This window comes from Pseudophryne corroboree, chromosome 6 (assembly GCF_028390025.1).
Source record: "Pseudophryne corroboree isolate aPseCor3 chromosome 6, aPseCor3.hap2, whole genome shotgun sequence".
Taxonomy (NCBI): Eukaryota; Metazoa; Chordata; class Amphibia; order Anura; family Myobatrachidae; genus Pseudophryne; species Pseudophryne corroboree.
Window position 1 is genome coordinate 757,676,781 of NC_086449.1, and position 72,089 is coordinate 757,748,869.

The 72,089-nt window shown below is 46.6% G+C and overlaps 1 long non-coding RNA gene across 1 annotated transcript; it reads right to left on the minus strand.

Moving 5' to 3' along the window:
- Window positions 1–14,925: 14,925 nt before the first annotated feature.
- Window positions 14,926–51,518, minus strand: LOC134935673 (uncharacterized). Its single transcript, XR_010180332.1, has 3 exons — window positions 51,383–51,518; window positions 39,126–39,295; window positions 14,926–15,571 (listed from the first exon to the last, which is right to left on the minus strand). It is a non-coding gene; the product is annotated as an uncharacterized LOC134935673 (long non-coding RNA).
- Between the last annotated feature and the right edge of the window lie 20,571 nt (window positions 51,519–72,089).

Consider the following 72,089-nt stretch of genomic DNA (forward strand, 5'->3'; position numbering starts at 1 on the left):
TCCTTCATTCTGTGTCTCTCAGCCTCCCATCCTTCACTCTGTGCCTCTCAGCCTGCCGTCTTCACTCTGTGTTTCTCAGCCTCCCAACCTTCACTCTGTGCCTCTCAGCCTGCCCCCTTCACTCTGTGCATCTCAGCCTGCCCCCTTCACTCTGTGTCTCTTAGCCTCTCATCCTTCACTCTGCCTCTCAGCCTCCCATCCTTCACTCTGTGTCTCTCAGCCTTCCCCCTTCACTCTGTTCCTCTCAGCCTTCCCCATTCACTCTGTGCCTCTCAGCCTGCACCCTTCACTCTGTACCTCTCAGCCTTGCCCCTTCACTGTGTCTCTCAGCCTCCCATCCTTCACTCTGTGTCTCTCAGTCAGCCCCCTTCACTCTGTGCCTCTCAGCCTGCCCCCTTCACTCTGTGTCTCTCAGCCTCCCATCTTTCACTCTGTGTCTCTCAGCCTGCCTCCTTCACTCTGTGTCTCTCAGCCTCCCATCCTTCACTCTGTGCCTCTCAACCTCCCACCCTTCACTCTGTGTCTCTCAGTCTCCCATCCTTCACTCTGTGCCTCTCAGCCTGCCCCCTTCACTCTGTGTCTCTCAGCCTCCCATCTTTAACTCTGTGTCTCTCAGCCTGCCTCCTTCACTCTGTGTCTCTCAGCCTCCCATCCTTCACTCTGTGCCTCTCAACCTCCCACCCTTCACTCTGTGTCTCCCAGTCTCCCATCCTTCACTCTGTGCCTCTCAGCCTGCCCCCTTCACTCTGTGTCTCTCAGCCTCCCATCTTTAACTCTGTGCCTCTCAGCCTGCCTCCTTCACTCTGCGCCTCTCAGCCTGCCCCCTTCATTCTGTGTCTCTCAGCCTCCCATCCTTCACTCTGTGTCTCTCAGCCTCCCATACTTCACTCTGTGCCTCTCAGCCTGCCGTCTTCACTCTGTGTTTCTCAGCCTCCCAACCTTCACTCTGTGTCTCTCAGCCTCCCATCCTTCACTCTGTGTCTCTCAGCCTGCCCCCTTCACTCTGTGCCTCTCAGCCTGCCCCCTTCACTCTGTGCCTCTCAGCCTGCCCCCTTCACTCTGAGTCTCTCAGCCTCCCATCTTTCACTCTGTGTCTCTCAGCCTGCCCCCTTCACTCTGTGCCTCTCAGCCTGCCCCCTTCACTCTGTGTCTCTCAGCCTCCCATCTTTCACTCCGTGTCTCTCAGCCTGCCTCCTTCATTCTGTGTCTCTCAGCCTCCCATCCTTCACTCTGTGCCTCTCAGCCTCCCATCTTTCACTCTGTGTCTCTCAGCCTGCCTCCTTCATTCTGTGTCTCTCAGCCTCTCATCCTTCACTCTGTGCCTCTCAACCTCCCACCCTTCACTCTGTGTCTCTCAGCCTCCCATCCTTCACTCTGTGCCTCTCAGCCTGCCCCCTTCACTCTGTGTCTCTCAGCCTCCCATCTTTCACTCTGTACCTCTCAGCCTGCTCCCTTCACTCTGTGTCTCTCAGCCTGCCCCCTTCACTCTGTGCCTCTCAGCTTCCCATCCTTCACTCTTTGCCTCTCAGCCTCCCATCCTTCACTCTGTGCCTCTCAGCCTGCCCCTTCACTCTGTGCCTCTCAGCCTGCCCCTTCACTCTGTGCCTCTCATTCTGCCCCCTTCACTCTGTGCCTCTCAGCCTCCTATCCTTCACTCTGTGTCTCTCAGCCTCCCATCCTTCACTCTGTGCCTCTCAGCCAGCCTGTGTCTCGCAGAGGAATGCTGATTGCTGCTCCTTGTATTGATAACAGGGCTGTTTGCATAGGACGGCTGCCACCAAGCCTCCAGGGGGCACCAGTGGATATTTGGTCTGTCCAGTGAGCCGCTGTATCAACAGGTATCTGTTGCTACCAATTTTATGTCCTTGATACACAACAGTGTTATACGATGATAATGTCTGGCTCACAGTCTGTAGAACTCTGGCACAGAATATTTGGGCACCTTGGAAATGACAGTATCCAGAAATTAGTGGATGGGATGTGACTGACAGTGACTTCCTATTGGACATCCTACCTGGCAATCACAGACACACAAGGCCGTCCCATTGGGAGGTGTTTCCTCCCTCCGGGACTGCCAGACTTAGTTGCAAATAGCAGAAAACTGGCTTCCTAAAGGAAGCCACTCCCTGCCTTTCGTACAGCCCAATATGGCTGCTATGGGCTGTAGCCGATGCAGTCCACAGAAGGTGGGTTTTGCACATGCACAGTCGCATCACGGAATCTGCACATGTGGCTGTCCCTCCACCTGCCAGATCCCGCAGGTGCCGAGACCCGGGGCTGGCTGTCTCTTCTCCAGGCTTAGGGTTAGCAGCAGCCCTTCTACTAAATATTAGTAGGAGCCACTGCTGGTGCATGTAACCATTTTACTAATAGCCACTAACTCCGTCACCAGACAGCAAGTCACATGGGACACTATACTTGTCATAATGTGAGCAATGGAATCACACTGTGAAAAGGTTGAATTTGGCAGCGAGAGCATGGAGGAGGTAAATAAGTACGGGATATATAGACTAATGTAACCCGTCAATGTGAAGTTGACTTCCCGTACAATAGAAATCTGCATCTGGTGCTTTTGCTTGTTTAGCAATAGAATTCTCTGTCTAAATGTAGGACACCCCCTTTATTCCAAGGCTGTTATCTCACCACACCGCCGATGCAGTGCCGTAAAATGAATGGATAAAATGAAGTAAGTTGTGACTTCAATTAGTGGAACAGACTTGGCAAAACACAGAACATTGCGGGAGCTTCGGTTACTGTAAGTTAAAAGCACTGAGCCATTTAATGCTTTCTCTGCTGCTTTCAGTAAGTAGATGGAGAACAGGAAGAATCATGATTACAAAAAGGGAGAAGAAAACCCAGTGGATAGCTGCAATCTTTGTGCAACTGATACAGGCAATCATGGTGACTGGCCACTAAACTTAAATGCTACCAAACTGTTTCATCATTCAAGTTTGTCAGTGGGAATGCGGTCAGGATCCCGCCGGACTGGATCCCGGCGGACGTAATCCCGACACCGGAATCCCAACCGGCACAATCCCGACATATTCTCCCTCTGTGGGTGTCCACGACACCCATAGAGGGAGATTAAATTAGTGTGCCGAGCGTATTGGGATTGTGCTGGTCGGGATTCCGGTGTCGGTATTCCGACCGCCGGGATCCCATCCAGCGGGATTTCGTACTGATCCCTGTCAGTGTTACAGAATCAAACTACCTGCAGTAGCAGTGGCGGAACTAGCGAGCGGTGGGCCCTGGTGCCAGTGCCGTTTCTTGCGGCGGGCGAGCCGTGCAACCACACGGGGCGCCCGCCGCGGCACTTCCTGAGCACTTTCAAACCCCCCTCCCCTCTCCTCCCGAGTGCCCAGCTCGGGGGGCGGGGTTTGGTGGAATGACGCATTTGCGTCGTGACGTCACGACGCAATCGCGTCATTCCGTGAAACCCCGCCCCCCGAGCTGGGCACTCAGGAGGAGGGAGAAGGGGGAGCCAAGCCGGCCAGCGCTGCGCAGACGAGGGAGAGGCGGCTGAAGAGCGGGAAGAACCGCTTCAAATGTAAGTCAGCCCCTCTCCCTCTCTCTCTCCCCCCCCCCCCCCACCTGCCGTACTGTGTAAAATGGGGACACCTGTCTGCTGGAATGTGTAAAATGGGGACACCTGTCTGCCAGAATGTGTAAAATGGGGACACCTGTCTGCTGGAATGTGTAAAATGGGGACACCTGCCTGCCGCAATGTGTAAAATGGGGACACTTGCCTGTTATGCTGTGTAAAATGGGGACACTTGCCTGCCGTAATGTGTAAAATAGGGACACCTGTCTGCCGGAATGTGTAAAATGGGGACACCTGTCTGCCGTACTGTGTAAAATGGGGGCACTTGCCTGCCGTAATGTGTAAAATGGGGACACTTGCCTGCCGGAATGTGTAAAATGGGGACACTTTCCTGCCGCATTGTGTAAAATGGGGTCACTTGCCTGCCATGCTGTGTAAAATGGGGGCACGTGCCTGCCACAATGTGTAAAATGGGGACACTTTCCTGCCGCATTGTGTAAAATGGGGACACTTTCCTGCCGCATTGTGTAAAATGGGGTCACTTGCCTGCCATGCTGTGTAAAATGGGGGCACGTGCCTGCCACAATGTGTAAAATGGGGACACTTTCCTGCCGCAATGTGTAAAATGGGGACACTTGCCTGCCGTACTGTGTAAAATGGGGACACTTTCCTGCCGCAATGTGTAAAATGGGGACACTTGCCTGCCGCAATGTGTAAAATGGGGACACTTTCCTGCCGCAATGTGTAAAATGGGGACACTTTCCTGCCGCAATGTGTAAAATGGGGGCACGTGCCTGCCGCAATGTGTAAAATGGGGACACTTGCCTGTTGTACTGTGTAAAATGGGGGCATGTGCCTGCCGCAATGTGTAAAATGGGGACACTTTCCTGCCGCAATGTGTAAAATGGGGGCATGTGCCTGCCGCAATGTGTAAAATGGGGACACTTGCCTACCGTGCTGTGTAAAATGGGGACACTTGCATGCTGTAATGTGTAAAATAAGGAATTTTTTTTTTTTATCCTGTGGTGGCCGTGATGATGAGATCAGATGAGGCCATGCCCATCTTAACAAAGCCACGCCCATTTTGACGAGGTCACGCCCCCTTGCCGGGAGCGCACGCGCCTGCGGCGCGCGCATACTTTTCCTTTTTATATCTATGGGGGGGGGGGGGGGGCGCATTTTTTCTTATGTGAATGGGGGGGGGGGCGCACTTTTAAATCTCGCACTGGGAGCCAAATTGGCTAGAAACGGCCCTGCCTGGTGCGACCCCCTCCCTCATCCCATCCAAGTCCACCCCCTCACCCCTGGAGAGGATCTGGTGAGGGGGACCTGCTCAAGGCCAGAGAAATGGATACCTAGCAACAGTGCCGTAACTAGACATTTTAGCGCTGTGTGCAAGAAACTGTATCAGAGCCCCCACCTGTATGTAAAACAGGGGCAGTGCGCGCCGTAGTCGCGTGCAAAAAATATAGGGGCGTGGCTTTGTGGGGAAGGGGTGTGGCCACAAAATAATACCAATTCATGTAACGGTGCACAGTAGTCTCCATTATTCAAATTACGCCGCACAGTAGCACCACTACACCAGGTAGAGCCCCTTTTACACCTTACGTCGGACAGATTCCCCTTTTTACACATTACGGCGACAGCGTCCCCTTTTTACACATTACGGCAGACAAAGACAGCGCCCCCCTTTTTACACATTACGGCAGACAACGTCCCCTTTTTTACACATTAAGGCAGACAGCGTCCCCTTTTTACACATTACGGCAGACAGCATCTCCTTTTTACACATTACGGCACACAGCGTCCCCATTTTTACACATTACGGCAGACAGCGTTCCCGTTTTTACACATTAAGGCAGACAGAATAGAAAGAAGGAAAGAAAGAAAGAAAGAAAGAAAGAAAGAAAGAAAGAAAGAAAGAAAGAAAGAAAGAAAGAAAGAAAGAAAGAATAGATTATATACTTAAGGTCTCCACTGGCAGTCAGGCTCCTCAGTGCAGCTTCTTCTGGCAGAGATCCCGGGCAGGGGAGAAGGAGGAGGTGGAGGAGGGAGCCGCAGCAGCGCAATGTAATTGGTGGAGGCACTGCTGCTGGATGCGCTTCCCAGCATTCACAGCGGCGGAGGACAGCCTATGGTGAAGGAGAGGGACAGCTGCAGCAGTGCCTCCACCAATTACAAAGCGCTGCTGCGGCTCCCTCCTCCACCTCCCTTCTTCTCCTTCCCCCCATGGCCGCTGCACTCCTCTCTTTGACGGGCGGCTGTGTGCTGCGGGCGGCGGTGGCCCGCAGCACAAAGCGGCATGTAATGAGTCAGTTTGACTCATTACATGCCGCGCTGCTTTGGGCCCCTTGACAGTGGCGGGCCACAGCGCAAGGCACAGCTTGCACCGCCACTGTGCAGTAGCTCCGTGTTGGTTCAGCCACAGACCTCGTACCCATATGGAGCATGCCAATTGAATCTTTTAACTGTTGTAAGATGCTACTACAGATGGAGCCTCGCTCATCTAGTCTTCTCTGCTGCACCTAGGTGCACCAAAGCTTATTAGCATAAGCCTTTCATCTATTGTTCTCAGCTGCAATACAGAGAGAACAATACAGCAGGGGATTTAGCAGCAGGGGATTAAGTCATTACAGCAGGGGCTTAAGTCCGACTACCGTTGCTCAATTAATCCTATTAAAGGGATAGATGAGGAGGGCTCCATCTGTAAAACTGTTCAACTCTATTACCATCTAGCTGGCTTCAGGGCTGTATTATCCACAAAGCTGACTAGGCTGAAGCCTAGGGGCCCTGCAGTGATTAGGGGCCTGTCAACTTTTTTTGTTGAGGCAATGTTACCTGCACCCCTAGGGCTCCAATAGTTAAAGGCATTTTGCACCCTGTGCCATAGCAAGGCCCACAGTGGACCAATAGCACACTAAGGTTGGTCATGCCACCTCCTCCTCTCTTATTATACTTCCATGAGCAATATAGTCTAGTCGTGATCTTCATTGCATGAGCTTCATTGCTTATCATTTATAAAATGAACTTTACACTGTCAGTAAAATAATTAAGTCCACAGTTATTTATTACAACACACTTCTGATGAAATCTCGAATGTGAAGAAACACGTTAGTTATAGGACTTTTTCATTGTTTTTTAATACTGTGACTTTTGTAGCTGTCAGATATGCACAAAAATGTCAACTGTATTTGGATCAATTAGTGCGCTTACCCTCAAAACTCTACCACTCAGCAAAACTCTCTCTCTACTCGGATCTTTGTAGATTAATGTGTATGTGAAAGCTGTACTGTCGGTAGGACTATAATGGAGGGGATCCCGCTAACGCAACCGGTAAGGACACAGCACAGAATGGTATCTGGTCTGGTCAACCACACTTAGGTCGACAATTTCTAGGTCAACCACTATTGGTCAACAGTAACTAGGTCGACAGGGTTTTTAGGTCGACATGTTCTAGGTTGACAGGTCAAAAGGTCGCCATGAGTTTTTCACAATTTATTTATTTTTTTGAACTTTTTCATACTTAACGATCCTTATGGACTACAATTGGGAATAGTAACCCATGCCGAGCGCAGCGGTATCAGAGTGAGACACCTTGCCCGAAGCATGGTGAGCGAAGCGAGCCATGCGAGGGGACACGGTGCACTAAACGTGGTTCCCCGTCACTGTACAGAGAAAACAACACAACCCCCCCCCGATAAACTCATGTCGACATTTTGACCTGTCGACCTAGAACAGGTTGACCTAGGAGCCCTGTTTACCTAGAATCCCTGTCGCCCTAGTTACTGTCGACCAATACTGGTCGACCTAGACACTGTTGACCTAAGTGTGGTCGACCTTCCATACCATAGTATATCAGTAGATGACTGCGTTTCCAGAAACTGTCTCTATCATTTACTTCCTTTATCTGTTTCCTAGCCTGTCATATCTGCTGTTTGCCCACATTGACCCATAGAACCAGGGATGAGACAGATTAAGGGGGAATTCAATAACCTGTGGTAATTGATCCCTGGGGGGTATGTGTATTTTTGCCAATAGCCGGCACTATCGGGGATTTTGTTTCACATGCCCAGAGGCAAGAGAAACAAAATCCCCGATAAGTGCTGTGTTTTCGTGGCCGTGATCCTGAAACACATGGATCCTGTGTGTTTGCGTGCGAAAACAGGTGCAAAAAGAAAATGGGGAGTAATTAAAATTAATAAAAAAAATTGCTATAACACAGGAATTCACCACAAATTTTTTACCATGGAGACGGATTGGGGGTAATTGAATTCCCCCCTATGACATCACCAGGTACAGTAGGTATCAATGAAGACTCTGTGCTACCACTCCTCTGTGCAAATAATGTTACCGAAACCTCTGGTTTCTTTTGGTAAATACTATCACTGTACAATCAGCTGGGCTGGAGTATTTATTTACAAGATAATTACCAAAATGTTCCTACAGGGCGCTCTACTGGGAAATTATGGGGTCAATTATTTTGCAAACATAATGTATTGGACGGGACCAGTATTCACAGTAGTCCTGATTGCAGTTTATTCCAGCACTTACAGAGAACAGCACCCTCAGATTAATAGCCTTGCTGGCAGAAGCACAGCTGCCGTGAAGTGCACTGTATAAAAGCATCCAGCACACATTGCTTTTAATAGTGCCGGCCTTTTGTAATCCATCCCCATGTGCAGGCAGCAGAAACAGTAGCAGAAGTTTTCTTCCTTTCTTCCTTTAAAGGAGAAGCTGAATGTATTACAAACTTTCATAAAGAGGATAAGAGGTGAGCCGGATCCGGTATGATATACCGGCAGACTGGATGACGTCTGTCAGTATTGCAACATCGGCATCCCGTCTGCTGGAATCCCTGTAGCGAGTGCGCTCGCAACGCTTTGGGCCCAGTGGCGAGATTTGCTTGCAACAGGTTCAATTCCCACTCGGTTGGTGGCATAGACCCATCAACCGAGTGGGAATTCCAGACGTGTGTCGGGACTCCAGGCGCCGGGAAAATGCTGGCTGACGGGATTCCGGCGCTGGTATCATGAATGCCGGGATCCTGACAGCCGGCATTTTAACTGCATCCCGGTGAGCCTTACCATATTGTGAGAACCTGCTCCTACTATTATGCCATCTGCATCTATTTTGCCATCTGCATCCATTATGCCATCTGCCTCTGTTTCACTTGTTGCATCAAGACATGAGAGGTGCGATGACTCCCATGTTTTGGTTTTGCCAAAACTGCCCTCAGTGGGGTAAATTTACTAAGATTCGTATTTTCCCGTTTCAGGTCAAAGTTCAATCACGAATGACATCGACAGTGTAAAATTGCAACTTTTTGAATTGATTACGTCTAATTTACTAAGCTGCCGTATTTAGCCTTTTCGGGTTTTCCGATGTCGATGTCATTCGGTTTTTTTTTCTGTTTTTTACGGCAGTGATTAGCAAAACACTGCCGACTTTTTTACAATGAATCTCGGCCGGATCTGTGTGATCCGTGCTGGGGTTTATTTTTTTTTTATTTTTTAAATTAAACACTGTAAAATCCCCCCCAAAAAATTGCGTGGGGTCCCCTCTCCTAAGCATAACCAGCCTCGGGCTCTTTGAGCCGATCCTGGTTGCAAAAATATGGGAAAAAAATTGACAGGGGTTCCCCCATATTTAAGCAACCAGCATCGGGCTCTGCGCCTGGTCCTGGTTCCAAAAATACGGGGGACAAAAAGAGTAGGGGTCCCCCGTATTTTTAAAACCAGCACCGGGCTCCACTAGCTGGACAGATAATGCCACAGCCGGGGGTCACTTTTATATAGTGCCCTGCGGCCGTGGCATCAAAAATCCAACTAGTCACCCCTGGCCGGGGTACCCTGGGGGAGTGGGGACCCCTTCAATCAAGGGGTCCCCCCCCCAGCCACCCAAGGGCCAGGGGTGAAGCCCGAGGCTGTCCCCCCCCATCCAATGGGCTGCGGATGGGGGGGCTGATAGCCTTTTGTGATAATGAAAAGATATTGTTTTTAGTAGCAGTACTACAAGGCCCAGCAAGCCTCCCCCGCATGCTGGTACTTGGAGAACCACAAGTACCAGCATGCGGCGGAAAAACGGGCCCGCTGGTACCTGTAGTACTACTACTAAAAAAATACCCAAAAAAAGACAAGACACACACACCGTGAAAGTAAAGATTTATTACATACATGCACACAAACATACATACATACTTACCTTATGTTCACACAAGGGTCTGTCCTCTTCTCCAGTAGAATCCAAGGGGTACCTGTTGAATAAATTCTACTCACCAGATCCCGGGTCCCAGGGTCCTCGGGGCAACCATTTGTAATCCAGGTACTTGAATAAAATAACAAAACGGAAAGCCGAGCCACGAACTGAAAGGGGCCCCATGTTTTCACATGGGACTCCTTTCCCCGAATGCCAGAAACCCACTCTGACTGATGTCTAAGTGGGTTTCTTCAGCCAATCAGGGAGCGCTACGTTGTAGCACCCTCCTGATCGGCTGTGTGCTCCTGTACTGAGTGACAGGCGGCACGCGGCAGTGTTACAATGTAGCGCCTATGCGCTCCATTGTAACCAATGGTGGGAACTTTCTGCCCTGCGGTTGACCTAAAGTGACGTCACCGCTGAGCAGAAAGTTCCCACCATTGGTTACAATGGAGCGCATAGGCGCTACATTGTAACACTGCCGTGTGCCGCCTGTCACTCAGTACAGGAGCACACAGCCGATCAGGAGGGTGCTACAACGTAGCGCTCCCTGATTGGCTGAAGAAACCCACTTAGACATCAGTCAGAGTGGGTTTCTGGCATTCGGGGAAAGGAGTCCCATGTGAAAACATGGGGCCCCTTTCAGTTCGTGGCTCGGCTTTCCGTTTTGTTATTTTATTCAAGTACCTGGATTACAAATGGTTGCCCCGAGGACCCTGGGACCCGGGATCTGGTGAGTAGAATTTATTCAACAGGTACCCCTTGGATTCTACTGGAGAAGAGGACAGACCCTCGTGTGAATATAAGGTAAGTATGTATGTATGTTTGTGTGCATGTATGTAATAAATCTTTACTTTCACGGTGTGTGTGTCTTGTCTTTTTTTGGGTATTTTTTTAGTAGTAGTACTACAGGTACCAGCGGGCCCGTTTTTCCGCCGCATGCTGGTACTTGTGGTTCTCCAAGTACCAGCATGCGGGGGAGGCTTGCTGGGCCTTGTAGTACTGCTACTAAAAACAATATCTTTTCATTATCACAAAAGGCTATCAGCCCCCCCATCCGCAGCCCATTGGATGGGGGGGGGGCAGCCTCGGGCTTCACCCCTGGCCCTTGGGTGGCTGGGGGGGGGGACCCCTTGATTGAAGGGGTCCCCACTCCCCCAGGGTACCCCGGCCAGGGGTGACTAGTTGTATTTTTGATGCCACGGCCGCAGGGCACTATATAAAAGTGACCCCCGGCTGTGGCATTATCTGTCCAGCTAGTGGAGCCCGGTGCTGGTTTTAAAAATACGGGGGACCCCTACTCTTTTTGTCCCCCGTATTTTTGGAACCAGGACCAGGCGCAGAGCCCGATGCTGGTTGCTTAAATATGGGGGAACCCCTGTCAATTTTTTCCCCATATTTCTGCAACCAGGATCGGCTCAAAGAGCCCGAGGCTGGTTATGCTTAGGAGGGGGGACCCCACGCAATTTTTTTAAAGAAAATAACCACTTTCCCACCCCTTCCCACTGATATACATGCACGGATCTCATGGATCCCTGCATGCCTATACAATCACGGATTAAAAAAGCAGGTCTGTTTTTTTTTAGCACTTTTTTACGAATTGTAATTTTTCACGGCAGTGTTTTTTTTTTTTTTTGCTTTGCACTTCTTAGTAAATTACCGAGATTCATACTTAAACAGCCGCGTTTTGACCGATGGTGTATTCATTTGTATTTTTTTTGTTGGACTTCCAAAAAATTACGAATGCCCTCATCACTGCCGTGATTTGAGTTTAGTAAATTACCGAGATGACACTTTGATGAAAAAACGGCATCTCGGTCAAAATCGGGACCTTAGTAAATTTACCCCAGTGTATTGGTTTTGTGATCCAGCTTTGGCAAAACCACCCTAACATGTTTTGAATCTGGATTTTTTTTATTTTTAATTGCTGTAATCTGGATCTGTTGCACTTGCCAATGGTGCCCCACTCGGTCCCCTCCCCCCGGGCCCCATTGTTGCCGATGTCGCTGGGTACACACATCGGGTAGTGTGTATCCAGCATAAGAGATGCACAGGAGATAAAGACAGTGGGGAGAAGGAGAATGAAAGTAGCGGTCATGGAGAGAGAGTTGGGGATAAAGGGGGACATGTACTAAGCAGTGATAAAAGTGGAGAAGTGAGCCAGTGGAGAAATTGCCCATGTCAACCAATCAGCTGCTCTGTATACTGTTATAGTATGCAAATTATAAATGTTACGTCAATGCTGATTGGTTGCCATGGGCAACTTCTCCACTGGCTCACTTCTCCACTTTTATCACTGCTTAGTAAATGTCCTCCAAAGTGTCCATGGGAGAGAATGAGGGGGCAGTGATAGAGACAGTGAGGGGAGGGAGAAGTAAAGGGGGTGATAGAGTGAGATGCATGGGGAGAAAGCATTGGGAGAAAGAGATTGGGTGTGAGAGAGAAAAAGAGGTGAAGAGAAAGAGAGGGGTGGAGCGGAGTTGTGGAGACAGCAGAAAAAAATTGGTACTTTGTTGTTAAAAAAGACTCCCTTGGACTACCTGTTATTGATCTTTTGTAATGCAGATAAGAAAAGCCGAATGATTGGAATAAGAAAAGAGGTGGTTTAAATCTCTAGGATGGAGGGTACTGATCACAAGTTTTGTTATGTTGGTTGTTTATTTAAGGGGCTGGTGATGTAGGACAAACCCTCTTTTCTTCCAGACTTCCCACTTTTCCTTCTCTTTGAAGGTTTTTTTTTTTTTATGTTGGCTGTGTTGCGATGGGAAAGAACGGCAGGCCACCAGTCCAGGTGCAATTGTTTAGTTGTGGTGTGCTGCCTGTGTTGACTGCCAATTGGCTGTACCATCCTACCGGGGTGCAGTATCATCACCCACATGTGTGGGTAGTCAAGGTAGAAGGGGAGTGGATACCTTTTTCTGCTTATGGGGGTTTTATAGTTGTGTTTGTGCACTCTGGGCAGTAACCACCTGCAACGTCTGTTGTTGGTAGTGTTTGGGTATTGCAGACTGGCTGATTTTTGTAAGTCTTTTCTTTTATTATTATTATTATCCTTTATTTATATGGCGCCACAAGGGTTCCGCAGCGCCCAATTACAGAGTACATAAACAAATAATCAAACAAGAAAACAGCAACTTACAGTTGACGACAATATAGGACAAGTACAGGGTAAATAAACATAGCTACATCAGCAGATGACACTGGAATAAGTATCAGGTGGCAGAAGACTGCTGGATTTGGTGCAGTTGAAGATTATTAAAGTAAGAAAAGGGTAAGCACATGAGGGAAGAGGGCCCTGCTCGTGAGAGCTTACATTCTAACGGGGAGGGGTAGACAGACAGGGGTGAGACAGATGGGGTACATAGAGAGCGTGGAACAGAGGTTTAGGATGAGATTTGGCTGGGTTTGGTGTAGAAGTGGGTCTTCTTTGCCACTATATATCCTTACATGATAATCATATTGCATTCAATAAATTGATAACAATCTGCCAAAATCTACGTCTCAGAGTCTTTATTTACTTTAGAGTTAAGGTTAAGTGGTTTGTAACGATGACACACCTCATCCAATAGAAGGTTTTGATGATCTCTGTTGCTTTCCTGTAGCTCCTTTTTGCTCTGTGGTTGCTGTTAGACGTAAGGGATTATCAACATTTGGGATTTGCTCCAGACAGAGAGGGAAGCTGTGGGATTTCTCCAGCAGAGGGCCATTTTGAGCAGTGTCAGGATGTGCAATGAACCTGCATGTAGCATAGGTATACTAAGCAGGGCTGCTAAGAGAAATCCTGGGCCCCGGTACAATAACTTCCTGGGCCCACCAGCCCCCACTGGAGGGGGTGTGACCACAGCATGCTGAGGGCATGGTCACTCCTCTTTGGGGTGGTGTCTAGCACATCAGAAGTACCCACTCACAGGAGCATGGTATGCCTCCCAGCCAGGGCAGTAGAGAGCCTGGCTGGGCCCCCGTACTTTTCAGGGGGTATGGCCTAATCAAAGGAGGCGTAGACCTAGGCCCCCACTGGGCCCCTCTATCAGACCTGGGCCCAGGTAATTTGTACCCTCTCCCACCATCTCTCGGCACCACTGATACTAAGCACTGCTTTAGTATTTGGTTATACAAAAATGTAAATGCTACAAACCAAAATGTTACAGTGTTGTTAGGAAGAAGTTATTGAACCACAGGGGGTTATTCAGGTATGTCAGCAAACCAAAAAAACTACACTAACGGGCAAAACCATGTTGCACTGCAGGTGGGGCAGATATAACGTGCAGAGGGAGTTAGATTTGGGTGGGTTATTTTGTTTCTGTGCAGGGTAAATACTGGCTACTTTATTTTTACACTGCAATTTAGATTTCAGTTTCAGTTTGAACACACACCACCCAAATCTAACTCTCTCTGCACATGTTATATCTGCCCCTCCCCCCTGCAGTGCAACATGGTTTTGCCCATTAGTGTGCGTTTTGGTTTGCTAACAAACCTGAATAAATGGGCATACACACGAGTAGATTTTGCCTCAATAAAGATAAAGATTTCCCTTGAAATGTCCCCAGCAGCAGAATGACCAAATAGTGCATAGGAAGAGGATGAGATCGAGCTGCCAACTACTGTATGCCCTTATACTGCCGCCTTTCACCCATCACTGCCACCCACCAATATGTGGTGCTGCCCACTGTGCAATGAAAAACACAAAGTTTTTTTTAATCAAAATGTTTTATTAAATCCATTTGGAGTGGATTCATTGATAAATATCAGGCCGAGTTCCTATAGACTCGCAAAACCTATTGGAACAAAGTGTAAAAAACATGCATTTCAACAAGTGGGCAGGTACAATAAAGGGTTAAACAGTGATACAGACATAGCTAAGGTCAAGAAGAAGAAACTGAATCTAAGAACCATGGGGGTAATTCCAAGTTGATTGCAGCAGGAAATTTTTTAGCAGTTGGGCAAAACCATGTGCACTGCAGGGGGGGGGGGGGGGGGCAGATATAATATGTGCAGAGAGAGTTAGATTTGGGTGGGTTATTTTGTTTCTGTGCAGGGTAAATACTGGCTGCTTTATTTTTACACTGCAATTTAGATTGCAGATTGAACACACCCCACCCAAATCTAACTCTCTCTGCACATGTTATATCTGCCCCCCTGCAGTGCACATGGTTTTGCCCAATTACTAACAAACTTGAAGCTGCGATCAACTCAGAATTACCCCCCATATTCATTCAAGAACACAAAAAAATATAAAGAGTCACAACGTCTCTAGACGGTTTCAATGAAGGTCATAAACCAAACTTATGGTACTATGGGGGTCATTCTGACCCGTTCGCTCGCTGCTTTTTATCGCAGCCAATCGAACGGGTACCCGCTGCGCATGCGTCGGAGTGTATCTGGCACTGGGGGGATGGCTGCCTATTTTGTCAGTCCCGGACCGCACAATTTCTGGTGGCAGCCCTGGGTGGCAGAGGGACACCCGTTGCGGAGAGGTGGCTGTTTGATGTCTGCGCAAGGTGTCTAGTATGTGATTTTATTACAATAGTGGAATCATCCAAATCTTCAGAGATCCCATGTATCATAGTATCATGTATCATGTATCAGATGCTTACAATGTTTCTGTTGGGATTCACTCATGCGCCGCATTTTGTTCCCAACATATTTCTGAAAATGTCAAAATAATCAGGCCTAGGCATGCTGAAAAAACTGCTAAGGAGGGTCAGCGCTTGATTTTTTGGAGCGGCTCAGATGCTTCCTGTTGGGGGGGGGCATGGGTGTGGTCTCCACTGAAGTTTCCGCAACTTCTGAGTCCTCACGAGAGGCAGAGATGACCTCCAGGTCTGGGGTGCACACCTGTAAAATAATACAATAGTTAAACTCCATGTATTTATTAGAGATGAGCGGGTTCGGTTCCTCGGAAACCGAACCCGCCCGAACTTCAGGTTTTTTTTACACGGGTCCGAGCGACTCGGATCTTCCCGCCTTGCTCGGTTAACCCGAGCGCGCCCGAACGTCATCATCCCGCTGTCGGATTCTCGCGAGGCTCGGATTCTATCGCGAGACTCGGATTCTATATAAGGAGCCGCGCGTCGCCGCCATTTTCACACGTGCATTGAGATTGATAGGGAGAGGACGTGGCTGGCGTCCTCTCCGTTTATAGAGAGTGAGACTAGAGTAGAGAGAGACACAGTATTATTTTACTTTAGTAATTTTGGGGAGCATTAGGAGGAGTACTACTACTTGCTGAAGTGATAGTGTGACTGTATATCTGACTTGTGGGGGAGACAGTGGGGAGCAGTTAGAGTCTGAGAGCAGGAGTACATATTTTAACGTACAGTGCACACTTTTGCTGGCACTCTGCTGCCAGAGTGCCACACTGCCATTGTGACCACACTGACCACCAGTATATATTGTGATTGTCTGCTTAGGAGTACTACTTGCAAGTTGCAGATAGTGTGACCAGTGACCTGACCACCAGTTTAATTAATCACCACCAGTTTAATATATATATATATATATATATATATATATATATATAAAATTGTATATAATATATATATAATTGTATATGTATACCGCACCTACCCGTGTTTTTTTTTTCTTTTCTTTCTTCTTGATACATACTACTATAGTAGCTTACTGTAGCAGTCTGCGGTGCTGCTGAGCTGACAGTGTCCAGCAGGTCCGTCATCAGTCATTACATAATAAATATATATACCTGTCCGGCTGCAGTACTAGTGATATTATATATATATATATATATATATATATATATATTAATTTCATCTCATTATCATCCAGTCTATATTAGCAGCAGACACAGTACGGTAGTCCACGGCTGTAGCTACCTCTGTGTCGGCAGTCGCTGGTCCATCCATAATTGTATACCACCTACCCGTGGTTTTTTTTTTTCTCTTTCTTCTTGATACATACTACTATAGTAGCTTACTGTAGCAGTCTGCAGTGCTGCTGAGCTGACAGTGTCCAGCAGGTCCGTCATCAGTCATTACATAATAAATATATATACCTGTCCGGCTGCAGTACTAGTGATATTATATATATATATATATATATATATATATTAATTTCATCTCATTATCATCCAGTCTATATTAGCAGCAGACACAGTACGGTAGTCCACGGCTGTAGCTACCTCTGTGTCGGCAGTCGCTGGTCCATCCATAATTGTATACCACCTACCCGTGGTTTTTTTTTTCTCTTTCTTCTTGATACATACTACTATAGTAGCTTACTGTAGCAGTCTGCGGTGCTGCTGAGCTGACAGTGTCCAGCAGGTCCGTCATCAGTCATTACATAATAAATATATATACCTGTCCGGCTGCAGTACTAGTGATATTATATATATATATATATATATTAATTTCATCTCATTATCATCCAGTCTATATTAGCAGCAGACACAGTACGGTAGTCCACGGCTGTAGCTACCTCTGTGTCGGCAGTCGATGGTCCATCCATAATTGTATACCACCTACCCGTGGGTTTTTTTTTCTCTTTCTTCTTGATACATACTACTATAGTAGCTTACTGTAGCAGTCTGCGGTGCTGCTGAGCTGACAGTGTCCAGCAGGTCCGTCATCAGTCATTACATAATAAATATATATACCTGTCCGGCTGCAGTACTAGTGATATTATATATATATATATATATTAATTTCATCTCATTATCATCCAGTCTATATTAGCAGCAGACACAGTACGGTAGTCCACGGCTGTAGCTACCTCTGTGTCGGCAGTCGCTGGTCCATCCATAATTGTATACCACCTACCCGTGGTTTTTTTTTCTCTTTCTTCTTGATACATACTACTATAGTAGCTTACTGTAGCAGTCTGCGGTGCTGCTGAGCTGACAGTGTCCAGCAGGTCCGTCATCAGTCATTACATAATAAATATATATACCTGTCCGGCTGCAGTACTAGTGATATTATATATATATATATATATTAATTTCATCTCATTATCATCCAGTCTATATTAGCAGCAGAGACAGTACGGTAGTCCACGGCTGTAGCTACCTCTGTGTCGGCAGTCGCTGGTCCATCCATAAGTATACTAGTATCCATCCATCTCCATTGTTTACCTGAGGTGCCTTTTAGTTGTGCCTATTAAAATATGGAGAACAAAAATGTTGAGGTTCCAAAATTAGGGAAAGATCAAGATCCACTTCCACCTCGTGCTGAAGCTGCTGCCACTAGTCATGGCCGAGACGATGAAATGCCAGCAACGTCGTCTGCCAAGGCCGATGCCCAATGTCATAGTACAGAGCATGTAAAATCCAAAACACCAAATATCAGTAAAAAAAAGACTCCAAAATCTAAAATAAAATTGTCGGAGGAGAAGCGTAAACTTGCCAATATGCCATTTACCACACAGAGTGGCAAGGAACGGCTGAGGCCCTGGCCTATGTTCATGGCTAGTGGTTCAGCTTCACATGAGGATGGAAGCACTCAGCCTCTCGCTAGAAAAATGAAAAGACTCAAGCTGGCAAAAGCACCGCAAAGAACTGTGCGTTCTTCGAAATCCCAAATCCACAAGGAGAGTCCAATTGTGTCGGTTGCGATGCCTGACCTTCCCAACACTGGACGTGAAGAGCATGCGCCTTCCACCATTTGCACGCCCCCTGCAAGTACTGGAAGGAGCACCCGCAGTCCAGCTCCTGATAGTCAGATTGAAGATGTCAGTGTTGAAGTACACCAGGATGAGGAGGATATGGGTGTTGCTGGCGCTGGGGAGGAAATTGACAAGGAGGATTCTGATGGTGAGGTGGTTTGTTTAAGTCAGGCACCCGGGGAGACACCTGTTGTCCGTGGGAGGAATAGGGCCGTTGACATGCCTGGTGAAAATACCCAAAAAATCAGCTCTTCGGTGTGGAAGTATTTCACCAGAAATGCGGACAACATTTGTCAAGCCGTGTGTTGCCTTTGTCAAGCTGTAATAAGTAGGGGTAAGGACGTTAACCACCTCGGAACATCCTCCCTTATACGTCACCTGCAGCGCATTCATAATAAGTCAGTGACAAGTTCAAAAACTTTGGGCGACAGCGGAAGCAGTCCACTGACCAGTAAATCCCTTCCTCTTGTAACCAAGCTCACGCAAACCACCCCACCAACTCCCTCAGTGTCAATTTCCTCCTTCCCCAGGAATGCCAATAGTCCTGCAGGCCATGTCACTGGCAATTCTGACGAGTCCTCTCCTGCCTGGGATTCCTCCGATGCATCCTTGCGTGTAACGCCTACTGCTGCTGGCGCTGCTGTTGTTGCTGCTGGGAGTCGATGGTCATCCCAGAGGGGAAGTCGTAAGCCCACTTTTACTACTTCCACCAAGCAATTGACTGTCCAACAGTCCTTTGCGAGGAAGATGAAATATCACAGCAGTCATCCTGTTGCAAAGCGGATAACTGAGGCCTTGACAACTATGTTGGTGTTAGACGTGCGTCCGGTATCCGCCGTTAGTTCACAGGGAACTAGACAATTTCTTGAGGTAGTGTGCCCCCGTTACCAAATACCATCTAGGTTCCACTTCTCTAGGCAGGCGATACCGAGAATGTACACGGACGTCAGAAAAAGACTCACCAGTGTCCTAAAAAATGCAGTTGTACCCAATGTCCACTTAACCACGGACATGTGGACAAGTGGAGCAGGGCAGGGTCAGGACTATATGACTGTGACAGCCCACTGGGTAGATGTATGGACTCCCGCCGCAAGAACAGCAGCGGCGGCACCAGTAGCAGCATCTCGCAAACGCCAACTCGTTCCTAGGCAGGCTACGCTTTGTATCACCGGTTTCCAGAATACGCACACAGCTGAAAACCTCTTACGGCAACTGAGGAAGATCATCGCGGAATGGCTTACCCCAATTGGACTCTCCTGTGGATTTGTGGCATCGGACAACGCCAGCAATATTGTGTGTGCATTAAATATGGGCAAATTCCAGCACGTCCCATGTTTTGCACATACCTTGAATTTGGTGGTGCAGAATTTTTTAAAAAACGACAGGGGCGTGCAAGAGATGCTGTCGGTGGCCAGAAGAATTGCGGGACACTTTCGGCGTACAGGCACCACGTACAGAAGACTGGAGCACCACCAAAAACGCCTGAACCTGCCCTGCCATCATCTGAAGCAAGAAGTGGTAACGAGGTGGAATTCAACCCTATATATGCTTCAGAGGTTGGAGGAGCAGCAAAAGGCCATTCAAGCCTATACAATTGAGCACGATATAGGAGGTGGAATGTACCTGTCTCAAGCGCAGTGGAGAATGATTTCAACGTTGTGCAAGGTTCTGCAACCTTTTGAACTTGCCACACGTGAAGTCAGTTCAGACACTGCCAGCCTGAGTCAGGTCATTCCCCTCATCAGGCTTTTGCAGAAGAAGCTGGAGGCATTGAAGGAGGAGCTAAAAGGGAGCGATTCCGCTAGGCATGTGGGACTTGTGGATGGAGCCCTTAATTCGCTTAACAAGGATTCACGGGTGGTCAATCTGTTGAAATCAGAGCACTACATTTTGGCCACCGTACTCGATCCTAGATTTAAAACCTACCTTGGATCTCTCTTTCCGGCAGACACAAGTCTGCTGGGGTTCAAAGACCTGCTGGTGACAAAATTGTCAAGTCAAGCGGAACGCGACCTGTCAACATCTCCTCCTTCACATTCTCCCGCAACTGGGGGTGCGAGGAAAAGGCTCAGAATTCCGAGCCCACCCGCTGGCGGTGATGCAGGGCAGTCTGGAGCGACTGCTGATGCTGACATCTGGTCCGGACTGAAGGACCTGACAACGATTACGGACATGTCGTCTACTGTCACTGCATATGATTCTCTCCCCATTGAAAGAATGGTGGAGGATTATATGAGTGACCGCATCCAAGTAGGCACGTCAGACAGTCCGTACTTATACTGGCAGGAAAAAGAGGCAATTTGGAGGCCCTTGCACAAACTGGCTTTATTCTACCTAAGTTGCCCTCCCACAAGTGTGTACTCCGAAAGAGTGTTTAGTGCCGCCGCTCACCTTGTCAGCAGTCGGCGTACGAGGTTACTTCCAGAAAATGTGGAGAAGATGATGTTCATTAAAATGAATTATAATCAATTCCTCCGTGGAGACATTGGCCCTCATTCCGAGTCGTTCGCTCGGTAATTTTCTTCGCATCGCAGCGTTTTTCAGCTTAGTGCGCATGCGCAATGTTCGCACTGCGACTGCGCCAAGTAATTTTGCTATGAAGATAGTTTTTTTACTCACGGCTTTTTCTTCGCTCCGGCGATCGTAGTGTGATTGACAGGAAATGGGTGTTACTGGGCGGAAACACTGCGTTTTATGGGCGTGTGGATAAAAACGCTACCGTTTCCGGAAAAAACGCAGGAGTAGCTGGAGAAACGGGGGAGTGTCTGGGCGAACGCTGGGTGTGTTTATGACGTCAAACCAGGAACGACAAGCACTGAACTGATCGCAGATGCCGAGTAAGTCAGAAGCTACTCTGAAACTGCTAAGTAGTTTGTAATCGCAATATTGCGAATACATCGTTCGCAATTTTAAGAAGCTAAGATACACTCCCAGTAGGCGTAGGCTTAGCGTGAGCAACTCTGCTAAATTCGCCTTGTGAGCGATCAACTCGGAATGAGGGCCATTGACCAGCAGCAATTGCCTCCACAAAGTACACAGGGAGCTGAGATGGTGGATTCCAGTGGGGACGAATTGATAATCTGTGAGGAGCGGGATGTACACGGTGATATATCGGAGGATGATGATGAGGTGGACATCTTGCTTCTGTAGAGCCAGTTTGTGCAAGGAGAGATTAATTGCTTCTTTTTCGGTGGGGGTCCAAACCAACCCGTCATTTCAGTCACAGTCGTATGGCAGACCCTGTCACTGAAATGATGGGCTGGTTAAAGTGTGCATGTCCTGTTTATACAACATAAGGGTGGGTGGGAGGGCCCAAGGACAATTCCATCTTGCACCTCTTTTTTCTTTCATTTTTCTTTGCGTCATGTGCTGTTTGGGGAGTGTTTTTTGGAAGGGCCATCCTGCGTGACACTGCAGTGCCACTCCTAGATGGGCCAGGTGTTTGTGTCGGCCACTAGGGTGAGGTCGCTTATCTTACTCACACAGCTACCTCATTGCGCCTCTTTTTTTCTTCTTTGCGTCATGTGCTGTTTGGGGAGTGTTTTTTGGAAGGGCCATCCTGCGTGACACTGCAGTGCCACTCCTAGATGGGCCAGGTGTTTGTGTCGGCCACTAGGGTCGCTTAGCTTAGTCATCCAGCGACCTCGGTGCAAATTTTAGGACTAAAAATAATATTGTGAGGTGTGAGGTGTTCAGAATAGACTGAAAATGAGTGGAAATTATGGTTTTTGAGGTTAATAATACTTTGGGATCAAAATGACCCCCAAATTCTATGATTTAAGCTGTTTTTTTAGTGTTTTTTGAAAAAAACACCCAAATCCAAAACACACCCGAATCCGACAAAAAAAATAATAATTTACTTAACGATAATTCTATTTCTCGTAGTCCGTAGTGGATGCTGGGGACTCCGTCAGGACCATGGGGAATAGCGGCTCCGCAGGAGACAGGGCACAAAAATAAAGCTTTAGGATTAGGTGGTGTGTACTGGCTCCTCCCCCTATGACCCTCCTCCAAGCCTCAGTTAGGATACTGTGCCCGGACGAGCGTACACAATAAGGAAGGATATTGAATCCCGGGTAAGACTCATACCAGCCACACCAATCACACCGTATAACTTGTGATCTGAACCCAGTTAACAGTATGACAAATGTAGGAGCCTCTGATCAGACGGCTCACAACAATAACAACCCGAATTTGTTTGTAACAATAACTATGTACAAGTATTGCAGACAATCCGCACTTGGGATGGGCGCCCAGCATCCACTACGGACTACGAGAAATAGAATTATCGGTAAGTAAATTCTTATTTTCTCTAACGTCCTAAGTGGATGCTGGGGACTCCGTCAGGACCATGGGGATTATACCAAAGCTCCCAAACGGGCGGTAGAGTGCGGATGACTCTGCAGCACCGAATGAGAGAACTCAAGGTCCTCCTCAGCCAGGGTATCAAATTTGTAGAATTTTGCAAACGTGTTTGCCCCTGACCAAGTAGCAGCTCGGCAGAGTTGTAATGCCGAGACCCCCCGGGCAGCCGCCCAGGATGAGCCCACTTTCCTTGTGGAATGGGCCTTGACAGATTTAGGTTGTGGCAAGCCTGCCACAGAATGTGCAAGTTGAATTGTGCTACAAATCCAACGAGCAATCGTCTGCTTAGAAGCAGGAGCACCCATCTTGTTGGGTGCATACAATATAAACAGTGAGTCAGACTTTCTGACTCCCGCCGTTCTTGAAATATATATTTTCAATGCCCGGACCACGTCCAACAACTTGGAATCCTCCAAATCGTTAGTAGCCGCAGGCACCACAATAGGCTGGTTCAGGTGAAACGCTGACACCACCTTAGGCAGAAAATGAGGACGCGTCCGCAGTTCTGCCCTGTCCGTATGGAAAATCAGATATGGGCTCTTATATGATAAAGCCGCCAATTCTGATACTCTCCTGGCTGAAGCCAGGGCCAGTAGCATGGTTACTTTCCATGTAAGATACTTCTACTCCACCGATTTGAGCGGCTCAAACCAATGGGATTTGAGAAAATCCAAGACTACATTAAGATCCCACGGTGCCACTGGGGGCACAACCGGGGGCTGTATATGTAGTACTCCTTTTACAAAAGTCTGGACTTCAGGAACTGAAGCCAATTCTTTCTGGAAGAAAATCGACAGGGCCGAAATTTGAACCTTAATGGACCCCAATTTGAGGCCCATAGACAATCCTGTTTGCAGGAAATGTAGGAATCGACCCAGTTGAAATTCCTCCGTGGGGGCCTTCCTGGCCTCACACCACGCAACATATTTCCTCCAAATGCGGTGATAATGTTGTGCAGTCACCTCCTTCCTGGCTTTTACCAGTGTAGGAATGACCTCTTCCGGAATGCCTTTTTCCCTTAGAATTCGGCGTTCAACCGCCATGCCGTCAAACGCAGCCGCGGTAAGTCTTGGAATAGACACGGTCCCTGCTGAAGCAGGTCCCGTCTTAGAGGTAGAGGCCACGGATCCTCCGTGAGCATCTCTTGAAGTTCCGGGTACCAAGTTCTTCTTGGCCAATCCGGAGCCACTAGTATCGTTCTTACTCCCTTTTGCCGTATAATTCTCAGTACTTTTGGTATGAGAGGCAGAGGAGGGAACACATACACTGACTGGAACACCCACGGTGTTACCAGAGCGTCCACAGCTATTGCCTGAGGGTCTCTTGACCTGGCGCAATACCTGTCCAGTTTTTTGTTGAGGAGGGACGCCATCATATCCACCATTGGTTTTTCCCAACGGTTCACAATCATGTGGAAGACTTCTGGATGAAGTCCCCACTCTCCCGGGTGTAGATCGTGTCTGCTGAGGAAGTCTGCTTCCCAGTTGTCCACTCCCAGAATGAATACTGCTGACAGTGCTATCACATGATCTTCCGCCCAGCGAAGAATCCTTGCAGCTTCTGCCATTGCTGTCCTGCTTCTTGTGCCGCCCTGCCTGTTTACGTGGGCGACTGCCGTGATGTTGTCCTACTGGATCAACACCGGCTGACCCTGAAGCAGGGGTTTTGCCAGACTTAGAGCATTGTAAATCGCTCTTAGCTCCAGTATATTTATGTGAAGAGACATCTCCAGGCTTGACCATACTCCCTGGAAGTTTCTTCCCTGTGTGACCGCTCCCCAGCCTCTCAGACTGGCATCCGTGGTCACCAGGACCCAGTCCTGTATGCCGAATCTGCGGCCCTCTAACAGATGAGCACTCTGCAACCACCACAGAAGAGACACCCTTGTCCGTGGCGATAAGGTTATCCGCTGATGCATCTGCAGATGTGATCCGGACCATTTGTCCAGCAGATCCCACTGAAAAGTTCGTGCGTGGAATCTGCCGAATGGAATCGCTTCGTAAGAAGCCACCATCTTTCCCAGGACTCTTGTGCATTGATGCACAGACACTTTCCCTGGTTTTAGGAGGTTCCTGACAAGTTCAGATAACTCCCTGGCTTTCTCCTCCGGAAGAAACACCTTTTTCTGAACCGTGTCCAGAATCATTCCCAGGAACAGCAGACGTGTCGTCGGGGTCAACTGAGATTTTGGAAAATTCAGAATCCACCCGTGTTGTTGCAGCACTAGTCGGGTTAGTGCTACTCCGTCCTCCAGCTGTTCTCTGGACCTTGCCCTTATCAGGAGATCGTCCAAGTAAGGGATAATTAATACGCCTCTTCTTCGCAGAAGAATCATCATTTCGGCCATTACCTTGGTAAAGACCCGAGGTGCCGTGGACAATCCAAACGGCAGCGTCTGAAACTGATAATGACAGTTTTGCACCACGAACCTGAGGTACCCTTGATGTGAAGGGCAAATTAGGACATGCAGGTAAGCATCCTTTATGTCCAGGGACACCATAAAGTCCCCTTCTTCCAGATTCGCTATCACTGCTCTGAGTGACTCCATCTTGAACTTGAATTTTTGTATGTACAGGTTCAAAGATTTCAGATTTAGAATAGGTCTTACCGAGCCGTCCGGCTTCGGTACCACAAATAGCGTGGAGTAATACCCCTTTCCCTGTTGTAGGAGGGGTACCTTGACTATCACCTGCTGAGAAAACAGCTTGTGAATGGCTTCCAATACCGTCGCCCTGTCTGAGGGAGACGCTGGCAAAGCAGACTTTAGGAACCTGCGAGGGGGAGACTTCTCGAATTCCAACCTGTAACCCTGAGATACTACCTGCAGGATCCAGGGGTCCACCTGTGAGCAAGCCCACTGTGCGCTGAAATTCTTGAGTCGACCACCCACCGCTCCTGAGTCCGCTTGTAAGGCCCCAGCGTCATGCTGAGGGCTTTGCAGAACACTGAGAGGGCTTCTGTTCCTGGGCAGGGGCTGCTTGCTGCCCTCTCTTACCCCTTCCTCTGCCCCGAGGCAGATATGACTGTCCTTTTGTCCGCTTGTTCTTATAGGACCGAAAGGACTGCGGCTGAAAAGACGGTGTCTTTTTCTGTTGGGAGGGGGTCTGAGGTAAAAAGGTGGATTTTCCGGCAGTTGCCGTGGCCACCAGATCCGATAGACCGACGCCAAATAATTCCTCCCCTTTATACGGCAATACTTCCATATGTCGTTTGGAATCCGCATCACCTGACCACTGTCGCGTCCATAAACTCCTTCTGGCAGATATGGACATCGCATTTACTCTCGATGCCAGAGTGCAAATATCTCTCTGAGCATCTCGCATATAAAGGAAAGCATCCTTTAATTGCTCTATAGTCAATAAAATACTGTCCCTATCCAGGGTATCAATATTTTCAGTCAGGGAATCCAACCAGATGACCCCAGCACTGCACATCCAGGCTGAGGCGATGGCTGGTCGCAGTATAACACCAGTATGTGTGTATATACTTTTTAGGGTAGTTTCCAGTCTCCTATCAGCTGGATCCCTGAGGGCGGCCGTATCAGGAGACGGTAACGCCACTTGTTTTGATAAGCGTGTGAGCGCCTTATCCACCCTAGGGGGTGTTTCCCAGCGCGCCCTAACCTCTGGCGGGAAAGGGTATAATGCTAATAACTTTTTTGAAATTAGCACTTTTCTATCTGGGTTAACCCACGCTTCATCACATACATCATTTAATTCCTCTGATTCAGGAAAAACTACAGGTAGTTTTTTCACCCCCCACATAATACCCCTTTTTGTGGTACTTGCAGTATCAGAGATATGCAAAGCCTCCTTCATTGCCGTGATCATATAACGTGTGGCCCTACTTGAAAATACGTTTGTTTCATCACCGTCGACACTAGATTCAGTGTCTGTGTCTGGGTCTGTGTCGACCGACTGAGGTAAAGGGCGCTTTACAGCCCCTGACGGTGTCTGAGACGCCTGGGCAGGTACTAACTGGTTTGCCGGCCGTCTCATGTCGTCAACTGATTTTTGTAATGTGCTGACATTATCACGTAATTCCATAAACAAAGCCATCCATTCCGGTGTCGACTCCCTGGGGGGTGACATCACCATTATCGGCAATTGCTCTGCCTCCACACCAACATCGTCCTCATACATGTCGACACACACGTACCGACACACAGCAGACACACAGGGAATGCTCTTATCGAAGACAGGACCCCACTAGCCCTTTGGGGAGACAGAGGGAGAGTTTGCCAGCACACACCCAAGCGCCATAATATATATGGGAACAACCTTATATAAGTGTTGTTCCTTATAGCAGCTTAAATATATCAAAATATCGCCAAAAAATGCCCCCCCTCTCTGTTTTACCCTGTTTCTGTAGTGCAGTGCAGGGGAGAGTCCTGGGAGCCTTCCTCACAGCGGAGCTGAGCAGGAAAATGGCGCTGTGTGCTGAGGAGAATAAGCCCCGCCCCCTATTTCGGCGGGCTTTTCTCCCGGAGTTTTAGATATCTGGCATGGGTTAAATACATACATATAGCCTCAATGGCTATATGTGATGTATTCTTTTGCCATAAAGGTATTAAATATTGCTGCCCAGGGCGCCCCCAGCAGCGCCCTGCACCCTCCGTGACCGCTTGGTGTGAAGTGTGTGACAACAATGGCGCACAGCTGCAGTGCTGTGCGCTACCTTCATGAAGACTGAAGAGCCTTCTGCCGCTTGTTTCCGGACCTTCAATCTTCAGCATCTGTAAGGGGGGTCGGCGGCGCGGCTCCGGGACGAACCCCAGGGTGAGACCTGTGTTCCGACTCCCTCTGGAGCTAATGGTGTCCAGTAGCCTAAGAATCCAATCCATCCTGCACGCAAGTGAGTTGAAATTCTCTCCCCTAAGTCCCTCGATGCAGTGAGCCTGTTGCCAGCAGGACTCACTGAAAATAAAAAACCTAAAAACTTTTTCTAAGCAGCTCTTTAGGAGAGCCACCTAGATTGCACCCTGTTTGGACGGGCACAAAAACCTAACTGAGGCTTGGAGGAGGGTCATAGGGGGAGGAGCCAGTACACACCACCTAATCCTAAAGCTTTATTTTTGTGCCCTGTCTCCTGCGGAGCTGCTATTCCCCATGGTCCTGACGGAGTCCCCAGCATCCACTTAGGACGTTAGAGAAAATTCGGTGAGGTTTTGCCAAAACGCGGTCGAACCCAAAACACGGCCGCGGAACCGAACCCAAAACCAAAACACAAAACCCGAAAAATTTCAAGTGCACATCTCTAGTATTTATTAGAGATGAGCGGGTTCGGTTTCTCTGAATCCGAACCCGCCAGAACTTCATGTTTTTTTTCACGAGTCCGAGCGACTCGGATCTTCCCGCCTTGCTCGGTTAACCCGAGCGCGCCCGAACGTCATCATGACGCTGTCGGATTCTCGCGAGGCTCGGATTCTATCGCGAGACTCGGATTCTATATAAGGAGCCGCGCGTCGCCGCCATTTTCACACGTGCATTGAGATTGATAGGGAGAGGACGTGGCTGGCGTCCTCTCCGTTTAGACACTTGATTTACTAATTTTGGGGAGCATTAGGAGTACTCAGTAGTGTACAGTGCAGAGTTTTGCTGATAGTGACCAGTGACCACCACTTTTATTTATAATCCGTTCTCTGCCTGAAAAAAGCGATACACAGCACACAGTGACTCAGTCACATACATACCATATCTGTGTGCACTGCTCAGGCTCAGGCCAGTGTGCTGCATCATCTATATATATTATATATCTGTCTGACTGCTCAGCTCACACAGCTTATAATTGTGGGGGAGACTGGGGAGCACTACTGCAGTGCCAGTTATAGGTTATAGCAGGAGCCAGGAGTACATAATATTATATTAAAATTAAACAGTGCACACTTTTGCTGCAGGAGTGCCACTGCCAGTGTGACTAGTGACCAGTGACCTGACCACCAGTATATAATATTAGTAGTATACTATCTCTTTATCAACCAGTCTATATTAGCAGCAGACACAGTACAGTGCGGTAGTTCACGGCTGTGGCTACCTCTGTGTCGGCACTCGGCAGCCCGTCCATAATTGTATATACCAGTGACCTAACCGTGGTTTTTTTTTCTTTCTTTATACATACATACTAGTTACGAGTATACTATCTCTTTATCAACCAGTCTATATATTAGCAGCAGACACAGTACAGTGCGGTAGTTCACGGCTGTGGCTACCTCTGTGTCGGCACTCGGCAGCCCGTCCATAATTGTATATACCAGTGACCTAACCGTGGTTTTTTTTTCTTTCTTTATACATACATACTAGTTACGAGTATACTATCTCTTTATCAACCAGTCTATATATTAGCAGCAGACACAGTACAGTGCGGTAGTTCACGGCTGTGGCTACCTCTGTGTCGGCACTCGGCAGCCCGTCCATAATTGTATATACCAGTGACCTAACCGTGGTTTTTTTTTCTTTCTTTATACATACATACATACTAGTTACGAGTATACTATCTCTTTATCAACCAGTCTATATATTAGCAGCAGACACAGTACAGTGCGGTAGTTCACGGCTGTGGCTACCTCTGTGTCGGCACTCGGCAGCCCGTCCATAATTGTATATACCAGTGACCTAACCGTGGTTTTTTTTTCTTTCTTTATACATACATACTAGTTACGAGTATACTATCTCTTTATCAACCAGTCTATATATTAGCAGCAGACACAGTACAGTGCGGTAGTTCACGGCTGTGGCTACCTCTGTGTCGGCACTCGGCAGCCCGTCCATAATTGTATATACCAGTGACCTAACCGTGGTTTTTTTTTCTTTCTTTATACATACATACTAGTTACGAGTATACTATCTCTTTATCAACCAGTCTATATATTAGCAGCAGACACAGTACAGTGCGGTAGTTCACGGCTGTGGCTACCTCTGTGTCGGCACTCGGCAGCCCGTCCATAATTGTATATACCAGTGACCTAACCGTGGTTTTTTTTTCTTTCTTTATACATACATACTAGTTACGAGTATACTATCTCTTTATCAACCAGTCTATATATTAGCAGCAGACACAGTACAGTGCGGTAGTTCACGGCTTTATTCTACCTAAGTTGCCCTCCCACAAGTGTGTACTCCGAAAGAGTGTTTAGTGCCGCCGCTCACCTTGTCAGCAATCGGCGTACGAGGTTACATCCAGAAAATGTGGAGAAGATGATGTTCATTAAAATGAATTATAATCAATTCCTCCGCGGAGACATTGACCAGCAGCAATTGCCTCCACAAAGTACACAGGGAGCTGAGATGGTGGATTCCAGTGGGGACGAATTGATAATCTGTGAGGAGGGGGATGTACACGGTGATATATCGGAGGGTGAAGATGAGGTGGACATCTTGCCTCTGTAGAGCCAGTTTGTGCAAGGAGAGATTAATTGCTTCTTTTTTGGGGGGGGTCCAAACCAACCCGTCATATCAGTCACAGTCGTGTGGCAGACCCTGTCACTGAAATGATGGGTTGGTTAAAGTGTGCATGTCCTGTTTTGTTTATACAACATAAGGGTGGGTGGGAGGGCCCAAGGACAATTCCATCTTGCACCTCTTTTTTCTTTTCTTTTTCTTTGCATCATGTGCTGATTGGGGAGGGTTTTTTGGAAGGGACATCCTGCGTGACACTGCAGTGCCACTCCTAGATGGGCCCGGTGTTTGTGTCGGCCACTAGGGTCGCTAATCTTACTCACACAGTCAGCTACCTCATTGCGCCTCTTTTTTTCTTTGCGTCATGTGCTGTTTGGGGAGGGTTTTTTGGAAGGGACATCCTGCGTGACACTGCAGTGCCACTCCTAGATGGGCCCGGTGTTTGTGTCGGCCACTAGGGTCGCTAATCTTACTCACACAGCTACCTCATTGCGCCTCTTTTTTTCTTTGCGTCATGTGCTGTTTGGGGAGGGTTTTTTGGAAGGGCCATCCTGCGTGACACTGCAGTGCCACTCCTAGATGGGCCCGGTGTTTGTGTCGGCCACTAGGGTCGCTAATCTTACTCACACAGCTACCTCATTGCGCCTCTTTTTTTCTTTGCGTCATGTGCTGTTTGGGGAGGGTTTTTTGGAAGGGCCATCCTGCGTGACACTGCAGTGCCACTCCTAGATGGGCCCGGTGTTTGTGTCGGCCACTAGGGTCGCTAATCTTACTCACACAGCTACCTCATTGCGCCTCTTTTTTTCTTTGCGTCATGTGCTGTTTGGGGAGGGTTTTTTGGAAGGGACATCCTGCGTGACACTGCAGTGCCACTCCTAGATGGGCCCGGTGTTTGTGTCGGCCACTAGGGTCGCTTATCTTACTCACACAGCGACCTCGGTGCAAATTTTAGGACTAAAAATAATATTGTGAGGTGTGAGGTATTCAGAATAGACTGAAAATGAGTGTAAATTATGGTTTTTGAGGTTAATAATACTTTGGGATCAAAATGACCCCCAAATTCTATGATTTAAGCTGTTTTTTAGTGTTTTTGGAAAAAAACACCCGAATCCAAAACACACCCGAATCCGACAAAAATAATTCGGTGAGGTTTTGCCAAAACGCGTTCGAACCCAAAACACGGCCGCGGAACCGAACCCAAAACCAAAACACAAAACCCGAAAAATTTCAGGCGCTCATCTCTAGTATTTATGTGATAGAATTTTCTTTTTTAAACACATGTGCTGAGGATTTGAGGAATGGAATACATTTGGTGTGTGTTGCCGATGAGGCCTTTGCACTCCACATTCACAGCACGAGCTGAACAAGAAGAGTATTTACAATAATGGCCTTACTAGGGCTTGACGTAATGTGGAGAACACGTTTGCCATCAGTACTCGCTTCAGGATATTACAACTATTACAGAAGTGCCAGATGAGACAGTATACCATAGTTACCGACATTCTGGCTGCTCTCTGCGGGAGAGAGCAGCCAGGTCGGCTCAGAGGGCGGGCAGGGGAGGCTGTGACGTTGAGGAGGGGGTGGGCCGGAGGCGGGGTGGGGGCCGAGAAAGGGCGGGGTCACGGTGACGCCTCCTTTAAGCCACGCCCCCGCTCTATAATGCCGCGATCACCGGCATTGCACTGCAGGGGGCGTGGCTATGATGACACGATTCTGCAAGAATCGCGTCATCGACTGCACGGACCGCCCACTTTACACACTAAGTGGGCGGACGGGCAGGGGGGACCCCACGAATCGGGAGACTTGCCTGCTCTTCCGGGGGGCCAGGAGGGTCACCCGATTTTTGGGAGCCTCCCGGCCATTCCGGGAGAGTAGGCAAGTATGCAGTGCACTGAGGACAGCTGAACTTATGTTGCTGCAGCAGGGGATACTCAAAGTCGCCTTGTACATTCAAAACAGGTCACGAGCACCTGACCTCTGCTAGTGGAGCTGAGGCAGTGCCATGGCAGAATGACTCCATACTATAAACGCATGCACAAACATTGCAATAAAAAAAGAAAACAATTAAAGAAAAAAAAATGAGTTTGCACTGTGTGTCTACTTACCTGATCCAGATTCTCAGTTTCCTCTTCTAACAACTCCTCATCGTCAATTGGATGCAATGTGGACGTTGAGGCTTGCTGTGGCTCCTGCTCCAGGATGAACGTCAGTTGATGCAGTACCATAAGCTAGGTTAAGTGACCTCATCTGCCCCCACTCCAGATCATTGGGACTCTTTGGGGGATATTCAATTGTTTGAAAAGTCAGTTAGGTGTCTGTTTTTTGCTATCTAATAGACAGGAAAAAACAGACACCCAACCGACTTTTCAAACATTTGAATTAGAGATGAGCGGGTTCGGTTCGTCGAGATCCGAACCCCCCCGAACTTCAGGTGGTTTACACGGGTCCGAGGCAGCCTCGGTTCTTCCCGCCTTGCTCAGTTAACCCGAACGAGGCAAAACGTCATCATCCCGCTGTCGGATTCTCGCGAGATTCGTATTCCATATAAAGAGCCGTGCGTCGCCGCCATTTTCACTCATGCATTGTAGATTGAGCGGAGAGGACGTGGCTATGTTCTCTTCCTGAAAAGCTCAATATCTGTGCTCAGTGTCAGTGCTGCATTGTGGTGACCAGTATATAGTAGTACAGTACAGTAGCCCATTGCTGTATCTTGCTGCTCCATGTCAGTTCCAGTATCCTCATCAGTGCTCACTCAATATCTGTGCACAGTGTCAGTTCTGCATTGTGGTGACCAGTATATAGTAGTACAGTACAGTAGCCCATTGCTGTATCTTGCTGCTCCGTGTCACTTCTAGTATCCTGAACAGTGCTCAGTGTCACTGGTCAGTGTCAGTGCTGCATTGTGGAGACCAGTATATAGTAGTATAGTACAGTAGTCCAGTGCTGTTCTCACTGCCCAGTGTCAGTTCTAGTATCCTCATCAGTGCTCAGTATCACTGGTCAGTGTCAGTGCTGCATTGTGGTGACCAGTATATAGTAGTACAGTACAGTAGTCCAGTGCTGTTCTCTCTGCCCAGTGTCAGTTCTAGTATTCTGAACAGTGCTCAATACCTGTGCTCAGTGTCAGTGCTGCATTGTGGTGACCAGTATATAGTAGTATAGTACAGTAGTCCAGTGCTGTTCTCGCTGCCCAATGTCAGTTCTAGTATCCTCATCAGTGCTCAGTATCACTGGTCAATGTCAGTGCTGCATTGTGGTGACCAGTATATAGTAGTACAGTCCAGTAGTCCAGTGTTGTTCTCGCTGCCCAGTGTCAGTTCTAGTATCCTCATCAGTGCTCAGTATCACTGGTCAGTGTCAGTGCTGCATTGTGGTGACCAGTATATAGTAGTACAGTAGAGTAGTCCAGTGCTGTTCTCGCTGCCCAGTGTCAGTTCTAGTATCCTGAACAGTGCTCAATATCTGTGCTCAGTGTCAGTGCTGCATTGTGGTGACCAGTATATAGTAGTACAGTACAGTAGCCCATTGCTGTATCTTGCTGCTCCATGTCACTTCTAGTATCCTGAACAGTGCTCAGTGTCACTGGTCAGTGTCATGTCAGAACAAAATGTTTTGGAGGTTGTGGAGGTGTCTTCCTCAGAGGAGTCTGTACCAGGTACTCAGGATTGCTTTGAGTGGTTTCATCCCATTAGGATGGAGACAGAATGGCTGGATAGCCTAGGAAATAAGATTCCTCATAGTTCATTAGGGCATACTCTGGAAAAAAGCTACGAAGAATGCTCTAGATATGGATCAGTCCATTTCATCTAAGACCCCCTCAGCTCCTGATACACAGGTCTTGCATGCCAACGCGGACATCGATGCCGACACAGGGATCAACACAGAAGTTAGAGGGGGGCACTATGATAGATTGGAATATAAAATTCAGCAATTTATCAATGCCATTAGGGATGTGTTAGAAATACCTACACAAATAGAGGAAAATTATTGTATGCTAATTGCAAAATCATTAGTGACATTGCCGGTTTCGGAAGAGTTGAATACCCTACTTGCAAGATCCTGGTTAAACCCAGAAGAGATTTTTCACATCCCCAATGAAGTACTTAAGACATATCCCTTTCCTGAGGAGGACAGAAGGAGACGGGAGATTCCTCCCATAATGGACATTTCGGTGTCCAGGCCATCAGGGGTAATTACATTACCTGTACCAGGCTCGGCCTCGTTAACGGAGCCGACTGACCGCAAGATAGAGACAACTCTAAAACCCATTTACACGGCTACTGGATCCGCCCTTAGGCCCACTACTGCATGCACTTGGGTAGCTAGGGCTATGTTAAAATGGTCAGACAATTTAATAGAAGACCTTGATACAATCCATAGGGATGATGTTGTCTTGATTCTAGGTCACATAAAGGATTCGGCTAAATTCATGGTGAAAGCCATGAGGGACATTGGGCTGATGAATTCTAGAGCATCCTCCATGGCAGTAGCGGCTCGCAGAGGTCTCTGGATCCGCCAATGGAACGCAGACGTCGAATCCAAGAGGTACCTCCCCTTCGCAGGTGAGACACCGCTTGGGGACACTCTGAATACAAATCCTTCCGCAGCACCACCTGTGAGAAGACGTAACTGCTTCTCTGATGCAGTCCCCTTGGGCTGCCAGATCGAGAAATTCGGGAGGGCCTACTTCTGCACGAGGCTAGGCCATAGAAAGAGCAGAAAGTCTGCACCCTCTACAGGTGCACGGGTTAAGAGGTTGGATTCTACTCCCTTAGCGTCCTCAGCGTCACGCGGAAGGACTCCCATGTGGGGGTCCACTGGGGGGGGGATCTCATCTACATCACTACAGGGGAGCCTTAGTGATTATTATTATATCCCGGGTAATAAAAATTATTTCCCAGGGTTAGAAACTGGATTCAGGAGTTTCCCCCTGGCTGTTTGTTTAATCAGCCCTGCCAATTGTTAGGACAGTGGGTTTGTCCCTGTCATATGAAAAACGTTTTTTTAAAGTGCCATTATGTCTGACACTTCCGTATATGTCCAGTGGTACTGCCATTTGATATAATTCCCGACATTACTGCCATTTAATTCCAGTGATTTTGTCATTTTCTTCCAGTGAGTTGGACCAATAAATAATACCATTGATTAGAATGAATAATTCCTGTGATACTGGCTTTTAATTCTAGAGATTTTTTTATTTTCTTCTAGTGAGTTGGACCAATAATACCATTGATTAGAACGAATAATTCCTGTGATACTGGCTTTTAATTCTAGAGATTTTTTTTATTTTCTTCCAGTGATTTGGACCAATAAATAATACCATTGATTAGAATGAATAATTCCTGCGATATTGAGGCATTTGTGTCGCTTAGCTTAGCCATCCAGCGACCTTGGTGCACCTTTTTTTTTCTTTGCATCATGTGCTGTTTGGGGACTATTTTTTTAAGTGCCATCCTGTCTGACACTGCAGTGCCACTCCTAGATGGGCCAAGTGTTTGTGCCGCCCACTTTAGTCGCTTAGCTTAGTCATCCAGCGACCTCGGTGCAAATTTTAGGACTAAAAATAATATTGTGAGGTGTGAGGTGTTCAGAATAGACTGGAAATGAGTGGAAATTATGGTTATTGAGGTTACTAATACTATAGGATCAAAATTACCCCCAAATTCTATGATTTAAACTGTTTTTGAGGGTTTTTTTTTTTTTAAACACCTGAATCCAAAACGCACCCGAATCCGACAAAAAATCTTAAGGGAGGTTTTGCCAAAACGCGTCCGAATCCAAAACACGGCCGCGGAACTGAATCCAAAACCAAAACACAAAACCCGAAAAATGTCCGGTGCACATCTCTAATTTGTATTCCCCCATTTATATTTCCTTTGTTTTTTCATAAACATGGTCCTCAGATTCTGTATCTATTTCTTGACCGATGCCACGTCTACATCACTATGTTGCCCTCTAATGTAGGTGAGCAGTTCCTGAAATGCCTGATTTGTTTCACTTTGTTTCAATAGTCTTTGCTCTTAACTCGCCATAGGCACTCATTGGCCTTATAGATATCATTAAATCAACTCCAGAAGTCTTGATTTTTTTTTTAACAGGCAGGTCTGTGAACAGAATAAAAAAAAAAACATTGATGGCCAATGGTGTACAGAGGCAGGCCCGGCGCTACCCGCTCAGCAAAGGGATGCAGAGCAGGTAGGCGCCAGGCCAGGAGAGGCGCTGTCTCTGCTCTGCATCCCCGCTGCTGCGCTGGCCTGTTTCCCCCACCTGCTGCTGCTGCCGGCTGCTTTGCCTGTCACACTATATGACAGGCAGCAGCGCCGGCAGCTTGGAGCCTCCTCTCCCCCTCACCTGTGACAGCGGGGTTGGTTGGTTTGGTCCAGGCCGATCAGGGGGCGTGGCTACATGGGAATGGGGGCGGAGCTACACGGGACCAGGCTGCAGCTGCTATGGCCAGCCAGACTGTTAGGTAAGTGAAGAGAAAGAGAGATAGAGTGTGTGTGTGTATATATGTGTGTGTGTATATATGGGTGTGTGTGTGTGTGTGGGGGTTGTTTGTATAAATGCCATTTCTATGAGCATTACATATAAGCGTCACTACTACTATGAGCATTACATATAAGCGTCACTACTACGATGGGCACTACATATAAGCGTCACTACTACTATGGGCATTACATATAAGCGTCACTACCACTATGGGCATTATATATAAGCGTCACTACCACTATGGGCATTACATATAAGCGTCACTACTACTATGGGCATTACATATAAGCGTCACTACCACTATGGGCATTACATATAAGCGTCACTACTACTATGGGCATTACATATAAGCGTCACTACCACTATGGGCATTATATATAAGCGTCACTACCACTATGGGCATTACATATAAGCGTCACTACTACTATGGGCATTACATATAAGCGTCACTACCACTATGGGCATTACATATAAGCGTCACTACTACTATGGGCATTACATATAAGCGTCACTACCACTATGGGCATTATATATAAGCGTCACTACCACTATGGGCATTACATATAAGCGTCACTACTACTATGGGCATTACATATAAGCGTCACTACCACTATGGGCATTATATATAAGCGTCACTACCACTATGGTCATTACATATAAGCATCACCACCACTATGGTCATTACATATAAGCGGCACTACTACTATGCACATTACGTAAAAGCGCCACTGCTACTATGCGCATTACGTGTAAGCGGCACTACTGCTATGGACATTATGTAAAAGCAGCACTACTACTATGGACATTACGTAAAAGTGGCACTACTACTATGGACATTATGTAAAAGCAGCACTGCTACTATGGACATTATGTAAAAGTGGCGCTGCTACTATGGACATTATGTAAAAGCAGCACTGCTACTATGGGCATTATGTAAAAGTGGCACTACTACTATGGACATTATGTAAAAGCAGCACTGCTACTATGGACATTATGTAAAAGTGGCGCTGCTACTATGGACATTATGTAAAAGCAGCACTGCTACTATGGGCATTATGTAAAAGTGGCACTACTACTATGGACATTATGTAAAAGCAGCACTGCTACTATGGACATTATGTAAAAGTGGCACTGCTACTATGCACATTATGTAAAAGTGGCGCTGCTACTATGGACATTATGTAAAAGCAGCACTGCTACTATGGGCATTATGTAAAAGTGGCACTACTACTATGGACATTATGTAAAAGCAGCACTGCTACTGTGGACATTATGTAAAAGCAGCACTGCTACTATGGACATTATGTTAAAGTGGCGCTGCTACTATGGACATTATGTAAAAGCAGCACTGCTACTATGGGCATTATGTAAAAGTGGCACTACTACTATGGACAATATGTAAAAGCAGCGCTGCTACTATGGACATTACGTATAAGCGGTGCTACTACTGTGGGCATTATGTTTAAACGGCGCTACTACTATGGACTTTACGCATAAGAGGCACTACTACAATGGGCATTACATATAAGGGGCGCTAATACTATCGGTGTTACGTATAAGTGGCGCTACTACTATGGACATTACGTATAAGGGGCGCTGCTACTATGGGCATTACGTATACAGGGCGCTACTACTATCTATGGGCATTATGTGTATAAGCGGCACTACTACTTGCTGTGGAATGTGAATACGATTGTGCTACTGTGTGGCGTTAATTGAAATGGGGGTACTTTGTGTGGCCACGCCCATTCCTTGTGAGAACACACCCCCTTTTCAGCACACACTGTCCCTTTATAAAGTGTGGGAGGGAGCAAATTTATAGTTTGCAGGAGGGCGCCGAATACCCTAGCACCGGCCCTGTATACAGGGTGGCACATGGGGGAAAACATTGGTGGGCAGCTGACTTTTCTACTTCCCCAAGTTTAGTTCAAGATACACTTAATGCCTCCATTAGAGCCTACATTAGTGCCCTCAGTACTGCCACACAATGCCCCCAATAGTGCCTTCATTAGTGCACCCAATAGTGCCACACAATGCTTACACACTGAAATATAATGATAACCATCAACGATATTGCCAAAATTGCCATGCATGTTCATTAGATAAAAATTAATGACAACAACACGTGGGAGCACCCATCGTTATCGTTATCATGCATACACACTGGACGATATACACGATAATATCTTTATTGTGCATATCGTCCATTTTTATCTTCTCATGTGTATGCCCCTTAAGGTAAAAAGTAAATAATGTGATGAAAAAAAGTAAATTACTGAATAATTAAGTAAAAGCCAGGCATTACAGCGAGTAAAGACTATATAACGCTAAAAGCCAAAACTCACCTGTACAGGAGGATCACCCTGTGTAACTAGCAATATTGGGAAATACGATAATCTGCGTTCGTTATATATGTAGCACATATCGTATAAACTAGATCTGTATTCCATAGTAATTTAGAAGGCAAAAATAGCTTCCATATATCATGGCGGGGGTTCATTTCACTTTGCTAACTTACAGCTAGTTACCTTGCTTGGCCAGTAAACACTATTGCTCGTATCGGCCAGTGTTATGCTCCAGCACAATATTCTTCTCAATGTCCAACTGTTCTGAAGAGGTGGAGAGTTCTTGATCCACTTTAGCAGTCAGCGTCTCTCGGCCATGGGGAGTGTTCATGTTTCATTAAGCTAGAAGATATCTAAAAAAACAATGTTGCTTCTACAGCGAGTAATAATTCAGCACAGTCTTCCTGTGGCTATAAATTTACATTGGACTTGGTAAACATCCACAGTAGCATTCTACATTGAAAACAAGATATAGAATATATGTGAAATAGCAATGTTGCTTGGAGCTGCTTATTCTCTCAAGACTTGACTACAGATAGGGCTTTCCCCTGGCAAGAGACCTTTTCACACTGTATTGAATTATCACGTATGAGCTGGTGAAACCTCCATCCATTGCCGGAGACTACAATTTATGAACACCCATATTGAATGCTTAAGTCAGAATCCCATGGCAGCTGGTCAATACTATTAAATTCATTATCATAAAAAATTGTGTTTGGAACCCTGGCATATTGATGGTCCTGTTTTGTATTTGTAGTGTTGTAAGGGAATACAAGCTTGCTATTGATTAGTTTACAAATCACTCTTCTTACAATATCTAGTTATAATATACTGCTTGCATGTCTAACCTTGTTTATACGTCAGTGTTAATGTACATGGTCATTCACACTTTTACGAAGTGCAAGACATCAATGATGGAGAAAGTTACATGCTTAGACACAAAGATCTGCTACAAAGAACTATTTACTGACTGGCTGGCGCACTTGCCTCCGATAACCACCACATGATACCTACTTTTCCTCCTGGGGTAAGGGATGGGGGAGATCTGGAGGGGTGGGGGGTACCCGAGAGCATGGTGCCAATGGTGATGTCATCACAGCCCCACCCTATGACGTAATTTTGCAATTTGCAGCACTATGTCATGGGATGGATCCATGATGACTCAATTAGGGATGGCCATCGACCATCGATGATTCAAAATCGTTGATAGCCTATGGCCGATGTTGAATACTTTTACCATTGATGGGGGAGAACTAGATGGTTTCCCGCCAGCGATGGTTCAGTGCTACTGAAATTTTTTTTGCTTTTTTTCTCAAAGTGTCAGGGCACAGAGCTTAGCCCTGCCCCATTATACCCACAAAGCCACTCCCCCGGGCTCTGATTGGCCCACATTTCAATGTACAGTAGTGCAGGGACGACATTGATGGGTTAAACCATCGTCGGAACCCTTCCAGATGTTTTTATCAAAATTATCCATCAATGGTACCATCGATGGTGACCATGGATGGATAAACCACCGATGGCCATCCTTAGACTTGTTTCACTGGAGTAGCAGGCAGGATGCGGGAGGGTTGACTAGTCTCCCAGGATCAGGGAGAACGCCCCTAAAATTGTGAGGGAACCAAGCACCACCTTATGTATCTGCTGATTAAAGAGCTACTAGGCTACATTAACATCAAAGCAAACAGGGGGTTACATAAACTTTAGAATGAACCATGAGGACAGACACTTCCCTGCGAGGCCACGTCCCCTATTTTGGGTGGCACTTGCGGGTCACAAATTCAAGAGCACAGATGTTGGGAGGTAAACTTAAGCGAGAAATTTGGGAGCACCCCCATTTTAAAGAGAGGAGTCTTTCCTTTGTAGTTATTATCTAGTGATAAGTGTGATCACAGGATTATAATCAATTATACTGCAGAAATCATGATGAAGGGCCCAATTCAGATCCGATCGCTCCTCTGCGAGTGAAAACCCGCCCCATGCAAGTCTGCGTACGCCATGCGAAAAGCTCTGCATATGCCTGCCAGCTGCAAATCCATTCGCAACTCAGTCACCATCAAATGATTTTTCCAGTCTGTGCGTAGCCCAGGACCTACTCCTACAGTGCAATAGAATCAGGGTGATCAGGGCCGGAGCTGACGTCACACACCCTCCCTGAAATGATTGGCCACGCCTGAGTTTTTCCTGACACTCCCAGAAAATGGCCAGTCACCATCCCCAAATGCTGGCTTCCTGTCAGTCAACTTGTGTATGGCTAGCGAACAAAAAAGATGCTGGATTCTTTTGCAGTTTGGCCCTGCGCTTGCGTATTACGATACATACGCATGCACAGTCGATCAATAATCGGCCGCCCTGCAAAAAAAAGCACAACAGTGATCAGGTTTGAATCGGGCCCAAAATCCAAGATGTTGGGGTCTAATGCCCAGATTTCCCCATCCTGACTTTGATAAATGCAGGGACACCCTTATTAGATGTGGTAATTTGTCTAGTTTTCAAGTCCATATAGTTTTATGGGCAAGATGTACTAAACAGACATTGTGGTAAACTCCCGTTTACCGCATTTCGGAATGTACTAAGCCCCAGCCGCCAGGTCAGCGCCATGGAAGGGATCGCCAGCTCTCGCTGGCGATACCCTATAGAAGCCTATGAGCTTCTCTCTGCAGCGCTGGTGTGAGGGATCTGATCGGATCCTTCCCAGCATGCCCCGCGCCCACCCCCGTCACTTTGCGCATGCGCACAGTGACTCTTGGGGCCGAAACCCGGAAGTCAGGCAGCCGCTGGGGATCACAGAGGGCAGCTCTTATCGGAAGAGCTGTCCTTCAGAATGCTAATTACATTTGTAAGTACATATGCAATTAGCATTGTGGCGATGGGCAGCGATGTCTATTAGTACATCCCACCCTATGAATCTTGATTTTTACTTTTTTGGAAATATCAAAGCAAAAATCACAAAGTATTTTTTTAAAGAAATATATATTTTGTAATTATAGTATAGGTTGTGAGTTTTATGTGCTTCCAATGAGGTTCTAATGGGCTCTACACATTTAAAGATCCTCCGCCGAGCTGCCCGGCGGCGGATATGGCCGGCGGGTGACCCGGCGGCGGGGGGGGGGGGGCAGTGACGGGGGGAGTGAAGCTACTTCACTCCCCCCGTCACCCGGCTCCATTGAAGTGCAGGCCAATATGGACGAGCTCGTCCATATTGGCCTGCATGCTCAGCCGACGGGGCATCAGGGATGAACGAGCGCGGGGCCGTGCATCGTTCATCGCTGGAGCCTCCACACTCAAAGATATGAACGTTATCTCGTTCAATAATGAACGAGATCGTTCATATCTTTGAGGATTATCGGCCAGTGTGTAGGGCCTATAAGCTGTGTACAGTGGTCATGATTCATGTTTGTAAGGAATTGCGCAGCCTCAACTGTGCAATTCCGTCTAATAAAAATTCATTTCCAGCAGGAGGCTTCTGTAGGAGATGCCTCCTGTTTGCATTAGTGAGGATTCGAGTGCTGAGCCTGAGAACGCAGTCTCGGATCACCATCACGGCCATCAATTGTGATTCGCAATGGTTACAGGAACCGTCATGCCTGCATAAGCTGAAGCTTACTCAGGCTGGCAGTTGGATCCGGGCACCTGGGTCCAAGAAGTCTGTATCCGACGACGCAGACCCTGGATCTGTCACGCCTTCAAAATGGGGGAGACACTCTCTCATTTTGTAGAACAGTGCTGGGTACCGCCCCCCAAATGCCTCATTGTGTCAATCATGCTGTGGCTGGCCGAGGGCTGCGAATCAGGCCCCGGACCAGACTGTCTCACCACTTGAACCTACAGTGGGCACTTCTGACTGATTGTGATGTCATTGCTGTATATGCAGGAACGGGTGTAGAGATCTGGGTGCCTGTATACAATGTCCGGGGATGCATGGACTGGCAGTGGATTTAAGCAATACCCTGGTGAGCCGGGCTGACTCTTGTTGTCCACCCTGGAAATTAACACAATGCAAAAGGTTGCAATTAACAGCAGATTCACAATATAAATCTAAAAGTTCGGGCTCTCATTAATGTAAACATTTTACTTGAAAATTAATAGTTTAATTGGTACAACAGTGTTTACACCCTATTGTCTCCAAAAGGTTCAGTATGATTTACCGATGGACACAATAGCGACGGTCATATTGCCGACAGCCATTGACCTACAGTCAAAATACCAACACGGTCAGAATACCGACATTCATTATACCTACATGTTCAAAATGCCGACATAGTCAGAATACTGACATTTGAAATGCCGCGTGTCAAAATACCGACATGAGCTTTTCTTTTTTGGGGGTGTGAGTGTCGTCATAGGTCGACATGGACACAATCTAAGTGCATTGCGTCTCCTCGCTGCGCTCGCCATGCTTCGGCACAGTGCCTCGCTGCGCTCATCACACTATTATATTCCCCTTCCAGGTCCACTGGGATGGTAAAGTATGAACAAGTCCGTTTTGGGGCAACATTTCCTTTAAAACGCATGTGGCATTTTGACATGTCGGCATTTTAAATGTCGGTATTCTGACTATGCCAACATTTTGAACATGTCGGCATAATGAATGTCGGTATTTTGACTGTGTTAGTATTTTGACTGTCGGTCAATGGGTGTCAGGTTTTTGACCGTTGGTATTGTGTCCGTCGGTAAATCAACTGCTACCCATCTCCAAATACCACTGTGGGACTTTGAACCTGATGGGAAGTTTATAGCGGAAGTATAGTAGACGGTTTGTAATGCCGACCACTGGATGGCCAATGGGGCTTGTTTATCTGGCACGGTTGAAATCCTTTTCTAGGACAGTGCTTTCATTCAAAGTTTTCCACACATCTATTACGCCTGAATAAGCTCCAGACATAAGCGCATTTATAGTGGGTACAAATTGCATTTACTTACCTGACAGTCCATTATTATGGCAATTTCTTGGGAAAATGGAATAATCTAGAAAAAGTCACAGTCTTTGCCATTTTCTACGGCAGCCCCAAGTTTTTGAGGTAGTAGGAGGTCCACATGCCTCTGCAAGAAGGACCCTCCAGTCTTAAGACACCAGGTAAAATGGACATCAGGTGTGTGTACCTCCTAAACTGTGGGAATCTGCACACCCCCCACCTCCCCCGCCAACATCCTCATTTCTGCTACTCAGATGGGGTAATGTTTGAAAACAAACTTTTCTTCTGGAATTTTCCTCTGATATTATACCAGTGATACAATCCTTAGCAAAACTATCACGCATTTAATTACCCTACTATTTTCTGAGCAGTCACAATAACCATGGTAATCTTTGATGATAACAATAGCGCCAATTGTTTGTAATACAATGACTTCCAAGTTTAATATGACATTATCTGTGAACACAAATGAACGAGGTGTAGGACAACAACGGGCACTGGCAGTCATTTCTACAAAACAACATGAAAGTTTCTAAAAGAAGAACAGCAAAAGGTTAAAAAATAAGAAAAAGGCGACTACGGTGAGAGATGAATAGAATACCATTAGCGCAACAAGAGAAGCAAAGCAAAAATAATCAGGGAGATGGGTAATTTGCTTTTATTCCACACATTAGAGACTTTTTCAGAAAGCATTTTGGATGACAGTGAGCCTCTTTAGAAGGGTATTTATGTGGTGGGAACAAAAAAAAATGAGCAAGATCAAAAGAAAACTATGGGGGACCCCATCAGAACTTGGGCTGTAGCCAGAGAAAGTCACCGGTGACTCGTGTTTCACAGGGCCTACTCTGCGCTAGCCACTCAAACAAGACTGACCTGGTTCGGATTATCCCTATTTGGCTGTTTGTTGGATAACACGAGACAGAAACAACAACAGGGCATTTTGTCGGAGCCTGTTATCTGACACTTTGTCCCGCAGCTTTTGCCTGAATCACGAGCATGTCAGCGAGTCATTATTGCAGCCTCTTTTGTGTGTAGTGCTGTTCTTCTGTGCAGCCGAAAATTTCCCGCTGCACTCTTTGTAGAACATCCTGCTGCCTCGTGTCCTACTTACTGCTTTATGTAAAACGGAAAGGAAAAAAAAATAGGCAGTTCCATTTATTAGAAGAAAAATATAGCCCAATTATAGGCGTCATTATGTGCGCTAATATTTGTGCGTTTATGAGGCCCTGTCAATCAGGAGTTAAATTAGGAGAACTGCTGTGCAAGTTAGTTGGAGTGTTTTTTTATTTGTGATTTGAATGGAACAATGGAAAGGTAAAAAGTGTAATTCCAGGCTCAGCACTGCTAATATGTGAGTGCCAGAGGGGTGAAACAGGGGGATCACATGTGAGTGCCAGAGGGGTGAAACAGGGGGTATATATGTGAGAGCCAGAGGGGTGAAACAGGGGGTATACATGTGAGTGCCAGAGGGGTGAAACAGGGGGATCACATGTGAGTGCCAGAGGGGTGAAACAGGGGGTATACATGTGAGTGCCAGAGGGGTGAAACAGGGGTTATAAATGTGAGTGCCAGAGGGGTGAAACAGGGGTTATACATGTGAGTGCCAGAGTGGTGAAACAGGGTGTATACATGTGAGTGCCAGAGGGGTGAAACAGGGGGATCACATGTGAGTGCCAGAGGGGTGAAACAGGTGGTATATATGTGAGAGCCAGAGGGGTGAAACAGGGGGTATACATGTGAGGGCCAGAGGGGTGAAACAGGGGGATCACATGTGAGTGCCAGAGGGGTGAAACAGGGGGTATACATGTGAGTGCCAGAGGGGTGAAACAGGGGGTATACATGTGAGTGCCAGAGGGGTGAAACAGGGGGTATACATGTGAGTGCCAGAGGGGTGAAACAGGGGGTATACATGTGAGTGCCAGAGGGGTGAAACAGGGGTTATACATGTGAGTGCCAGAGGGGTGAAACAGGGGGTATACATGTGAGTGCCAGAGGGGTGAAACAGGGGGTATACATGTGAGTGCCAGAGGGGTGAAACAGGGGGTATACATGTGAGTGCCAGAGTGGGGAAACAGGGGGTATACATGTGAGTGCCAGAGGGGTGAAACAGGGTGTATACATGTGAGTGCCAGAGGGGTGAAACATGGGGGTATTCATGTGAGTGCCAGAGGGGGGAAACAGGGGGTATACATGTGAGTGCCAGAGGGGTGAAACAGGGGGTATACATGTGAGTGCCAGAGGGGGGAAACAGGGGGTATTCATGTGAGTGCCAGAGGGGTGAAATAGGTGGTATACATATAACAACGGTGGAATGTCTAGGTAGATAGTCAATAGGTCGACAACATATGGTCAACATGCAAAGGTCGACAGGTACAAAAGGTCGATGGAGTAAAAAGGATGATATGACAATGGTTGACACTAGTTTTTTTCCCTTGTATATTCCATGTTATGTGACCACCATCAGCACAAATGTGTACCCCTGCGGGCTCGCTGTGCTCGCCACGCTTCGGGCAAGGTGGCTCGCTACGCTTGCCAGAGGTTTTTATTCCCAATAGATGTTCAGGTGGATAATTAATCAAGCACATGTTGGGAAAAAATGTGAAAAACCCCCAAAACATGTGTTGACCTTTTGTGTGTCGACCTTTGAACCTGTCGACCTTAAGCACTGTCTACCTTTTATCTGTCAACCTTTTGTCCTATGCTGGAGGAAGAGAAATGCAGATGCACACTCCTATCACTAAGAACACTGAAAGTAAAAATAATTTACTGTAGAGAAACCCTCACAATTAACATGGAGTATAAGTGAAGTTCTTAGCACACGTTTGCGCAAATATGTTGGCCCATGTATCACATTATATAAATGAAAAAAAAAGGTCTTACCTTAAAGAGCCCTAATCAATATGTGATCTGAAATGTAGAAACCTCTGCCAATGAAAACACCTGAGGGTAAATGGGAGAGGTGCCAATACCAGAGTGAAGGTGCCTTACCTTCAAGTATAATGATATTAAGAGGTGCTATCATGCTGAGTCTTCTAATACTATGCTGGAGGAAGAGAGATGCAGATGCACACTCCTAGCACTAAGAACACTTAGTGCCTAATCCTAACCCTCCCTTTTTAGTACGTAGCCCTAACCCTCCCTCCCACACATGGCCGGCTCTACCATTAGGCAGCTTTAGGCAGCTGCCTAGGGGCGCCAAGCCCTGGAGGGCACCACTGAATTAATTTCATCTAGCAAAAAACTGAAAGACATCTCTGTATGCGGCCTCCTCTTTTTATACTGTGCTTGCCTGCTCCTGCAGGTCTAACCAGGTGCAGCCACCACTATCAGGCTGCATCAAATAGTGCCTCAGCGCTTTCTCTTTGCCGACACGGGTAACATCAAGTCATGTGACGGCACATAGGAGGCAGATGTAACTATGGCACCCCTATGGCGGCACATCATAGCCATAATGCACCTCCTGCAGGAGGGTTGCAGGTTAGGGGGCACCGGGTTGATGCTTTGCCTAGGGTGCAGAGAGACCTTGCACCGGCCCTGCTCCCACAGCTTATCCCTTACCCTGACCCACCGCAGCCTAACCCTAATCTCACCTATACTGCCTAAAATTAACACCCCTGCGGCCTATCCCCTATCAGTCCCGGCATACTTAAGTTCGAGATGCTGATCGTCAGGATTCCGGCATTGTAAGCGGTGTTAGAGTTCTGGCGCCGGTTTTCAGACCAGTGTTGGTAATCTGAAATCAATATTCTGACTATCGGCTTCCCAAACACATCCCATAGATATATCATCCAGATACCTTTGGTACCATAGCATTATAAGACATTGGGACATATTTATTAATAATGGGGATGTGCCCCTGATGTTAAAGATTACTTATTTGCAACAATAAGAAATCTATGATCGCTAGAATGTACATGTGATCACTTTACTTCCTGCTTCTGTCCTCGGCAGCGGCACGGTAGCTATATAAATAGTGCCCACATCATATAATAAGGAAGCAGAAGGCATTTATTATGCCTATCGGAATGTAAAGCTCCAGGATGGGCCAGCATACATTTAGTAGCAGTATTTAAATTATTGCTAGGTTGCAGCTAAGTTATAGAATTTCCCTGTTCTCTGGTCTATCAAGGTGTGTTGGGAATGTTGGAGGAGTGGATTGTTGTTGTTTTATACTGTTGTTTCTAGGACTATTTACCGATGGCCGAGATTCCGGCTGTCATGATCCCAACAGCGGGATCCCGGCCACCAGTATGCCGGCAGCGGGGAAAGCGCTAGAAAGCCCCTTGCAGGCTCGCTGTGCTCACCACGATGTGGGCAATGTGGCTCGCTGTACAGATCCCGGGCAGGGGAGAAGGAGGAGAAGGGAGGGGGACTCGGGAGCCACAGCAGCGCAGTGTAATTGGTGGAGGCGCTGCTGCTGCTGTCCCTCTCCTTCATCATAGGCTGCCCTCCGCCGCTGTGAATGCTGGGAAGCGCATCCCAGCATTCACAGCAGCGGAGGGCAGCCTATGGTGAAGGAGAGGGACAGCAGCAGCAGCAGCGCCTCCATAAATTACACTGCGCTGCTGCGGCTCCCTCCTCCACATCCCTCCTCCTCCCCCCCCCCCCCCATAGCTGGTGCGCTCCTCTCCTCGGCGGCGGCACACACCGGCAGCCAGGCGGCATTTGATGAGTCAGTTTGACTCATTACATGCCGATCTGGCTTTGAGCCCCTCGACAGTGGCGGGGCCCAGTGCAAGGCACTGCTTGCAGTGGTGGTAGTACCGCCACTGTTCTTAATATAAGTGTATAGCAATCCCTTTCCTTCATATTTTCCAGATAGCTTAAACAGCATGTTTTTTTAGGAGTATTGGGCATTGGGTCGACATGCATTAGGTCGACAATCATTAGGTCGACTATTATTGGTCGACAGTGACTAGGTCGACACCTGAAATAGGTTGACACAGCCATTGGGTCGACATCGACACGGAAAAAGGTCTACATGAGGTTTTTTTTACTTTTTTTGGGGTCGTTTTCATCGTAAAGTGACGGGGAACCCCAATTAGTGCACTGTGTCCTCTAGCATGGCTCGCTTCAGGTTACTATTCCCAATCGTAGTCCATGTGGATCGTAAAGTATGAAAAAGTTCAAACAATTAAAAAAAATTAAAAAACGCATGTTGACCTTTTTCCATGTTGACCTAGTGACCATGTCGACCAATAGTGGTCGACCTAATGACCATATCCCTTTTTTGAGATATCTCACCTGTCACAACCACCTCATTAGTTTGGTCTGCTTTGTGGCCAAGCTTAAATAAACCGCCGCGTAGTAAATCTGGGGTTTCTATACTTCTGATGTCAAAAACAGTGACGGTTTTTCGATATTCATTTGTAGTCTGAGTATTGCTGTGGTGTTGTGCCGGGTTTGAGCTTTGTAAATCTGTGGGATACAATTCTGCCAGTAAACCATAGCATAACCACTGGGGGTTCAAACCCACTGTTTAGTAAAATATACCCCATCTCTTTGCATATTTGCATAATGTAAATGGCCTCATTAGCTAAAGCCATCTTTAGATGGTGTTAGCCTATGGCTTACATACGCATAATTATTTTTGGAGAGACAGTCTGAACAAGGAAGTACAGTGATTGCCACTATGACAAGTTTATCCTTTTCCAGAAAGGGCTCTTTTCAGAGCTTTTTTGAAATATAAGTATCCTACCTACATATCTTCTGTACTGATGCCCACAGGGTATTGCCATTCCAAGTGTAAAGATATGTCCCACTGGGGACATTTCGGTGGCCTTTGTTGGAATTGAGCATCGGTTCCTGGTGTCAGAGGAGCAATGGTGGTTTGGTGTGGAGATGTATCCTTCTGGAGACACATGGGCGGTTGGCACTGGCTGCGAGTCAATCGTGCCTTACAGACCAGCAGCTAATCAGAAGTGGCTACAGTGAGCCAATAGCGGTTTGCTGCTTCATCACTCTGCCCACTGCCACCAACTTTGTTTAGCCTGCTCAAGCGGAGAGCAGGAAGTACACTGTCACAGAGGGAGGAAAGTAACCTCCTGAATAAAAAAAAAATAAGAAAGAAGAGCCCTCCAAGGAAGAAGGATGCAGATGAGCAACAACAGCTAGAAGAAGAGAAGAGCAGTTGCTGCTGGGCAAAATTGGTCAGAAGAGGCTAATGCCAAGCCATGTGGCCAGCAGAGGACTTTTGTAAAAAAAAACTTTTGTTGCCCTGGTGAAGCCAGTAGGGAAGGGCTAGCACCGAAGGTACGGCTATGTTTCCGCCAAGGTCGGAAGAGCCAGTAAGTACCCTTTCACAATAAATTTTCCTAAACCACCAGGGCTATCAGGAAGGGAAGCAGTCAGGATCCCGGCTGTCGGTATCCCGGCAGTCAGAATACCGACACCAGAATACCGTCCCTATTCTCAATGCTGACACCGGCATCCAGAATGGGTGTACCATCCCGGTACCAGAATACTGACATCCGAGATCCCGAACGAGGACAGACCGTGGCGCACCACAGGTAAGCCGTAGGGGGTGGGGGGAGGTTAGGTTTAGCTGTGTTGGGGAGGGTTAGGCTGCGTCCCAGGGGGTTAGAGTTAGGCAGCAGGGAGGGGGGGGGTTAGGGTTAGGCTACGGGGAGGGAGGGTTGGGGTTAGGGTTAGGCTGCGGGGAGGGAGGGTTGGGGTTAGGCACCACCCTTGGAGTGTTAGGGTTAGGCTGCGAGGGGGGGGGATTAGGATTAGGCAGCAGGGACACTGGGTTAGACACCTCCAGGGGGTGGTTAGGGTTAGTCACCAAGGGGGGGGGGGGGTTAGGGTTAGGCTGCGGGTAGGAAGGGTTATGGGTTAGGGGGTTGGGGAGAACACCCCTTACTCACCCCTGTTGGCTTCTTCAAAATCGGAATCCCGGCGTTTGTATTTCGAGCGCCGGGATCCCATGTGCCGGAATCTCATACTGGTCCCATCAGGAACTATGCCCATAGGCACAGGCAGGTACTAGACCCTACTGATAAGGCATGGCTGACTGGCTGTAGGAGAAGCACAGAAAGCAGCTTTCTGCTTTGCGCCTCAAAAAGACTTGCGATCTCAGGATGGTGTAACGAGGCTTGTGATGGGAGAAGAGCAGCAACGTCTTATCTTCTTTCCTCCTCCCTGTTTTCCCCGCCCCCTTTACTGACACATGACCACTCAGGGTTGCCTCTGCGGAGAGACGCAGTGATAATTCCCTTCTGTCTATTCAGTATATATATAATTGACAGGAACTGAATGCAATCGATGGTTTGAATCTTCATTTGTTATCACTACTGTGGCTCAGGTGCCAACATTACCGATAATATATATATAAATACACACATAAACGATAATATATAAATTGGCTCAGACTGGTCAGACCAAAGTCCCTATTAAATAACTAGGGCCTGCGATCTTCAGCATTAGTTTGTCTAATGTAGGAGATCATTTTGACATCTCGTAAGTTAGGATTTTCCTGTTGGCGTGATTGGGACGCTCAGCTTAATATCATGCAAACATACTTACTGTTACGTGTGACTTTCTGTGATTCTAGGATGATTCTTTTCTCTAATATCATTTTAACTTCTGTAACAAATGCTAAATCCTTCCTTTTACATTTTTGGTGAGATTGGATGCATTTACACACCTCTCCCAGTGGACTAGTGGGTCTCGTGAGGAACAAGCCTGGTGGTACAGATGGACGTTACACATCCTCTCTATCCTCTTCAGAGGATTCAAACCAACGTCAGCAGACAGCGAAACAGTGAGGTAATCTGTTTTATTAAAGACCTGCAGCTCCCTTTAGGCAGCAGTAAGACTCCAGGGGTAGAGTTTGTTGTGTTGGCAGATCTTAAATGGCAGATCGGTATCTTATCTGATGTTTAAAAGAGAACATCATCAAATGTTAATAATGGCATGAATGTTTTATTGCCCTAGTAAAATTGATGTCCCCCTCTTCAAACGCTGACCATCTTTAAAAGAGTTCATTGGGAACATTGCCAACAGATGGATTGACATAAAGTCCTAATTAGCTTTTTGACTATATAGTGATGACAGCCCAGATCAAGCCATACATAATAATGTTTCCTTTTATACAAAGAAAATCCGTAGTGCCTGAGGCACAGGGTGACAAAGGGACTCCGTAACTGACGCAGGGCTGATAGTGGTGTATCTGGTGTCAGCACCAGGTGATTTGGTCACAAGAAAGTCCCCATTCCCCAGAGTCCCGGGGCAATTATTCCACAGTACGTCAGTGTTTAAACGTGCATGTAGAAGTATTTATAGCTCATTGCAGCTGGCAGAGGTCATCAACTATTATTAACATTTCCAGACATAAATGTAACTCTTGATAATAGAAGAACCTTTGTACTCTTTGCAGGCTTTGCCAGAAGCTAATTACTGACATAATTAGGACTGTTTTAAGGAAGGTTGAGGTTGAATCAAATATTGTGCTTTGTATGACTGAAGCTTTGGTTTCAGACAAGAGCAACTCAAAGCTGGGTTGAGACCTAATCACACTTCCATGGTGTAGTAGTGAAGGAAAAGACTACGTACGATCTGTAAAGTACTGTAGGCCGACACAGCTTTTCATTTTTGCAGAAATGCTTTGTACATAGTAAGGACCATCCCCACATTCTGAATTTAGGAACTGTCACCATGAAAATGCTCTGAGAGACCTTTAGAGGGTCTGGATGGGTATGCCCAATTTGGAAACAGGGACAAACATGACTTCAACTTATACGGGGACATGTGCTGTACTAAGCCTTGGAGAGTGCTAAAGTGGAAAGAGATACAATTAGATACTCAAAGTTATTGTTTGAAAAATGACAGTTAGGAGCAGATTGGCTGGTACTATGGAGGACATTTACTAAGCAGTGATAAGAGCAGAGAAGTGAGCCAGTGGAAAAGTTGCCCCATCAACCAATCAGCAGCTCTGTATCATTTTATAGTATGCAAATTATAGATGTTACTTCAGTGCTGATTGGTTGCCATGGACAACTTTTCCACTAGCTCACTTCTCCGCTCTAATCACTGCTTAGTAAATGTCTCCTTTTATCTCTCTCCACTTTATCACTCTCCAAGACTTAGTACATCTGCCCCATAGTCTACTACCACCTTCATTCCTTTCAACTTTTTTGATTTCCTAGTCTTCTTGAATCCTGATCAGTTTAGCGCCATTTATATCTGTACTAAATTACGAATGTTAGGAGAAATTATGAGGCAAATTCAATCAGTCACTGGTTGAGTTACGTGATCTGTTGCCCTAGGTAAAGTGCCCAGGTCTGTTCAGCTGCAGACCTGCACACAACCCCTTGGCAGCCAGGGAAGCAGTTATGATCCCGGCGGTTGGGATCCCGACATTCGGAGTGCCAACAGAGGCATTCTGGCGATCAGAATCCTGACGGATCCCGAACGTAAGGGTAGGGTTATTTACTAGGGGGAGGATTAGGCTGTGGGGGGGGGGCTTATGGGGGTGCGATTAGGGTTCGGCTTTGGGGAAGGGTGGGTTAGGGTTAAAATACTCACTGAGATCCATTGGGATTTTGAACATCAGGACTGTTAGTCCTCTGACTGTCAGGATCCCGACCGTCGGTATTCTGGTACCATCCAATAGCCCTCATGCAGCAGTCAACACTGGCTTGCACCCTTCTGGCACTTAACCAGTGGAAACTGATCACATGACAGATAATTAAATCTGCCTTTAAGACACTGTTTTCGTGGATAAAAAGGGCGTAAGGCTGCGCACAAACCAGAAAATGCCCCATAAATACACCATAAACTAGACGCATCTAGTTCCCTTCGTGGAGAGGACCTTTGCTGTGCGGTGCGCGATGACGTCATTGCGCACCGCACAGCAAAGGACCTCTCCACGAAGGGAAACTAGACGCGTAACGTCTAGTTCCCTTCACAGCGGGACTAGCAGGGGACACAGCGGGCAGCGGGAGGCACAGCAGTAGCGGATCTTACCATGGTGCGGGCCCTCTAGATGGCGCCTGCGCCCTCCGGAAGGCGGCGCCCTGGGCAAAAGTCCTGCTTGCCTGTGGCAAGATCCGATACTGGGCATAGCTTGCATTGTGCATATGGCTGTAGTTGCTACTCACATGTCCTGAAATTTGCCCCGAGACACAGCTGGCAGTTTACAAAGACCCCTTAGTTTACTTATGCTCTTACTAGTAGAAGCTTATCACTGTAGGGGGAGATTATCTATCAAATGGCGCGACTTAACAGTTCTGTGTGGTGCACAGGGGTCTTCCGATGCACTTGTGGGTGGAGATGCAATATACAGATGGTTGGTACATTGTGCATGTGCAGAACTTGTACTGCGGGCAAGTGATTGCCAGTCTGCAGCCGTTTTGGGCAGGAAGGGATGCAGAACTGGATCACACATGCATGCAGACACCTCCTTCTGCGTTAACACATCACGTTTACACACACACAAAGTTGCAGATGGAGCACAATGGAACTTGGCGTCATAAAAAGCTGCTGCATCGTAGCACTTTGTACGCTGATTCAGACTCAGCAGAGCCAGCCATAGGCATAGGTAAACTAGACAAATGCTTAGGGGCACAAGCAGCTTCTGCTGATCAAAATGATATGCAGCATGCCTATATTCTGTGTGCGACTGCGGCTGTATCAGCATATGAAATGCTACATTACAGTGTATTACTGGAAATCACTGTAACATAGCATTTTGTATGCAGATACAGCCACAGTCGCACACAGAATATAGGCATGCCGCATATAATTTTAATCATCAGAAGCTGACTGGGCATCCTAATCATGTAGCAACGCTAATAAGATGCATTTAAAGCAAAAAAAGGCTACCAACATTAGCAGAGCTGGCCCGGGAGCTGCCAGCTGACTCAAGCCAGCCATCTCCTGCTGCATGGCATATTGAGGCAAGATGTATGAGGACACATCTGTATCCAAGCAGAGGCAGAGGTCACAGTGTTAGCGGCTGTGTGAGTGCTGTGTGCGGGTGGGTTGGTTGTGCAGTAGTGTGTGCATATGTGTAAGGGGCATTATGTGTGTCATGTGTATAAATTAGTGATGAGCGGGTTCGGTTCCTCGGAAACCGAACCCCCCCGAACTTCACCCATTTTACACGGATCCGAGGCATACTCGGATTCTCCCGTATGGCTCGGTTAATCCGAGCGCGCCTGAACGTCATCATCCCGCTGTCGGATTCTCGCGAGATTCAGATTCTATATAAGCAGCCGCGCGTCGCCGCCATTTTCACTCGTGCATTGGAAATGTTAGGGAGAGGACGTGGCTGGCGTCCTCTCCGTTTATTAATAATATTTGTGCTACTGCTTATTGCTTAATTGTGGGGACTGGGGAGCAGCTGTATTATATAGGAGGAGTACAGTGCAGAGTTTTGCTGACCAGTGACCACCAGTATACGTTGTCTGCCTGAAAAACACTCCATATCTGTGCTCAGTGTGCTGCATATATCTGTGCTCACACTGCTTAATTGTGGGGACTGGGGAGCAGCTGTATTATATAGGAGGAGTACAGTGCAGAGATTTGCTGACCAGTGACCACCAGTATACGTTGTCTGCCTGAAAAACACTCCATATCTGTGCTCAGTGTGCTGCATATATCTGTGCTCACACTGCTTAATTGTGGGGACTGGGGAGCAGCTGTATTATATAGGAGGAGTACAGTGCAGAGTTTTGCTGACCAGTGACCACCAGTATACGTTGTCTGCCTGAAAAACACTCCATATCTGTGCTCAGTGTGCTGCATATATCTGTGCTCACACTGCTCAATTGTGGGGACTGGGGAGCAGCTGTATTATATAGGAGGAGTACAGTGCAGAGTTTTGCTGACCAGTGACCACCAGTATACGTTGTCTGCCTGAAAAACACTCCCTATCTGTGCTCAGTGTGCTGCATATATCTGTGCTCACACTGCTTAATTGTGGGGACTGGAGAGCAGCTGTATTATATGGGAGGAGTACAGTGCAGAGTTTTGCTGACCAGTGACCACCAGTATACGTTGTCTGCCTGAAAAACACTCCATATCTGTGCTCAGTGTGCTGCATATATCTGTGCTCACACTGCTTTATTGTGGGGACTAGGGACCACCAGTATATTATATAGGAGGAGTACAGTGCAGAGTTTTGCTGACCAGTGACTACCAGTATATATAGCAGTACGGTACGGAAGGCCACTGCTCTACCTACCTCTGTGTCGTCAAGTATACTATCCATTTAGATTCTATACCTGTGGTGCATTTTAGTTTTGCAGTTTGCGGACAGGGACCACCAGTATATATAGCAGTACGGTACGGAAGGCCACTGCTCTACCTACCTCTGTGTCGTCAAGTATACTATCCATCCATACCTGTGGTGCATTTCAGTTGTGTGCAGTATTATATAGTAGTAGGCCATTGCTATTGATACTGGCATATAATTCCACACATTAAAAAATGGAGAACAAAAATGTGGAGGGTAAAATAGGGAAAGATCAAGATCCACTTCCACCTCGTGCTGAAGCTGCTGCCACTAGTCATGGCCGAGACGATGAAATGCCATCAACGTCGTCTGCCAAGGCCGATGCCCAATGTCATAGTAGAGAGCATGTAAAATCCAAAAAACAAAAGTTCAGTAAAATTACCCAAAAATCAAAATTAAAAGCGTCTGAGGAGAAGCGTAAACTTGCCAATATGCCATTTACGACACGGAGTGGCAAGGAACGGCTGAGGCCCTGTCCTATGTTCATGGCTAGTGGTTCAGCTTCACATGAGGATGGAAGCACTCATCCTCTCGCTAGAAAACTGCAGTGCCACTCCTAGATGGGCCAGGTGTTTGTGTCGGCCACTTGTGTCGCTTAGCTTAGTCACACAGCGACCTTGGTGCGCCACTGCGCCTCTTTTTTTCTTTGCATCATGTGCTGTTTGGGGACTATTTTTTTGAAGTGCCATCCTGTCTGACACTGCAGTGCCACTCCTAGATGGGCCAGGTGTTTGTGTCGGCCACTTGTGTTGCTTAGCTTAGTCACACAGCGACCTTGGTGCACCTCTTTTTTTCTTTGCATCATGTGCTGTTTGGGGACTATTTTTTTGAAGTGCCATCCTGCCTGACACTGCAGTGCCACTCCTAGATGGGCCAGGTGTTTGTGTCGGCCACTTGGGTTGCTTAGCTTAGTCACACAGCTACCTCATTGCACCTCTTTTTTTCTTTGCATCATGTGCTGTTTGGGGACTATTTTTTTGAAGTGCCATCCTGTCTGACACTGCAGTGCCACTCCTAGATGGGCCAGGTGTTTGTGTCGGCCACTTGGGTCGCTTAGCTTAGTCATCCAGCGACCTCGGTGCAAATATTAGGACTAAAAATAATATTGTGAGGTGTGAGGTGTTCAGAATAGACTGGAAATTAGTGGAAATTATAGTTATTGAGGTTAATAATACTATGGGATCAAAATGACCCCCAAATTCTATGATTTAAGCAGTTTTTGAGGGTTTTTTGTAAAAAAAAACAACGAATTTAAAACATACCCGAATCCGACAAAAAATTTTCAGGGAGGTTTTGCCAAAACACGTCCGAATCCAAAACCAAAACACAAAACCCGAAAAATTTCCGGTGCACATCACTAGTATAAATGCATTAATAATGCGCGGCATATGTATAAGGGACATTATGTGTGTCATTATGTGTATAAGGGCATTAAAAATGAGTGACAGAGTTAATTATATTTCCACCGGCCAATAGTAGTTACCAACCTGATATCTCTATCACTGTTGAAAACTCGACTATCTACCCTAGCCCACAAGCTCGCTGCCTAGGTGTCATCCTTGACTCTGATCTGTCCTATGTTCCCCACATTCAATCTCTCAAGATCATGTTACATGCATCTAAAAAACATATCCAAAATACGACCATACCTTACACAAGACACTGCTAAAACTCTAATCCACACTCTCATTATCTCCTGCATTGATTATTGCAATAGTCTCCTAACTGGTCTTCCCAAAACGAGACTCTCACCACTACAATCCATTCTGAATGCAGCGGCGAGGCTTATCTTCCTCACTAGACGTTCATCGTCTGCAGATCCACTCTGTCAGTTCCTCCATTGGTTACCTGTACTCTACCGCATTCAATATAAAATACTTTTACTCACACACAAGGCCATTAACCAAACTACACCAACGTACATCACTTCGCTTATCACAAAATATCTCCCAACCCGACCTCTTCGCTCTTCACAAGACCTGCGTCTCTCATCCACACTCATTACTCGCTCCCACTCACGACTGCAGGACTTTCATCGGGTTGCACACACTCTGTGGAATGCCCTACCATGCACAATAAGACTCTCCTCTAGTCTCCAAACCTTCAAGCGTTCCCTCAAAACTCACCTCTTTAGGCAAGCGTATCAAATTCCAGAACCGCCCACATAACTTTCATAAACCTTCCTATCAAATTGCATCCACTCTGTACAGTCCACACATATCCTCACATGTCTTCTCATTCTATGCAATAGATAGCACCTTTCCTTGTGTACATATGCCTATTTCCCTATAGATTGTAAGCTTGCGAGCAGGGCTTTCCTACCTCTATGACTGTTATCACCCAGTTTGTTATTGTTATTTCAAATTGTAAAGCGCAACGGAATTTGCTGCGCTATATAAGAAACTGTTAATAAATAATAAATAATTATGTGTAAGGGACATTATGTGTGTCATTATGTGTATTAGGGCATTAATAATGGCTGGCAAATGTGTAAGGCACATTATGTTTATAAGGACATTCATTTATTTGATTTTTTTTCAATAAAAATAAATGGTTAATATAAGGACAATAATAATGTGTGTCGTATGTGTAAGGGGCATTACTGTGTGATATTAGGTGTATAAAGGCATTACTGATGTGTGGCATTATGTGTATAAGGTGCTGTACTGTGTGGCGTAACGTATAGAAAGGGCACTACTGTGTAGTGTAAAGTGAATAAAGAGCAATATGGTGTGCTGTAATGTGAATAAGGAGCAATTCAGTGTGATGTAATGTGAATAAAGGGCACTACTGTGAGGAATAACGGACATAAGGTAAAGTAGTACTACAGAGTGATGTAACGTGAAAAAAGGACATTATCGCATGATATAATATAAATAAAGTTGTAGTACTGTGCGGTGTAATTTGACTTGGGGGTACTGTTATGTGGCCATGCCCCTTCCCAGCAAGAACACGTCCTTTGTGTGCACTGTTCCTATTTAGAATAGAAGCAATAAAATAAGGACTGCTATGGGTTAGGGATGATGGTGCTGGGAAAGGGGTGCTGGGTCAGAAGTGGAAATAGCGGCGGTGCTAGGGGACCAGCCAAAGTCTTTGCTAGGGCATCATATTGGTTAGGGCCGGCTCTGCAGCTCAGGGGTCTATATACTAAGCCTTGGATGGAGATAAAGTGGACGAAGATAAAATACCAGCCAATCAGTTCCTAACTGCCATATTACAGGCTGGGTTTGAAAAATGACAGTTAGGAGCTGATTGGCTGGTACTTTATCTCCGTCCAGTTTATCTCCATCCTAGTCTTAGTAAATAGATCTATGACCCTGAGTGTTCAACTGCGATTTAAACACAGTAAAGTTCTCTGGGAGATATAAAGCATTAGCCTGCACATACAGTACATATCAGAGTAACCACTATATCAGAAGGTAGGAAATGCCAGGTACAGTAAGATGTACATCAAATCCAGTTATTCTCGCTGTCGTCAGGTTTGGAGATTCGACTTGGATGCAGTGAACACAGCAGGTGCATCTCAAAGAGCCTGGTAATGGTTATGCTTGGGGGCGAACACGTCATTTTTTTTTTTTTTTACTTTTTCTTTACTTTCTAAGACAGAAGCATGCATGGATCTTACTGTTGACAGTGCATTGAAGTTTTGTTGCTTTTGATGGATCTTAGGGTTAGGCTGCGGTGGGAGGATAGGGCTAGGCTGCGGTTGGAAGTTAGGGCTAGGCTGCAGTGGGAGGTTAGGGTTAGGCTGCGTTGGCAGGTTAGGGCTAGGTTGTAGTGGGAGGTTAGGGATAGGCTGTGGGGGCAGGTTAGGGCTAGGTTGTGGTGGGAGGTTAGGAATAGGCTATGGTGGCAGGTTAGGGTTAGGCTGCAGTGGAAGGTTAGGGCTAGGCTGTGGTGGGAGGTTAAGGCTAGGCTGCGGTGGGAGGTTAGGACTAGACTGCGGTGGGAGGTTAGGGCTAGGCTGTAGTGGGAGGTTAGGGATAGGCTGTGGTGGCAGGTTAGGTCTAGGCTGTGGTGGGAGTTTAGGAATAGGCTATGGTGGCAGGTTAGGTTTAGGCTGCAGTGGACGGTTAGGGTTAGGCTGCAGTGGCAATTTAGGGCTCGGCTGCGGTGGGAGGCTAGGGCTAGGCTGCGGTGGGAGGTTAGGGTTAGGCTGCAGTGGGAGGTTAGGGTTAGACTGCGGTGGCAATTTAGGGTTAGGCTGCGGTGGGAGGTTAGGGTTTGGCTGCGGTGGCAGGTTAGGGCTGGGCTGCAGTGGGAGGTTAAGGCTAGGCTGCGGTGGGAGGACAGGGTTAGGCTGCGGTGAGACGTTAGGATTAAACTGCGGTGGCAGGTTGGGGTTAGACTGCGGTGGCAATTTAGGGCTAGGCTGCGGTGGGAGGTTAGGGTTAGGCTGCAGTGGCAGCTTAGGGTTAGACTGCAAAGGGTGATTTGGGTTATGATGCAGAGGAAGTTAAGGTTAGGCTGCAGTGGCAGGTTAGGCTTAGGTTGAGAGGGGGGTGGTTAGGGTTAGGCACTAGAGAGGGGGTTAGGGTTAGGCTGTGGTGGAAGGTTACAGTTAGGTTGCGAGAGGGGAGGTAGGGTTAGGTGCTAGAGGGAGGGTAAGTCTGTGGTGGGAGGTTAGGGTTTAGGTTGCGAGGGGGTGTAGCAGAGCCGGCCTTAGGCATAGGCAAACTAGGCAATTGCCTAGGGCATCTGGTATGCCTAGGGGCACAAGCAGCTTCTGCTGATTAAAATGATATGCAGCATGCCTATATTCTGTGTGTAGCATTTCGTATGCAGATACAGCCACAGTCGCACAATATATATAGGCATGCTACATATCATTTTAATCAGTAGAAGCTGCTTGTGCATCCTAACCACATAGCAATGCAAATAAGATGCATTTTCATCAAAAATAGGCACCCGACGTTAGCAGAGCTGCTAGTTGACCCACGCCAGGAACTATATGTGTAATTATTTGTATAAGGGCATTAATAATCTGTAACATATGTATAAGAGGCACTATGTGTGTCATTATGTGTATAAGGGCATTAATAATGTGTGGCATTTGTGTAAGGGCCATTATGTGTGTCATTATGTGTATAAGGGTATTACCAATGTGTGGCATTATGTGTATAAGGTGCTCTACTGTGTGGCGTAACGTATAGAAAGGGCACTACTGTGTGGTCTAATGTGAATAAAGAGCAATATGGTGTGGGGTAATGAGAATAAAGAGCAATATGGTGTGGTATAATGTGAATAAGGAGCAATTCAGTATGATGTTATGTGAATGAGGGCACTACTGTGAGAAGTAACGTATATAAGGTAAATTGGTACTACTGTGTGATGTAATGTGAATAAGGGACAATATCATATGATAAATTGTGAATAAAGTTGCACTACTGTGAGGCATAATTTGAATTGGGGGTACTATTGTGTGGCCATGCCCCTTGCCAGCAAAAACACATACCTTTTTGGGCTGTGCGCTGAACGTGCACACTGTTCTTATTTAGATTACAGGGGGTAGGAAAACAAAAAAAGGACTGCTATGGGTGGGGGGTGATGGTGCTGGGAAAGGGGTGCAGGGTCAGAGGCGGAACTAGCGGTGGTGCTAGGGGGCACCAGCCAAAATATTGCCTAGGGCATCATATTGGTTAGGGCCGGCTCTGGGGTGTAGTTAGGGTTAGGCACAAGAGGGAAGGTTAGGGTTAGAGATAGGGGATTGCTGGAGGACCGCAGCTCTAGCCCGGAATTCACGGCCAGGACCCATAAGATGCCGCTTGAGCTGCTGCAGCCACAAGGAGAATGTAAGTCACCGCTGGCCCTCGAAATGAAATGTAAAATGTTGACATTTTCCCACTGTCTACATGATGAATGTCAAAATGAACAATGTTGACATTATGACTGTCAACATATCATACTCAACCCATTTCCTAGTACCTTATCAGTTGTTATGTGGTACCACATACTATAATTGCGCTATTTTGGAAAATAAGCCTAAAACAGTGTACATCTTGTTTACTTCACTTTGGGGGGAATTTGTGTTTGTATACAAAGGCCGATGCTCACACAACGAAGTGATTATCAGCAGACTGCACATGTGCTGCGATCCTGAAAACTTTGTCACAGGGTGGTTAACAGGAAGTGGCCATTTGGAGATGTTAACAGGAAATTTAAGGGGATTGGTTGGGAATACGCAAGTATGTCATGGCCATTTTTGGGGCTGCATGATCGTACATGCAAATACATGGTGCCTGAGTTGCTGCTGTGGCCATTTTATGTAGCCATAGACCAACACTTAGCTTCCATGTTCTCCATAATTGCGCCTAGTCCAGTAATGTGTACGCAATTGCCATTGAGTTTGCGATGAGTCCAGTGGGAGTCTCTATTCATTCCTGGACGCCAGCTCCACTTGCTAACATTAGCAGCTCCGTAGCCTAGAGAATTGCAATTACATTTGCGTACAAACATGAATTGTGGGGCCTATTTACTTAGCCTTGATGGAGATAAAGTGGACGGAGATAAAGTACCAGCCAATCAGCTCCTAACTGCCATGTCACAGGCTGGGTTTGAAAAATGTCAGGAGCTGATTGGCTGGTAGTTTATCTCCTTTCACTTTATCTCCATTCTCCATCCAAGGCTTAGTAAATAGAACCCATAGGGATATATGTCTTTAAAATAGCAAGCTTGTCTCTATGCGGCAAACTGTTTTAGGTGGTCTTAACTAAATACGGCATCAAATCTCAGAGCTGAGGGCAGTGTTTGCTCTGTAATTGATTTTGATAGCTAAAGGAGCTTTTTTTCGTGAGCGGCAACAATCAATACTGTTTGATGAGTTGTTTGATGAGTACATTAGACAGGCAAAAGGCAGCTATTATAGCTCAGAGAATTCTCTGAATGAGTATCTTTTCCTGGGGATGAGACTTTAAGCAAGTCTCCAGGTATGCTGCCCTTTACAGTCCGTATATCCATAAGATAGCATTACCCTGCATCTTAATGGAACTTATCCATTATCATTATTATTTCAAAGATTAAACAGTTAAATAGAGCTGAAGTGATGTAACTTGCTCATTTAGATCTCCACTGTAATAGACAGGTCCTTACTGACTTTCAGACCTACTGTAGACCTGCATTCGGCTGGTCAGAAGTCGGCGTGTGGCTTTCACTGCGCCGGAGCAAAGTAGTCTGACAGCAGGGAGGAAAACAGGGTCAGCTACTGAGGGGGATGAGGGCGCCGCTCAAAGTATTTTACATTTTTGTCATTATTTTTTGTACAGGAGGGGGCGTGGCCACATCTTCTGGATTTAGCCATACTCCTAGTACCCGGGCCCAATGGATGTCCCAGTGGCCCTAAATGCAGATATCAATAAATCAATACATTTTAAAAGTCGTACTAATAATTTCAGCAGTATCCATGGAGTGGGATCCTGCCAGGATCGGTTGGGATCTTGGCAGTCGAAATACAGACGCCGGTATTCCGACACTACTCGGAATGCTGACACCAGCATCCTGAATAGGATCACAAGCCCGGCGCTGGAATCCCGACTGCTGGGATCTCGAACGATTGACTGCCAGATCGTCTGACATGTAAGCCGTCGGGGGGGGAGGTTATGTTTAGGCTTCGGGGGGAGGGTTAGGTTTAGGCACCGCCAGGGAGGGTGAGGGTTAGGCTGGGGGGGGGGTGGGGGGGTTTGGTTTAGGCTGCTGGAGGGGAGTGTTAGGGGGCCATTGGGGGAAGATAAGTATACTTACGTTCCCCTGTTGGGATTCTGAATATCGGGATGCTGCAGTCAGTATTCTGACCGCCAGCATCCCGAACGTCAGCATTTCAATCCCAATCCCATGGAGTGGATGGAGGGGAAGGAATCAGCTTCCTCTCTTCCGATGATCTAAGGGGTATATTTGCTAAAGTAAAGAGTAGGATAAATAGTTGTAAGTGCAAAATGCGACCTACTCTAGATACAAAAGTGTAAGTACAGTATGCGCAGTATGAAAATAAAAAAGGACAATTTCATCTCTACTGTACATGTGAGAAGAAAACTAATATAATGGAGATGCTAAACTAAAGTTGGACATAACCTTTTTTATTCATGAACATATACGGTCATACAAGAACATCTTCTGAACATAATCCCCTTACCATTTGCAAAATATTCAATACAGAAATAACTTGTCAGTTATTTAGGCAACCAATGTAGAGAACGTTTGTACAAAGTGTACATTTATGCTTCCATTTACAGATCATTGATGTGCAAAGTATTATTCTAATGAAGCGGGAACTCAGAATAAGCAACAGTGGTACTCCCACTGATTAGACTATCGCCATTGCCCTTGGCACGACTATATGACATGATATTTTGCCTTTTATAGCCTGTCAACAGCACAAATCTTTTTGCCATTTATATGCATGTTAATAATCCTTCGAAGGTGACTTTTAGTGTGAACAACTGTACAGATATTAAAATTAGCAGGATGAACAAGATTATTTTCTTATGTGCTGCCAATAGCCTGATCCAGCCCTGAAGAAAGATCTGATAGCTGAGAAACGGAAAGTTCATAAAGTAAAACTTTTGTGGAAACTCAGACCACATAGCTCTGCAGAGCTGCCAAATTCCATCTATGTCTAACTTTCTTTTTTTTCAGTCAAAGTTACAGGCATCTGAGAGAGAGAGAGAGAGAGTTTTAGCAAGGAATGCTCTAATGGACCATGATATATATTGAGCTGCTTTGGTAGAAATGTAATGATTCAAATTTTAAGAGCCTCTTTTGAACTCTGCTTTTTTCATGTTATACCTGGACTGTACACACTTGGATTACATTTTCTAGAGAACATTAGTGTTACTGTTTATATCTGCTCACACAAGTGAAGGATTTGATAAAAGGGCATAGGAAAGTTGAGGCTCTTCCAAGCAGTGCCGTAACTAGACATTTTAGCGCTGTGTACAAGAAACAGCATCAGCGCCCTCCTCCATATACAGAACAGGTCAGTGTGCGTGCCAAAAATATAGGAGCGTGGCTTCATGGAGAAGGGGCGTGGCCACAAAGTTCCCTTTTGCACATTACGTTAGGCAGAGCTCCATTATAAATACAGTACGGCAGCAGAGTCTCCCTTTTACACATTACGGCAGCAGAGTCTCCTTTTTTACACATTAGGCAGGCAGAGTCCCCCGTTTTTACACATTAGGCAGGCAGAGTTCCCCTTTTTTACACATTACAATAGCAGAGTCCCCCTTTTTACACATTAAGCAAGCAGAGTCCCCCTTTTTTACAAATTAGGCAGGCAGAGACAGGGAGAGCAAGAACAGCACTGACAGGGCCAGGACAGTGTTGACTTGACCAAGATATAGATGTGACTGACTGGTGTCACTGCTGCTGTCCAACTCCAACCTGGGGTGACTTGACTGCTGCTGGGGGCTGGTCTGGACGTGTGGCTTTTGTGTGCGGACTAGTTATAAATATAGAGTGACCTTGTGACCATACTAGTTCAGATGATGGTAGGTTAACACATACTGTATACAGTAATTATGTTTAACAGGATGAATCTCATAAGCATAGCATTTAGACCAGACCATTATGTGTCCATAGTTAAATTACCCACAGACTACACATACCATATATAACAGCAGCACCACTTGTTTCCTTTACTAATTATCTGATTGTGCTGCTGGGTCTGTTCGTGCAGCACACTCTCTGGTGCAGGTGCTCCCCTCTAACTGCCCCCACCACTCCATTGTCACCCCCTTTTACCCCCCTGTGTACCCCAGGCCACTCACCTATGCTGAAAGTCTACTTTTCATCACAGCGTGCTTAATCAGCAGCAGCGCAGGCAAGGCAATTGCTGTGCTGAAGGTGGGGCAGCTCTTGGGCTGAGAAACTCATGGAATTGGCCAGCTCCCTCAGCACCTATTCCGTCACGAACTGTTCACAGTGTGGGCGGCATGACATACACAAAGCTGCCCGCCCCGGCCCACCAAGCAACCAGATCACCAGGAGCCAGCGGATTAGCTGTTCTGAGCCTCATTCAGGCCACCTCGTTAAAGAAAAAATAATCTGTGTCTGCGGGTGGTCCAGTGTACATCCTTCCGGTCCCAGCACATCTGTTTCTTTTCCGCGGCTCTCCTCCATCCGCTGATCCGTCGGATGGCCCAGCTCTGCTGCTGCTCCAGCCTTTCGCGACTTTGCCTGTAACTCAATGACAGGACTGCAGGCGTAACATGTGGATGGCGCAAACAAGCGGGGATGGCGCCTCTCAAGCCCAGCGCAGTCCTGCAATACATACCACCTTTGCTTAGTGCTTGCCCTCAGTGCAGCTCTGCTGGTGATTTCGGCCGGTACTCCGCCCACAGAGCATATGTGCTGTGTGCTAGGCACCGCCCGCACACACCTAGTTACGGCTCTGCTTCCAAGTAAGATATCGTTTGAAAAGTATCCATCTGTTTTAGTGTTTAATTATGGGTCCAGTATATACTGCCCCCCTTCTACCAGACCCTATTTAAATTGGTATCAAACCAATCCCCACCACTACCACCACCTCCACCATTTTTACAATTACCATCAGGGCTGTAGAGAGTCTGGCTTCAGTACTTTTTGGGAGTGTGGCCTAATTGTGGATGTGTGGCCACACCCCCTTACAAAAATGTGATAAAAAGGCATTTGCAGTGCCATGTGTTCTCAAGTGTGTGTGTCTGTGTGTGGTTGGGGACAGGGGGCACTGTGTACCCCTTAGTCGGGGCAGGCTGGGAGTGGGGATAATGTTGGATTTGACACTGCACTTGTTGTCATGTGGCTTCCTCCTCTGGTTGCCGGTCCATGCACATGCTGACCTGGAGAACCTATGGAGCTAACCCGGGTGGTCCTTCCCTCACAACCCTAAAGCCCAGATGACACCACAGCTTGCATTAAAGGAGTACTGAGTCCACCCCGTCTTCTTCAGTAGAGCTCCATAGACCTCTGCTAGTCTATGGATCTAAGCAGAAGTGTATTAAGAGAGGAGGGGACATGTGTGCAGTCTCCGTGTGTGCTCCTCCTCTCATGAGCAGGTCTCTAGGAACATGTAGCCTGTGCCTAGTTCCTGGTGGTTTTTCTCCTGCACATGAGCAAATCGGCTTGAAAGTTGGCAGTCAAATGATTTTCCCAGCGATTGCGCAGTACTGCCAAGTGCCAACACGAAACTATAGAGAGGTGAATATTAAACATTGTTGCAGGCTGTGGGGTGTCGGCCCCTTTGGACCTACCCTGCATCCATTGTAGATACGCCACTTAGCATCCACATGTGAGCTGTAGTGAAATTAAGCCAGTCCAAACATTCTGTTCTTTTCATGGGATACCACTTTGGAAGTGTGCGCAGCATGACAGTACTGGTGTAAAACCGGATTACATCAGTTTTTTGTCTATTATACCTGACCTGCATGTTTTTGTACAAACTAGAGAGTGGAAGCAACATAGAAAAGTATCAGATTGCTGTTTTATGGACTTTTTTTTTATAAATAAACCTGTTGAATTATTCTGGATGTCATTCCTGATCCTGGTTTGAAAGATACCTTGATACGTGGGATTAATCCCCCTCTATAAGTGAGTGGGGTACGTTACTTGTAGTAGCCTCCTTTCTGCCCTACGTCACGTGGGATATAGCATTAAAAGATACCTTTATACATCTGTTCTTACCAATTTTTATGTGAGTTTCGGTACGTCCACGAGTATAGTGGAGTGGTGGCGAGATACTATCCTCATCTTCTATCAAATCTGATCCGGCACTTTAGGCTTTCCCTTTCTGGACACTTACGGGCTGTTCAATCAGTTTTTTTATGCAATACCACCCATGCATGTGTACTGTCTCTTTTTTTCATGTCTAATACCTGGATGTTGTGAGACGATTTAAAGAGTGACTATTCAGAGAAGGACTTCATAACATGTGACGTATATCTATCACTTTATTTGCTTTGTTATTGCCTTTGATCTATCCTCTCATTGTTTTTGTTCATACATCAAGGTGCTCTTGGGGTGGAACCCCTTAATTTTTCTATGGCGGGGCAGATTTTATTAACGGGGAAGGTAAAATACAGGACAACCCCTTTTAACAGAACCTAATTCTGTTGGGGGTATTTGAGAGCTAATGTTGAGAAATTATATCCTAGGCTGATAGGCTATGGAAAGACTTGACCATTTCTCAATCACATTCAGTTTCCTTTGTGAGGACTTGCTGACACGGGTGTTGGAAAGTAAAGGGCCCCATACACTTATACGACATGACGGTCCATCATGTCGTCTAGAATTTCCCTTCAACCTCCCGACAGCCTCCCGGGTGGCAGGATAGTATAAGATACATCGTATGCGGCCCTTTTGCATACGATGTATCTTATACGATCCCAGCCATTCCTGCGGGATCTGACATATCACAAGTGCAGCACTCGTGATATGTTGGATCTAGGGTGATCCGATCCGATGCTCATGGGAACGCGCAACAGCTCAGATCGGGTGTAAAGCACAACGAATATGCCTGATTTCACCCAATATATCAGCCCGAATGCCCGAATTGGGCTGAAATCGGGCCTTATCGTTCTAGTGTATGGGGCCCTTAACAAAGTGAAATTTGTAGACTAAAACTTTGGACTTTGATTTTGTTATTAATAAAATAACTCCTGAAATCTCTCAATGAACATTACATTAAGGGCCTCATTTAACGTTTGAAAGTATGGTAACTTTTTTTGCATAATGTATGAATTTCAGCACTGTGTCTGGCTTTCTGACATTTATTACATCCAACAGTTTGTAACTCATGGGAAACAAAAACACTAAATACTGTACTGTAGCTGCAGTTTTTCAAATCAAAGGCTATTACATCTTACACCAAGGGGTATATTTACTAAGCTCCCGATTTTTACCGAGTTGGTGTTTTTTCATGTCATCTTGGGAATTTACTAAACTCAAATCTCGGCAGTGATGAGGACATTTGTATTTTTTTTGAAGGCAAAGAAAAAAATATGAATGATACACCATCGGTCAAACACGCCTGTTATTTTATACAACTCGGTAATTTACAAAAAATTTGAATTCACAATCACTGCCGGCAATAGCCAAACTCTGCCGTGAAAAAATACAAATCGTAAAAAAAAAGCAGTTTTCAAATAGACCTGCTTTTTTTTACCGTGTTCTGATAGGCATGCACAGATCCGTGCATGTTTATCAGTGGGAAGGGGTGTGAAAGAGTTAAAAATCCTGAAAAAAATTGCATGGGGTCCCCCCTCCTAAGCATAACCAGCCTTGGGCTCTTTGGGCCGGTCCTGGTTGTAAAAATACGGGGGGAAAATTGACAGGGGTTCCCCCATATTTTAACAACCAGCACCGGGCTCTGCGCCTGGTCCTGGTGCAAAAAAAACGGAGGACAAAAGACGTATGGGTCCCCTGTATTTTTAACACCAGCACCGGGCTCCACTAGTTAGAAAGATAATGCCATAGCCGGGGGACACTTTTATATTGGTCCCTGCGGCCCTGGCATTAAATCACCAACTAGTCACCCCTGGCCGGGGTACCCTGGAGGAGTGGGGACCCCTTAAATCAAAGGGTCCCCCCCTCCAGCCACCCAACGACCAGGTCTGAAGCCCGAGTCTGTCGTCGCCCCCCCCCCCCCCCCCCCAATCGAAGGGCGTGGATGGGAGGCTGATAGCCTTTTGTGTAAAAAGAAAATAATATTGTTTTTTGTAGCAGAACTACAAGTCCCAGCAAGCCTCCCCCGCAAGCTGGTACTTGGAGAACCACAAGTACCAGCATGCGGGGGGGAAACGGGTCCGCTGGTACCTGTAAAAAATACCCAAATAAAAACAAAACACACACACACACACACACACACACACACACACACACACACACACACACACACACTGTGATAGTAAAATTTTATTAAACATACATGCACACTTACATACATACATACTTACTTACCTATGTTGACACAAAGCAGTCGGTACTCTTCTCCAGTAGAATCCAGGGGTACCTGTAAATAAAATTATACTTACAAAGAATCCAGTGTAGATCGGTCCTCTTCTTAACAGTTATAATCCAGGGACTTGGTAAAATAAAATAATAGAATTTTTTTTCAGGATTTTTAACACTTTATACCAGAGGTTCCCAAACTGTGTGCCGTGGGTCCCTGGGGTGCCTCGGACACTTGCAGGGGTGCCCTGTGTTGGTGGTCCAGGACCAATTCAAATTATTCATGGTCAATATAATAGGCAAAACCAGTGCTGGTGGCTGCCAGTCATAAAATATGTGGCCAAACAGAAGCAAATCTTGTCCCTCGACACACAACTGACCCTAAGGATGACATATAAATGCGATCTACTTAATGTAATATTTCTTTCTAAATTTCTAAATAAGAAATTTTTGGCCTAAGGGTGCCGTGAAAACAATTCTGATATTCTAGGGCGCCGTGATTCAAAAAGTTTGGAAACCACTGCTTTATACACTTCTTTTAAGGTACACAATGAAGCCCTGCACGGATCTCACAGATCCGGCCGGGATTTATTGTGTTAAGTTCGCAGTGTTTTACTAATCACTCCCGTAAAACACTGCCCGAAATTACGAATGACATCGACATCGGAAAACACGAAAATGCAGAATACAACAGCATAGTAAATTAGGCGTAAAAAATTCAAAAAGTTGCAAATTCACACATTCGATGTCATTCGTATTTAATTTCCCTCCAAATCCCGACAATTACGAGTCTTAGTAAATATACCCCCAAGATGGTGAAGATCTTAGTATTCGAACCCCCCAACTCAGCAACTCCAAATTTAATAGTTTCCCTAATGTTGCGTGTAACTTACTCTAGTGATTACTAAGACAAGACCTACTAAGGTGACATATCGTCCTGTCTTTGAAATGATGGTGCCCCAGTGCATACATGTAAGCTTGGGGAAGATATGGGACTACAAGTGCCCTCCACTATCCCTGGAAAACTTCATATTTTCCACAGTGCAAGGTGTTATTGTCTGATGATCTATGCCTCCCTAGATAAACACACTCATCTAAAATAGACTTTGCGCTAAGTACATTCTAATCATCTGGTTAAAGTAATTTTATCCACAGCCACTTCCACACTGGTATTGTATGCAAAAGATTGGCTATTGGTCAAATTGCTTGTTTTACTGCGTGAAAAGAGATTAACATGACCACGGCACAGAAAAAGGCAACTATTTCTGTAAAATAAGTATCTGCTGAATTTTACAGATAGGAAAAAATAATGAAAACAGTGAATGGCATCATACCAGTTACTTCATTTTAGTGATGTGCACCGGAAATTTTTCAGGTTTTGTGTTTTGGTTTTGGATTCGGTTCTGCGGCCGTGTTTTGGATTCGGACGCGTTTTGGCAAAACCTCCCAGAAATTTTTTTGTCGGATTCGGGTGTGTTTTGGATTCGGGTGTTTTTTTTACAAAAAACCCTCAAAAACAGGTTAAATCATAGAATTTGGGGGTCATTTTGATCCCATAGTATTATTAACCTCAATAACCATAATTTCCACTCATTTCCAGTCTATTCTGAACACCTCACACCTCACAATATTATTTTTAGTCCTAAAATTTGCACCGAGGTCGCTAGATAGCTAAGCTAAGCGACCCAAGTGGCCGACATAAACACCTGGCCAATCTAGGAGTGGCACTGCAGTGTCAGACAGCATGGCAGATTTAAAAAATAGTCCCCAAACAGCACATGATGCAAAGAAAAAAAGAGGTGCAATGAGGTGGCTGTGTGACTAAGCTAAGCGACACAAGTGGCCGACACAAACACCTGGCCCATCTAGGAGTGGCACTGCAGTGTCAGACAGGATGGCAGATTTAAAAAATAGTCCCCAAACAGCATAAGATGCAAGAAAAAAAGAGGTGCAATGAGGTAGCTGTGTGACTAAGCTAAGCGACACAAGTGGCCGACACAAACACCTGGCCCATCTAGGAGTGGCACTGCAGTGTCAGACAGGATGGCAGATTTAAAAAATAGTCCCCAAACAGCACAT